Source organism: Delphinus delphis, chromosome 6 (assembly GCF_949987515.2).
Source record: "Delphinus delphis chromosome 6, mDelDel1.2, whole genome shotgun sequence".
Classification (NCBI taxonomy): Eukaryota; Metazoa; Chordata; class Mammalia; order Artiodactyla; family Delphinidae; genus Delphinus; species Delphinus delphis.
This window is the reverse complement of record NC_082688.1, coordinates 41,472,291-41,544,379: the sequence shown is the minus strand read 5'-3', so window position 1 is coordinate 41,544,379 and position 72,089 is coordinate 41,472,291. Positions and strand designations below refer to the sequence as shown.

Genomic DNA, 72,089 nt, shown 5'->3' with positions numbered 1-72,089 from the left:
GGTGGATTTTAGAAATTAGGGATAAACCACAAGCAAGATGAAGGTCTTAAAACTGGATTCTTACCATCGCATGAGGGAATTTCATGACACATAGTGCATATTTTGATCATTTCAACTTTGAAAAAGAAGTAAGATAAATAACGTATTTTGATATAAAATATTTATTTCAGGTAAATGGATTCCCAAGGTAACTTGGTGCTGACCAACACTGTGTGGCCGTAAAAATTCCTAGTATTTGATTGACTTTATCTCACTAAATAAGCAAAAGCAGATGCACCAGCCATTAGTGAGCTGCTACTGTTCTGAGTTCATCTGAGGGGTAAATCGGCCAATATAAGGCTCTCCTTCCACTTCTGATGCAATAGTCTTGGGGACAATTTTCTGGTAGGATCTGGCCCTGATCTTATGCACAGGATCAGGGTTGGGAGAGGAAACAATGAAAGAAGCATGCAACCCAGCCATGAGCAGGGCTGTATTCAGATTCTAGATTCATCATGTTTCAATAATGCATCGACATTCAAGTGATTTCTCTCACTTGCTCCAAACTGGAACTAGCAACTCTCTGGAGGGAGAAAATGCTCATTCTGTGAGAATTTTTTCATTTGGAACTAGAGGTTGAGAAATAAGAGGGCAGGGTTCAGTGCTACATGCTTCATTGCCCACTACATCAATAAATCTCCCCCTCCTCCTGTTTTTATAAGAGCCTGTTATTAAGTGGGCTCAAATTGGTTGATTCCTGTTGGTTAAATGGGCTGTTTAAAATTCTTCATAAAGTATACATAAAGCTATAAAATCGTGAGATGGAGGAAAAGTGTGACGTAGGAGATGGAAGGAATGCCACTTCTTATCCAGGGATCAGGTCCTGCTAATGGTACGTGAAATATTAATTAACAATGAAAGAGTTAAAACTATCTAGATCTGGAATGGTGGGATGAATCTAACAAGACCAAACTTAACGGGCAAAATGTTAAGCTGTGAAGTTTGGGCCATTAGTTTAACTGCCCAAATATGAGCGATTTCAGATGATTATAAACTTAATATAAATCCTCAGTCCTCTGGAAGTTACACTCCCAGTTTCCATTATTCAAGGGAGGGGGCCCTCCCCTCCACCTCTTCCCCTTCCTACTGGCTGCAACATGAGTTGCCTTGGACCATGTTGTATCAGTGCTTGAGGGTTGGTGGAGCAATAAGACAGAAGGATCCTGGGCTGCTCCTGACTTTGTGGAGCAGCACAGTCATAACAGCTAGGACTTTTATGTAACAGCAAGAATCACTATCTTGTTTAATCTGCTGTCATATCATGTGTCTGCCATGACTGTCAAAGGTATATTTTAATAAGATGACTGCTTTTGATTATTCACAGTAGCCAAGATACAGAAACAACCTAAGTGTCCAACAGTGGATAAATGGATAAAGATGTGATATATGTATTCAATGGAATAGTATTCATTCATGAGAAAGAAAGAAATCTTGCCATTTGCAAGAACATGGATGGTCCTTGAGGGCATATGCTCAGTGAAGTAAGCCATACAGAGAAAGATAAATACTGCATGGTATCATTTATATGTGGAATATATTTTTTAAAAAGTCAAACTCGTAGAAATATAGAGTGGAGAAGTCGTTTCCAGGGACTGGGGGTGAGGGAAATAGGGAGAGGTTGGTAAAAGGGTGTAAGCGTTCAGCTGTAAGATGGTTAAGGTCTGAGATCTTATGTAAAACATGGTGACTGTTGTTGATAACACTATATTGTATAATTGAAATTTGCTAAGACAGTAGAATTTAAATTTTCTCAGCAAAAAAAAGGTCAACATGTGAGGCAATGGATATATTAATTAAACAGATGATGGTAATCCTTTCACAATGTATACATGTATCAAATCACCATGACATACACTTGAAACATCTTACAATTTTGTCAGTTATACTTTAATAAAGCTGAAAAGAAAATGACTGCTTTTGATCTTAGTACCAGAAGCTAAGGCATTTTCCACTCCTAATTTTCATCTTGACAGATAAGGAAGAAAGAAGAAATAGAAGATAAAGGGGAAAAAACAATGGCAAGGAATAGTTTCTTAGGGAGCTCAGTGGTCAGTGACAGCAAAGCACAGTGGTATGTGGTAGATGTTTATCATTGTAACCTCTGCCAGTTTTCTTGGGGTGAATACTTCCGAGGGAGCTACCACCAGGACATCAGAGTTGGGGAAGAGATGCTAACTTGAATTTCCTAGAACTGGTACATGCCGAGTCTAGCATACCCCTTTGCACTAACTAGCAAAGTAAGAAGTCCAGTTGACATGGCCTTGAGGCAAGTTGACAATGGCTGGCAAGATACTTGGGAAAGATAAAGGGCCTATACTATTTGTTCTGGAGGAAAGAAGTTTTACTCAAATCACAAAGGCATTTAAAAAAATGATGTAGTTAGTGAACATTGTCAAAACCTGTGAGAACAGTGTAGGCCTCTGTGGTTGAATTTCTTTAAAAAGCCTTCAGTATTTTAGAGGATAAAATTAATTTTATAAATGTTGAAGATTCTTGAGCAGGTGATATTTATATTTTTAGTTTAACAAAAGGTTATATTTTCATGGAAAACAATAAAGCACTAAGAAAATATCAAGTCTGCAATAGAGTCACAGCTTGCAGTAGATGTTGTTAATAAATGAAATAAAAAGGTTCACAGCAGCCCAATGCCAGTTTTCTTTCCATTTCTATCAAATAGAATGAACTTTATACCTCAAGGGGCTAAACAAATGTTTGTGAGAGGGCACTGGTGTCTAAGTTAGGTGCAGCCTGTCCTTTGCCCGTGTATATACCAAGGCCAAGATAAATACATGCACATCAGTTATGTGGAGGACACAAAATGTTAATTAACAATGAAAGAGTTTAAAAATTTCTAGATCTGGAATGATGGGATGAATCTAACAAGACCAAACTTAATGGGCAGAAAAGTTAAGCTGTGAAGTTCGGGCCAGTACTTTGCCCACATATGAGCAATTTCAGGTGATTATAAACTTAATATAATTCCTCAGTCTTCTATATTATGTGGGTACTCCAAAGCAAATATAACCCAAGGGTGTATTAATTGGAGTGTATTGTACTATCTAGAGGAAAGGAAATAATTGTTTAACTCTACTTTTCATCCACCCATTTATCTTATTCATCACATTCAACTATTCACCCACTTTCCTTCATTAACTCAGTTAATACTGATTGATGATCTACAAAGTCACCTAAGTGATGGATACATAGACATAAGATAGGCACTGTGCATGCCCACATGGAGCTTATATTCATTTATTGTCATAATTCCCTATGACTTTAAGGGAATTAACAAGAAAGTAAAATCTTCCCACAGACCCATAATAAAATTGGTCTTGAGTAAACTCAGTCATGTAAGGAAGGGTTGAAGTAATTGGAGGAGTTTAAGATCATGTCATAGCTTTCTGCAAATAGCCAAAGAGTTATTGTAGAGCTCTTCTCACACAGTATATATGGGAAGTGAAAAAGAAGCGAATACAGTAAGTCCCCTACATATGAACAAGTTCCATTGCGAGAGTGTGGCGTTTGTAAGCCCAGTTTGTTTGTAAGTCCAACAAAGTTAGCCTAGGTACCCAACTAACACAATCAGCTGTATAGTACTGTACTGTAATAGGTTTATAATACTTTTCACACAAATAATACATAAAGAACAAACACAAAAAACATTTTTAATCTTACAGTACAGTACCTTGAGAAGTACAGTAGTACAGTACAACAGCTGGCATGCAGGGGCTGGCATCCAGTGAACAGGCAAGAAGCGTTACTGACTGGAGGAGGGAGAGGAGGTGGGAGATGGTAGAGCTGAAGGACCATCAGCAATAGGAGACGGAGGGCAAGCTGCAATTTCACTCACACCTGACGTTGATGGCACAGGTTCTGGCTCCTTGCTGGATTCAATTCTATCTTCCCTCTTGAAAAAACGATCCAGTGATGTCTGGGTAGTAGCTCTTTCTTTCTCATCATAGATGACACGGTAGCACTGGATTGCGTTCTGAATGGCTGCTGCAACATTTGTGTACTGTTCTACGTTCGGGTCCTGTGCTTCAAAAACTAGCAGTGCCTCCTCAAATAAAGAGAACCACCTTGCCATTTCCTGCTTCCGGAATCTCTTCGGTTCTTCAGTTACCTCTTCTTCCTGTTGTCTCTCTTTGTCCTTTCTCTGGGCCTCCAGTTCCATCAGGTCTTCATTAGTAAGCTCCACGTTCACGTCTTTGAAAGTTCACAACTTGAAGGTTTGTATGTAGAGGACTTACTGTAGTCAAATCTAGTAGACTTGGGAGAGAAAGAGGAAATTTAGGAAGGTTTAGCTAGGGATATGATTCTTAAGCTGAGTCTTGAAGGATAAATGGGAATTCATCAGGAAGAAAAGAAATAAAGGGCATTTCACCAAGTGGAGGGAACAGTGTATACAAATTCTCAGAGCAACACAGTGGAAGTGTCCTTGGTAACAGCAGGCATTTTTGAGTGTTTGTAGTATAGAGAATAAGAGTTTGGAGGGAGGAGGTGAAGGGGACTAGCTAAAGATGAATCTGGTGAGAAAATCTGGGATCAGATCATGGGAGTCTTTTATACCAGGGAGTTTAAATTCTATTTGAAGGCCCTAAGGGAGTGGGTGGGCATCAAAGTGTTATAGGCAGGGGAATAACTTGCTCAGATTTATGTTTCAGAAAGATCACACTCGTGGCAGTGTGGAGGAAGGATTTGAGGGAGGGCAAGATTCCTGACAGGAAGGGAAGGAGGAGTTTCTGACATGCACTGACACTGGGACTGTATTTTTGAGGTTGAGTTCATTTTAGAGAGTCTGAAATACATAGATTGTTTATGTGACTGTGGTTCTTTTGCATTGAGCTGGGTTGAAGGTCAATAAAAGGTAGCTCTTCATTCAGGCTACTTTTGTACTCAGGGTGCAGAGTATGTTGTTTTCTCTTGGTGTGTCTGGTACATTTCAGCATTTTCATTCATGCATTCATATTTCAGCATTTTCATTCATGCATTCATTCATTCATCTAATATGTATTAAATACCTGGCAGGTGACAGCTATGTTCTTGGTCATGGAGATACCACTGATACACAAGTAAGTTCTCAAGGAGGGGAGGGGAAGAATAGAGAGACAATAGACAAGAAAACACATAAAAGGTAATTCCAGTTGCTTTTAAGTGCTGAGAAGTGACTAAAACAGAGTAACATGATTGGCAGTAACTTGGGTGAAGGTAGGCTTGTCTGATGGCATGGTCAGAGAAGCCTCTCTGAGGAGTGGATGTTTTATTTGAGACCTGAATGGTGAGAAAGAGGCAGTCATCTTTAGATTAGAGATAGGATCTCCAAAGCAGAATGAACCACAGGCTCAAAGAACATCAGGAATTGTTTTGTCATGTTCAAGGAAACTTTTATGTCAGTGTGGCACAAATACAGTTAGTGAGGGGGAGGGTTGTACTACACGAGGTCAGAAAGGGTGGAAACTGACAAACATAATACAATCTTACAGGGCTTGGTATGAGGTTGGGATTTCATCTCATTTGTATTGTAAGGAAATAACTCTGGTTGCTTCTAGTGGGAGGTGCATTGGAGTGAGACAAAAAAAGGAGCAGGGAGACCAAATGAAGGTTATTGCAGATGTCCAGATGAAAACAAATGTGACCGCTACTGCTACTATGGTGGTGGCAATGGCAATGGAGAAAAGTTGGTGTTTTCTGGAGGTCAAGCCAAGAGAACTTGCTGTTGGATTGGATATGGGGGCAGTGAGGGAAAAGAGAAACCAAGAACGAGGCCTGCCTTTTGTGCTTCGCTAAATGTGCTGTTTTGGGGGATATGAAAGGCCGAGATAGGAAAATAATTGGATGGGAAAATTAGAGTTCTGTTTTATCCATGTTAGTTTTGAGATGCTTGTTAAGGTTTGAAGTGAAGATGTCAAGGACGTGGTTGGGTACGTGAATCTGAAACTCGGTTGTGAGGTCAAAGCCGGCGATATTGGTATTAAATTCATGATGGTATGAGTAGCTGTTCACAAGATGTCCACTTGGTCAAATGATGATGGTCTCTACTAGCTCACTTTACCAGCATGATGCCTGACATTTGGTAGACTCTGAATAACTGTTTGCTTATTGCTCTGAACAATACTAGAATGCTCCCGAGGACTAAAGACAAGCATGTGAGTTCCAAGCATTTTGGCTGCTTCCTGCCAATAAAGTATCTTTGTCTCTAGGGTAAAATTCTGGGAGGGCATATAGATAAGAAGTAAGAAGAATCTTCTCCATTTGTGTTTGGTGATCATGCCCTCTTGGACAACTAGAGAGAAGTTTAGAAGAGTGTCACTACCACCTTCATCCCTCCCCCTCCCCCCAGCTCTGTGTTTAGAACTCACTGGCTTCTAAAGAAAATTCAAGCACTGAGTTTGTCAATGCTTTCAAGGTGTTTCACATTCTGAAATTTTAAGCCATATAAGAATTGCTCTTCCTTATAACAAAATATTCTCAGTATTCCTACCTAAATCTACATCATAATGGGAGATAGTATCATGGAACTGCAGTGAACCTGGGCTTGTAACTAAATGTCAGTGTTCTTTTCCTTCTATCTTGTCTTAGAAATTTTGATTTCTGTCTTAATCAAGTAATATCTATAGTTTTAAATATCATTTAGTAATTATTCAGTAATGCAAATTTTAGTTTCCAGTCTCGGAAATAGAATCACAAATAGTTTAAATAAGGCATGAGAAATTAATACTTCCCTTTCCTTTTTTAAAATACTAACTCAAGCCATCTATTAATTCCTTGATAGATTCTGGGAGCCAACTTTTACTCATTTTTCTTATTGTTGGCACTCTCTAAAGACGGACTAATCATATACTCCTTAGTTCTCTTTCTCCTTTTATTTTCAAATCTTTATTCCCTTGCGTGGATGCTTTTGAAATCCAGGTATTTGAAGAGCTTCATAAGATTTGGAAGGAATAAGAGTCTGGTCATGACTACATGGCTGGTCCCAAGAGAAGGTGAAAAACACTGTTTTCAGTTGCCTTAATTTTATTTCTATTCTGGAATCTTTTCTCATGGCTCTGCAGACAAAATTCCAGCTGAAGTTTGCACTCAAGGCAACATTATATAGACTCTCACTGACTGGGCTGAGAAACATTTTTAAAAAATGCATTTTGTTCATTACCCAGGAAACTAAGGCATCTTTTCAAATTATCTAATTATGAACGTTAAGATAAAAATTACTGATTCTGTGAAATTTTATAATAACAATCTAGGTTCCATTTAAAATTACTGTCACAGATACATTAGACAAAAATGTTTCGCCATTTGTTTATATGTTAATTACATCTATTTCACTATGTGTAACACGCAGCTTTTACATCATGTATAATGCATTTTAATCTATTCAGTGTGTTGCAATTGAGTTATCTCTATGGATTTCATAATTTATGTTATAAAAAAGCCTTATAAGAAGATGACTTCTTTGTTCCTACTCATCTTTAAAACTGATTTATGGCTTTCAAATAGTAGCCTCAGAAATTAAAATTTTAATATCATTTTAATATATTCTCTAAACACTGCTTCAACATTAAATCTTGCTTTTAACCCTTGTATTGTCCTATTTTCCATCATGCTTTATCAGTGTTTGGTAGTAACCAGCATGTGCATCCAATACCCCCTTACTCTCTCTTCATAGTGATCTTATATTAAGATTAGAAGTACTTTGAATTTCATTTCATAAGTGGAAAAGTTGAGGCTGAAGACAGCTCCCATCTGTATCCGAATAGTTCTGTCACATGCTCTCATCCTTATAGACAGTGACATTTTCAACATCACCTGCCTCAGAAGTGACAGACAGAATCAAAACAAACTGGTTGAGTTTGCAAGCATGTGTATGCAACCCCAAATCGCTGGAAATGAGCATTCATCCAAAATGAACATGTGAAGTGAGTAAGAAATTACCTAAAGAGACATGGCCCCATGGAGGTAGAGCTGAGGATGTTACTTGAATTTGAATTTAAGCTGTGATTTCCTTCACGAATGCATTAGTCTTTTCTTGTGCCAACCAAGATTTCCGTATGTCTCCTGTTGTTTTCTGTTCATTTCTAGTAGTGTGGCCTTCATAAAGAGGGCATGGCTAAAAATGTGTTTAAATACAGAATACAGGGAAGACAGTGGGCAGAAAAGTTGGTTTCAATAATATGACTCAGAGTATGACAGATTTTATGACTTCTAAGCATTGGGAAAATTTTTTTTATCATTGTTGTCAGCCTTCACTACTCTCCTCAAATTAAGAAGCCAAGAACAGTCACACAACAAAGAGACGCATAATACTGAGAATGGGCAGTAGACATGCTCTCGCCTCCCCCCAGATCAGGAGCGGCATCTCCATAGCAGTGTTTTGCAAGTGTACATATACATTTCTAGCAGGTGCACAGTTCTGTGTGGTGTTACAGAAACTTGGGTGGCTGCAATGGTAGAAATGTAGTTGTCTTTATTATTATTTTTTTTAAGATTTTCTTGGCTGTGCCATATAGCATGCGGGATCTTAGTTCCCCAACCAGGGATTGAACCCGCGCCCCCTGAAGTGGGAGTGCAGAGTCTAAACCACTGGACCGCAAGGGAAGTCCCAGAAATGTAGCTGTCTTGAAAGGCTTTGAGAAATTGCAGAATGCAAGAGGTTTTTTGCCACTACTATTCAAAGCTTTGATTTAGGAAAATGACATTACAGATCAGATTGCTTAGAGGAGGACAGGTAGACAGGTGTATCTCACCTGCCAATTGTAGTTAGGATTTTGATACTTAGAGGGACCATATCTTGTAAATAACCCCTCATTATTATAAGGTCCTGCCAAGATGTGTTTCTTTCTGGTGATGACATGTGTCATACTGGCTCTAGGAAAAAGTGTGAAGCAGGTGATACTTGTTATTGAAGACCCAGCCATTTATTAAGAAGCCTCTTTTCCTTCTGCTTCCAGTTCGCTTTCCAAACCTGTTCTCAACAAAGGGATTGTACCCTCATGGCAGCTTAAAGTGTAAAAATCTGACAACAGCTAAAACTCTTAGCCTTCTTAAGATATTTGCATTTTATCGGAAATTGAAATCTTGAACCAAGGGAATGAAATGCCAGAGATGCAATTTTTGAGCAATTAATAAGCTAATGAGAAATTTTTTGAGGAGCAGGAGGACTTTGTTGTTCCCTTAAAATTATGTCACAGTAAACAATAAAACAGACAAAACAATTCATGAGCATTTGATTTATGTAAAATTTATATTTATTTTTTTCAATAATTTTTATTTCAACATTAGTTCCACTTCCAGAAATGATATCTATGTGAGCCTCAGAAGTTTAAAGATACAGTTTTTGTGTTATAAATTTGTGTTTTTCTTTTCAGTTTACTTGAAATCTGTTATATTTGTGTTTCCTCTAAATCCTGACCGTGGAAGTGAATGCAGTTGCCTTTACATGTTGTATTATTTGAATTATCTTTGTAATTCTAGTGTCAGGACTGGAAGATCATTGGGTAACCTTAAACCTAGGTCTAATGCTGTCACTGATTTAATGTCTTTGTTTTTGGAAATTATTAACCTTGTTGTGCCTCAGTTGCATCCTTTACAAAACAGTTTATTTTGTGAGGGTATCCCAAATAGGAGATATCCGTGAGGGAACCTTGAGGGGGAAGAAACCGACTGTGGTTACAAGGGTTCATCTATGAGCTAGGGCCAAGTAGAGGTGAGGCACTGGTGGCTGTGAGCAATGGTAAAGTAGAGAGAGACTTTGGACTCTGATAGGCATAAGTTTAAAGTATAGTCCTCCCACTTACTAGCTATGAGAATTTGGACAAGATGTTTATCCTCTCTGAAGAGTAGTATTTTTGGCATATCATGATTCCCAGTTTATACATTATGTTATTTTACCTATTTATATAATATGTATGCCAATCAGAGTCCAAAGTCTCTCTGTGTTTACCATTGCTTAAGCAAGCAAAACATCAAGTTCAGTATCTCAGATGATGCAGAAATGAAATAGGAAAGAGAGGTGGAACTTGAGAGTTCAGATTGTCAGCCTGGATTAAGGATAATTTTTTGTTGCTTTAGAACTGTGACTATAGTTCAAGGTTTATTGAATTAAAACCCAAATATACTATGAGTAAAGCAGCAATGATAATACCTGCCATATAGGACTACATAAAGCACCTAACATGGTGGCTAATTTCAGACATACCTTATAGGCCTCCCTCAGTTCCCTAGGTGCTGTTACCTCTCAGATCTTCAGTACCATGGCCGGGGACACTGCTTGTGTCTACACTGCTCAGCTGACTGGGGCCGAGGAGTTGTCACTGAGCAGCCAGATGGAACAGCTACATGCTCCGTGTTTCTGACTTCTTTTGTCACTTTTGGACTTGGATGATACCACACAACAGAGGGCATGGGCAGTGAGCTGATGCCATCCAGAAGTATGGGGTAGGCTACTCCTATAGCACATATTTTGACCATTGGACATCAGGGGGTGGGGGAGAGTATAGAAGATAAATGCCTCTCCTCCAACCCTTTCCCCCTATAGTCTGCTCCTTGTCTGAGTTTCCCCATATATCGTATCTGAAGAAGTCCCATAGGGCTGACCTGAGCTCACTGGCAGAGCAGGCTGTGTTGTTCATGGCTTATTATGTTACCACAAGCAGCATGATAATGCATCACCTTGCCTCTCTTTCTATTTTTCTCTATCTTTTAAAACTTCCCCCCTCATTTTCCATACCCTAGAGTTGCACCTCTCAAAAGCATCAGTGCTCAATTCTTGTTTCAGATTCTTTTGTCTAGGGAAGCCAGGCTAAGATGTTGCTTAGCACATAGAAGTTGCTCATTAAATATCAATTTTAATTTTTTTCCTTCTCTGTTAATATTTTTATTTGACCTTGCCCAGTTCCAGGATAAACTTGAAGTTTAGTGTCTTAATTACCTCCATCCCCTGTCTTTTCTTCCTGAGATATTCTATCTCAGTACTGATTTCTCATGTTTCTCATTTGATCCTGAGAAACAATCAATCCCTTTGTCTGATGATTGGTTTCTAGGACTCTTGACTTGGTCTAAATCCAGACTGATAGAATGCTCCCGTGAAGGCTCTTAACTCAAAATTGTCCATGCACAGGAAGTTTATGGTTCATTTTTACTTGTATGTGATTTACTTTCTTCTGGGCATTTCTAGAATAGCCACCTGGGTTTGAGAACAGCATATAAATCAATATGCAAACTTTAGTGAAACTTCTTATGGTTTGTCAATGATATATTCATTGTTCGAGAAAACAGTAGAATTTTGAGTCATGCAAACTCTAGGTTATTTTTGTGGAAGAAAGTGTCAGTATGAGGAATGAGAGGATTTCTGTAGACCATAATTCCATTTCCTATGGTCAGAGATTTATAGCAACCCCTTTTAGTAGATCCTGTGTCTCGTTGTCAGTAGAAAAATGTAGATTTTGGATTTCCAACGTCAGGCTCCATCTTGAAAGTCATAGTTACTTCCAATTCCAGACCTGGCAGGTGACTAAAGTTGTTTTTCCACTCTGTTAGATCTGTGAAGATTGGGGTAGTTAGCACAGGCTTCATGGAGAAGTTAAAGCTTGAATTTCACGGTAAATATTGGTAGATTTTATATAAACCCATGTTTCTGGGTTTTCTTAAAACATACACATTTCTGTTCCTTCGTCTCAACTAATCAAAATTCTCATGGTTAAAGATACATTTCTAGTATCACCTTCTCCATGATACCTTTCCTCATCATCTTGTCTGGAAGTGGTCTCAACCTCATTTGATTTTCCACATGCTTTATTTATGTCTGCTTACATACAGTGTTTCTGGCAAACTTGTTTTTGTACTTGAACAACTGTGAGCATTGTGAGAGCAGGGGAGAAATCTCATGCATCTTTGTATCACTCCTTAGCACAGTGTTTAGTGTATGAGATGCTTAAAAATGCTTGTCGCATTGAAGTTTTTCTGTCCTTCATCTTATATATCTTGAATATTTACTGTGTGCCGAGAACTATGCTAAGCATTATGTAATTCAAATCAATTCTCCCTCTTTGGGCCTAGAAAAGATCAATAAAAGAAAAATTTCTAAATTATAGTCCTTAAAGGAGAACAATATTCATAACTTGGAATTTCACAAAGAATGCTTCAATTATAGATCAGTGATTGGTTTGAAGAGTTTTTTGTGGTTCTTTTAACCTCTGTGCCAGAAACACTTCTGCCCCAAGTCAGTTTTCTCCACTTCTCACCTTTGAGCCTTTCTTTGCTGCTGTCCTTGGAGGTTTCTCAGATTTCAGACCTTCCCAACTTTCTTTAATTTTCCAAGCGACTTAGATTTTATCTCCGTAAGTGCTGTAATTTGCGTGAATTTCAGGTGGGTATGGATATCTGCTCTATTTCCCATTTTGTTTTTTGTGGAGGGAAAATTTGTTTTGAGAATGAGTATATGTTTTACAACAATTAGTTGAGAGGTAGAAAGCTGCATTTCAAATTCAGTCCGAAATGTCACCTATTATTTAGATCAGTGTGGCCCAATAAAAATTTCTGCAGTGGTGAAAATGTTTTATAGCTGCACTGTTCAGTATAGTTGCCACTAGCCACTTGTGACTAATTGAGCACTTGCCTTACAGCTTGTGTGACTGAGGAACAGAGTTTTTATTTAATTTTAATTAATTCAAATTTAAATAGCTATATGTGGTTAATGGCTGCTCTACTGGACAGTGCAGATACAGACCAATGGCAGATATTATCTCACATATTTCTCTAAATAAAATGCCCTTGGATAAATTCTTCTGGGAAACACTACCTGTATTATATTATCTCCCTTTTGGAGATTCACAACGCACACAACATTGTAAAGGCTGTAAGAAGTCTCACTGCAAAAACAAAACAATCTGTTGATATTGCTTTAACCCAGAAATTTCTGATTTCATTTGACCATGGAATTTGCACTTCCCCTCCCTCACCCGTAATGTCTGTGACCAACTTGTGACCTCATTCTGTAGAACCCTCTCAGAAAAAGTCTCCTTCAGACCATCTTTCCCATCCAAAGCCTATGCTGCATCTTTAGCCAGATGCATTTCCTCCTCTATTTTAGTGGAAGCATAAGGATGACTTAAGGAGAGCCTTCTCTAAGCTTTGTAAAATCTGTTCCTAGGATATGGGGCATGACGTTTGCCCCACAGGCATGAAGCTGTGGAGACTCCGAAATCACCTTTTACAGAGGGGTGGTATGTTTTCTAGCTGTAGCTGTGGCTGAGCCTGGATCACATTTGGTCTGTGGAACTGAGATATGTCCTCAGTTTGACCTAAGCCACAGGTAGGTCTCCCTTTTCAGGGCTGATTAGAAACAATCCCTTATCCCCCACTGGAGTCACCGTTGTCATGTGTCTACCCCCTAACAATAATATGGGAAGGAATATGATAATGTTCAGTTGTCTTTTTCCCTTCCTCTTAATAGACCAGCTAGTGATGCTTCAGATGAAATTGGTCTGAAGGCTGAGAGCAGATCCATTATTGGGAGCATTTGCTTTAAATTATGAAATTCAGGAAGGCTTGTGGCAGAGAGGCGGCCAGTTCTGCCGCAAAAGGCACTCACTTGTCTGTTTCTTGCATTCTGTTAAATATTTCTTATTTCCTCAGAATACACCACAAGGACCATTTGACTGTCCCCTCTGGCTTCTGCATCTTGCTTCCAGCCTGAACAGACAGGTAATAACCATTCAGCAGGGCCATTACCTCTTCTAAAGACTATTATCAAAATGGTCATTATACATAATGGAGATTATTACAGGCAGCCTGAGAGATTTTTTAGATACATCTCTCAAGTAATAGGTGGCCTTTTTTAGCCGTATATATCTGTGGGGATAATACCAGGGCACAGAATACATGATAAATGGTGATTTTTTTTTTAGCAAAAAGTCTGTCAGCTTTTAGTGCATTAATTGGATTACAGATTTAAATTGTATTTATGCAGAAACTTAAATTTTAACTCTTGACAAATACACAGCATGGCAAGAACATTCCAAGAACAGGAGTTGAACTGTATAGAATGCATTGTTCATGTATATACTATGCAATCACATATGCAAGGATACCAACATTAATGAATTCTTTGAGAACAAACTCTTTTATAATGAAGTAACTGGTCTGTAGTCAGCCAATCAATAAGTATTTATAGAACTTGGGCTGCATGCCAGGCGCTGGAAATATGGCAATTAGAAAACGCAGAGGGAAGCTTAGCAGCTTAGAGTCTAGTGGCCTGTAAACGAACAAAGTCAAATGTTAACATTTTCTACCTCCAAGACAATAAGACCTCCTTGTATAGTTTCCATTTTTCCCCAATTATCTCATGGTAAATAGGTGCTGTCCTAGGTAAAATGTGAATTCTGCTATGAGATACACAGTTGGTTGCCAACTAGACAGCTTTTCTCCCTTAAAGCCATAACTCCATTATTGTTTGGTTGGTAAGATATCATTCCCAGGGAATAAATCATTACCAGGCTAAGCCAGTCAAATGTAATAGGTTTAATATGGGATTCTTGGCATCTCAGTGCTGAGTAAACACCCAAGAACAAAAGTAATAGATGGCTAACGATGTATCACTCCAAAGCGGGGTGAGGGTTACTGCTAAGTCGCTACAGCCCAATTTGCAAAGGAGGTATCAAAAAGTTTGTAAACTCTCACCCAACATTTCTTTTTGAGCAAAAAAGGATTGAGATTAAAGTGAAAAGAGAGAGAGAGTACTTTTTGGAAAAACTTTTGGAGGATCTGTGGCATTTTGTTTACTCATGGTGGGGGGAACTTGCCCCTCACCTTACATCAAGGGAGAGGGACTTGAAGGGAGCACAGATATCTTGTTATTGGTACCCCTGAGGTTGAAAGAGCAGAAGGGACTGGGACTTGACCCTTGTCTGAGAAATTGAAAGGCCAAGGACTTTGCCTAGCAAGCTACTTTGACAGCCAAGCAGGGAAAGATGGCATGGTGGCAATGTGTGGCACTAACGGATTTTCTGGTGCCAGTGATGCATGAGTGTTTTGCCTGAGCTAGATGGAATCATTCAGGAGAAGGGGCTGAACTGCTCTGGAATGAACATATAGGGGCTTTGCCCAAGAGGGCCACCTGGAAAGGCAGTGGAACCCTAAGAGAGAGTCTCTGTAGAGAAAACCCTGAAAACCAGGTGATGAGGGGCAGTTTTTATGGCCAGATGGAGGAGACATTGCATTCGCGGTGCCTCAAAGATGTCAGTATTAGGAATTTCCTTTGCACACATTTTATGCAGCTCTTCTGTGTCTTTTTAGTTGAAAGCTTCCTATTTGATACATTTGCTAAAATAATTTCCTGTTCCCAGTCTTCTCTCTCTGGGCCTTCCTTCTCTGAGAGGTTAATCTCTACTTGGATGTCCTGTACAGTCAAGTCTCTGCACTCCTCAAACCCCCATTAAAGAGGGAAGAATCTGCAGTTGGTCATTATTTTTCCCATATGTTACTTTTTAAATGTCTACCCCCACCAATCTTTCTGGTGATAATAAACAGATTTACCAGATTTTCCTTCTGTTAAGCTGTGAGCAGCCACCCTTAATCACTTTCAGTCAGTAGAGTTGACCCTACCCACAATTCTAAGGGTAGGCACATGTCTCAAAACTTGACGATTGGTGTATTCAACATTTTAACACAATGATTAGTTCGGAGATGTGATGTGAGCTTGTCTGAGGGATTTTGCTGGGATTTGGAAGAGGCACCTTCTTTTTGCCAAGATTGCTAAGCAGGTAGGTTGTAAATGAGAAGTTACTGGTGGTTTCCATGCTCCTTGTAAGCTTACCTCAGTAGAAACAGAGCCAAGAGATAAGCCAGAGAGATTTGTAGTGACACCATTTGAGCATCTGTATCCAAACATGTCCGAAATTATACTTATTCTACTTATGAGAATGAATAAATGCCTCCCCACCCCAAACCATTTTGTATTGGATTTTGCCATTTGTTTCAAATAAACCTAACCAATACATATTTATACTATGGTTAAGTTCCTCTAACAGGAGCTAAAAAATTTTTCCCCACCCCACTTTTTAACTAGGGAAAGTTTCAAACATACAGAAAAGGAAAAGAGTAGCAAAATGGATTTTAATATATTCACCTAGATTTCAGCAATTAGCTCTGTATTTCCTGTACCACTGGAAAGTATATATCAGACATCATGACACAATATCCTAAATATTTCTACATATATATCCTAACAATAAAGAATTCTGCTACATAAACACAATGACATCATCACACATAAGAAAATTAAAAATAATTCAACACATTCTAATATTCAGTCCATATTTAAACTTCTCCACTTTTCCCAAGTATACCTTTTATAGATTTTTTTTTTTTTTTTTTTTTTTACAAAATGAGGTCCCGGGCTTCCCTGGTGGCACAGTGGTTGGGAGTCCGCCTGCTGATGCAGGGGATGTGGGTTCGTGCCCTGGTCTGGGAAGATCTGACATGCTGCGGAGCGGCTGGGCCCGTGAGCCATGGCCGCTGAGCCTGCGCGTCCGGAGCCTGTGCTCCGCAATGGGAGAGGCCACAATAGTGAGAGGCCCACGTACCGCAAAAAAAAAAAAAAAAAAAGAGGTCCCAATCAAGTTACATACATTGACTTGATTATTAAATCTCTTTAGTCTAGAACCGTTTCCCATTAAAAAAAAAGACGTGGACTTTTGAAGAGTCCAGGCCAGTAGTAGTAAGGTTGCCCCTTATTCTGAATTTGCCTGATTTTAAAAAATATGCTCTCATTTAACTGGTTCCTTTGACTTGTGAAATTCTAGTGTATTGAAGTTATGTCTAGTGGCTTGATTTTATTCAGGTTATTTTATTCAGTAATTTTTTGTTTTTTTGCAAGGATACTTCATAGGGATGTTATAGGTGACATTGTAGTACAGTGAGAGACACATAAGGTCAGGTTGCTTAATATTAGTGATGCTAAGCTTGACCATTTGCTTGAGATGGTGATTGCCAGGTCTCTTATTATATAGGTACTATTTTCCCTTTATTCTTAGTAAGTAATCTGTGTGGTAGTGAGGTGATACTTTAGCACCTTGAAATTCTAAAGTACTTCCACATTTGTTGGCCTTCTCCTGTAGAGTTTTCTTTTCTCCTTCCCTCCCTTCCTTTCTTTTCCCTTTCACCCATTTTAGAGTAGGTGTGATGTTAATAAATTTGCTTAGTTTTTTGTTTTTCTTAGAATGTCCTTATTTTTACCTCACGTGTGAAGGATATTTTCAATGTTTTTAAATTTCAAGGTTGGCAGTTCTTTTCTTTCAGAACTTTAAAGATGCCACCATTTCATTATCTTCTGGCTTGTATTATTTCTGTTGAGAAGTCAGCTGTCAATCTTATTGTTGCTGCTTAGAAGGTAAAGTGTCTTTTATCTTTGACTGCTTTTAAGATCCTTTTTTTTTTTGGTTGTTCTTTATTTTTAAATTGTTTTAGTATGATATTCATAGATCTAGTTCTAGTTGTATTATAAGGCATGGCAAGAATTGTGGATGTCTCAACCTGGATTTGTTGAAATCCCACCATGCCAGTCTTCCTTTTGACTCATCTTGCTATCAGTTTCTATATTCTTGGCACTCTCTGACTGAAAATAACAAAAGCTCATCAAATATCTTAAATAAAAGATGGAAACTATTTTAAAGATCATCTTGTAATACAGGTTGCATCTGGTCCTCAGTAACAAAGTGAAATCGGAAATGTGAATGCTAGATAAGACTTTGTCTTATCTTTCCATGCATCTACCACTTTTCCTTCTTGTTTTCAAATTTTCTCTTTTTTATTTTACTAAAAACTTGCAACTACCCAATATACATAGCAAAAAATAATTTCTTATGGCTCCTAAGTTTATATCTTGTTCATTTAAGAAAACAGCCAAACCATGTTGATTATATTGTATGCTTAATTCCAATTTCCCTGGGAAGAAATTCATTGTCCTAGAGGGATAAAGGACCCAACTCAGGTACAAACTGTCTCAACCCGGGCCAGCCAGGCAATGTTACATTTTAAGGCCATGCCTTCTGAGATGCCAATGCTGTAAGCATATTATTGACAGTATTTTATGTAACAGTAAATAATACCTTTATACCATTTTCCTGCTACCTGATATTGTAGAAGGTAACCCTCTGGTTCTTTCATTGTTTTGCTTTTGGTTAGCAGAGTTACTGACAAAAAAGCATATCACAGAAATGAATCCTTCATTAAGAAAAGAATGATTCTACATAGATTTGATATCTCAGAGCAATTTATTTGGCATCATTTATATAAAAACTAAGTATATGCTTAAAATGCAACAATTTCTTAGATGGTATTAAAGCTGAAAGTTTTTTTTCCTTTTTAAAAATTAATTTTATTGAAGTATAGTTGATTTACAATGTTGTGTTAATTCCTGCTGTATGGCACAGTGATTCAGTTACACACATATACACATTCTTTTCCATTATGGTTTATTACAGGATATTGAATCTAGTTCCCTGAGCTAGACAGAACCTTGTTGTTTATCCATTCTATAGATAATAGTTTCCATCTGCTAATCCTAAACTCCCATTCCATCCCTTCCCCACCCCTCCTCCCCCTTGGCAACCACAGATCTGTTCTTTATGTCTGTGAGGCTGTTTCTGTTTTGTAAATAAGTTCATTTGTGTCATATTTTATATTCCACATATCAGTGATATCATATGGTATTTGTCTTTCTCTTTCTGACTTACTTCGCTTAGTATGTTAATTTCTAGGTCCATCCATGTTGCTGCAAATGGCATTATTTTGTTCTTTTTATGGCCGAGTAGTATTCCATTGTATATATACACATATCTCCTTTATCCATTCATCTGTCAATGGACATTTAAGTTGTTTCCAAGTCTTGGCTATTGCGAATAGTGCTACTATGAACATAGGGGAGCATGTATCTTTTTGAACTATAGTTTTGTCTAGATAGATGCCCAGGAGTGGGATTGCTGGATCATATGGCAACTCTATTTTTAGTTTTTTGAAGAACCTCCCTATTGTTTTCCATAGTGGCTGCACCAATTTATATTCCCATCAGCAGTGTAGGAGGGTCTCCTTTTCTCCACACCCTCTCCAGCATTTGTTATTTGTAGACTTTAATAATGGCCCTTCTGACCTGTGTGAGGTGGTACCTCATTGTAGTTTTGATTTGCATTTCTCTAATAATTGAAGCTGGAATTTTTAATTTACTTCAGGATACAGAAATATAAAAATACACCTGATTTAAAAACTGTATTTCACCTTTTTTTCTTTTGTTTACTTTTTTTCCCTGTATACGCTTAAACTCTTTATATGTATCTTTTTAGAAAGTCTGACATGTAAAGAAATTTCCCTTTGCTGAAATTTAAGGGAATATGCAGTTTTGTTCCCAGATAACTTAAGTAGCCAACAATAGCAATAAACAGCATCAGATACTTCCCTTAAAGAATTTTGTATTCCTATTCCTAACACTGGGGAATTCCGTATGAAGTTATAGTTAGTTTTTGCTAAGAGAAGTACTTCGGTTTTTGAGACTAGGCTTTCGACAAACTTGTGAATTCATCACATTTCAAGAAAAATTGCATACGAAGATGTGATTGTTATAATTGGAAAAGAGGGTCATCATAGTTCAGCTTTGTCCAAGGATAGTGATATAGTCAACAACATCTGCGAGAAGCTATGTTACTGAACAGCCTGCTGATAATAACCTATTCCCTAAAGAGTCTTTTCTGGCTTATGATTTTCAGTTATAATAATGTGTGTTGGCATGTCCTAATGAACTTGGTGAGGCATGTTCAGATGGCCCAATCTTGTTGGCTTCCCAACAGCTGCTCAAAGATGCTGAGGGGCTGGCCTGGTTTTGTTTCCCAGGCTCCCTGAATACCACTCATCAAGGCCACATTCACCAAGCATTATGAATGGTGCATTGCTCATCTGATAAGGTTAGAAAACAAGATGGCTGGACCCAGTCCCCCCCTCTATGGGCTCCTGGGCTGATAGGCTTCAAGCTCACTGCAGCATAGGGCATCTGTGGTGGGTGTGGCCTCATTTCAAATAAGAGTTACTGATGTTGTTGTGACATTCTCCAGTCTGCATGGATTCTGTTTCAGTGTAACCCTTTATAAGGATTAGATTTTGTTATTTGTTAAGTACTCTGTAGCAGCGTTCAAAGATCAAAAGGAATGAGGTTGGTGTATTAGTTTCCTAGGGCTGCCATAACAAATTACCACTAATACTTGGTGGCTTATTCTTTCACAGTTCTGGAGGTTAGAAGTCCAAAAATCAAGATGTTGGCAATGTTGGTTCCTTCTGGAGGCTTTGAGAGAGAATCTGTTCCATGTCTTTTTCCTAGCGTCTGGTAGTTGCTGGCAATCCTTGGTATCCTTCGGCTTGTAGCTGCATCACTGCACTCTCTTCTTCCATCATCCCATGACCTTCTCTGTTTGTCTCTGTCCCTCTCTCTGTGTGTCTATCCAATGTAACTTCATCTTAACATTGTAATTGTATCTGCAAAAACCCTGTTTCAATTAAGGTCACTTTCACATGTGCTGGGGGTTAGGATTTGAACATATCTTTTGGGGGGACTCGATTCAACCCGTTACAGTTGGTTTCTGCTCTACAGCCCTGTTTTTTTTTTTTTTTTTTTTTTTTTTTTTTTTTTTGCGGTACGCGGGCCTCTCACTGCTGTGGTCTCTCCCGTTGCGGAGCACAGGCTCCGGATGCACAGGCTCAGCGGCCATGGCTCACAGGCCTAGCCACTCCGCGGCATGTGGGATCTTCCCGGACCGGGGCACAAACCCGTGTCCCCTGCATCGGCAGGCGGACTCCCAACCACTGCGCCACCAGGGAAGCCCTCTACAGCCCTGTTTAACTCATATGACTTCTTTCTTCCCCTGTTTCTTCACTAAAATCCCAGTTCTGCTTTCTCAAGAGATTTCTTCAGTAGAATTGTTTATTGAATGGAACTTTAAAAGATGTTATCACCAGTCAACAAGAACTATCTTGGTTAATAAAAACTAATGATATCAGTTTATTCCAACACTTGCACGAGGTAGCTAGATTAAGATATTGGGGAAAAATCATCTAAGACAATCTTGACTGGGTAACCTTTGATATTTCCATTGGACAGTGTTCTCAGCTATTTGATATGTTGAAATTTGATTTAAGAAACAGGTCTTTGATCTCTACTAAAAGCAAACAACAGTGTTAAGATCTGAGGATAATTAAACAGGTAAGATATACATCTTGATTTCAACCTATTGGTGGTACAGAACCATAGGTAACTCTTTTTGAATTATTTTAAAATTGATTTATAAAATCATGACCCAGATTAACCATACTATTTTCTGAGCTAGTCCCGCTAAGAGAAAATTAGCTTGGCCTCTGTTTCAGTAGTTAAGCCTCTGAGACATCTCTGTTGTAAGCTTAGTTTGTAAGCATCCAGCGTGGATCAGAGTTTTCACTACCCCTCTTTCTTTTGCAACTTAATCTTTGTCTTTCAGCATGATATTCCCTAAGTTAGTTTCATAATTCCTTTATTTTTAGTTGGGGCACCGGATTCTCAGTCTTGTAAGGATTACCTTCCCATAGAAAAATGCCAGTCCAATAAAAAAAAAAAGAGATCCCATAGAAAAATGCCAGTCCAATTAAAAAAAAGAGATCCCCTCTGTACCATTACATGTGTACTTGACTTTTAGCTCCTTTGCTGACACATTTATTTACTCTTTTTACTAGCACTATGGCTAGTGTCCTTAAACCTGACCAACATAGAACTGTTACTATGGAAGTGAAGTGTGTGTGTGTGTGTGTGTGTGTAAAGAACTGAAATTCCTTACTTTAAAATCCACATTAAAACAAAACAAAACTAAGACAAAGTGAAAACAGATTATAGATCCAGAGAACAAAGTGGATGGTCTCCAGGGTGGAGGTAGGTGGAGGGCACAAAATAGATGAAGGAAATTAAGAAGTACAAACCTCTAGTTATAAAATAAAGTAAACCATGGGGGGATGTAATATATAGCATAAGGAATATGTTCAATAATATTGTGATAACTTTGTATGGGGACAGATGGTTCCTAGTCTTATTGTGATCATAATATGTGCAAATGTCAAATCACTCACTATGTAGTACACTTGAAACAAACATAATATTATGTTGAGAATATTATGGTCTCTCAGTTTTTGGTGATCTGAGAATATACCCCAGTTAGATGCTGTTTCTTCAGCCTGTATCCTTGAATGAGACATGTGAAGTAGCCTACTTGCTCCAGGGAGCCACTGGATCATTTATTATCACACAGATTCTGTGGGTCCGGAATCTGGGCATCATTTAGTGGGATTCCCTGGTTCAAGATCTCTTGCAAAGTTGTATTCCAGGTGTTGGCCAGGCCTGCAGATTTCTCAAGGCTCAAGTGGGGAAACATCTACTTCCAAACAGAGTTTCATGGTTGTTAGCAAGATTCAGTTCCTTAAGGGCTGTTAGATGGAGGGTCTCAGTTCCTCAGCTGGCTGTTGGCTGGTGGCCTCCCTCAGTTCCCTGCTACGTGGACCTCTCTGTTGGGCAGGTTGCAAGATGACAGCTTGCTTCATCAGAGTGAGAAAGTGCGAAAAGGCAGAGAGAGAGAGAGAGTGTGTGGGAGAAAGAAGGAAGTCATAGTCTTACATACCATAATCCAGAAAGTGATACCCCATTGCTTTTGCCATTCCTCCTCATTAGAAGCAAGTCCCTTGGTTTAGCGCATACATGAGGGGAAGGAATTACACAGGGACATTAATATGAGAAGGTAGAGGTCACTGAGAGCCATTTTGGAAGCTTCCTACTACACATGGTTTACAGACTTGATTAGAAGGCTGGAAACCAATTTGGACCTTTACTGGAACCACAGGAGTCAGGAGGAAGGATATTCAGATACTACTGATGACCACTAGGCATATTTTTACAGAATTCGAAAATCCTTCCTATTTCTAAGACAGATTGAATGAATGGGTTGTTCCACCTAAGAGAGATTGAATGAATGGGTTGTTCCACCTAAGATTCATGCAGGACAGATTTATGAGTAATTTCACTGAGTTGTTTTCTGAATTGGGTCATACTTATTGTTTGCTTTGGACTTCATCAGGATAACTATTGTACATAAAGAACAGTCCTAAAATATGTTTTCAATAGTGTACTAAAGTTCTTTTAATTACCTAATGCTTTTTTTTTTAAAAGTAACTCCCAAATATTCTACTTAATGAATCAGTGGAAAAACTAGTCAAAGGGATTATTTGATAATAGATAGACTTACCAAATTGTTATCTTTCCAAGTCTTGAACATTATATTACGGACTTTCTTAGTATTTGTGACTAATCATTCACTTTGGTGGGTGGGAATCGATATTGCTGGGCCCTTTCATAACCTCCATTACTGCTGCCATGGCCACTTTGATCATGAGCCCATTGGGAGTGACAGGAGTAGCTAGTGAAAGAAGCCAGTGGTAATTCACAGAACAGATCATTCTGTCAACCCGATTATTAAAATCCTTTTCTGCTGAGGTCATCCTTTGGTAAGCATTAATATGGGACACAAATATTTTCTTACTTTGTGTCTATTTGGAGAGGTCTATCCATATACCTTGTGTGTGCTATAGTTTTCCATAGTAACTGTGACAAATTACCACAAACTTAATGGCTTAAATGGTACAAATTTATTATCTTACAGTTTTGGAGGTCCAGAGTCTGAAATGGGTCTCAGTGGGCTAACGTCAAAGTGTTAGCAGGGCTGAGTTCCTTTCTGGGGGCCCGAGAGGAGCATCCATTTCCTTGCCTTTTCCAGCTTCTAGGGGCTGCTCATATTCTTTGTACTTTTAACCCCATCTTGGCTTCTGCTTCTCGGAGGACCTGGACTCACACAGCTTATCTTCCTTACTGTCTGGTCGAATGTCCACTCCTACATGGTCTTCTCTGACAAATTTCACTACTGTAGCCCCCTTCCTGGTTGTCTGTTAGCAATTCATTTTTTATTTCCTTTATAGCAATGATCACAGTGCTTACATACTTGTTTGTTTATTTGGTTAATAACTTATTGCCTGTTTTCTCTCCTGGAATGTAATCCTCCTTTGGGCAGGGACATGATCAGCCCCAGCACTTAGCTGCATTCCTGGTACATCGTATGTGCTTAATAGATACTGTTCAATGAATCAATGGATTCAGATTTTCTAACACGGGGCTGGGAGGTGTGGAGGAGGGCAAGACTAAACTAGATACTACTGAGTAGCTGAAGGCAGTCTCTTGGGACAACCAGGTAAGAGATATGTCCCTACCTGTTTACTGTTTGTCCACATTTCTCTGGAGCAGCCCCATTTCTGTCAACTAAGTGCAATCACCCTTCCCCAGATGTTTGTTCTGAAAAATGATGGCCAAAGTGATGTACAAAAGGGGATCAGAGAGAAAGATAAATACTGTATGATCTCTCTCATATGTGGAATCTAAAACTAAATAATTTAAAAATCAAGCTCATAGATGCAGAGAACAGATTGGTGATTAACAGAGTCGAGGGGTGGGGGATGGGAGAAATGGGTGAACTGTTTTCATTTTTTAGTTTAAATAAATTGCATTAAAAATTATATAGACTCGTAATTATTGACAAAGAAAGGTATTCCGCAGGGAATTGTTAAGAGAAATATGATGAAAGTATTTTTCATAGTATAATTACTTTTAAAAGACTGTTTTATTTATATATATAAATTCAAAACGATTTACACTAAAATATCAACAGGCGAATGAACACAGGATAATTGTTTTTTCTATTTTTTTAAAGTTTTTGAAGTCTTATTATGTACATATAGTACTTTATATACCAAAAAATTAATTTTTGTCATTGCTTACATCCACTGGGGTCCATATAGAATTTAGAATTTCTGTATTTGAAACCCTGTTCTTAGAAGGTGATTAGAGAAACTTATTATTTTCTTTTCGCACATGTTTAAGTAGTAGCTGTTTCACCCTAAGAAATATTTATTTTATTATGATTCAACACCCAAAATAAGTAAAGGAGAGGAGGTAGTATGGAAAGCTTAGATTCATAACTTTATGAAACCTAAAAGCTGCACTATTCTCTTCTATCCTGAAAAAAAAAAAAGCCATCAGAGACTCGAAGGCTAGCTTTGTTTTGTGTGTGTGTGTGTGTGTGTGTGTGTGTGTGTGTGTTTTAATTTATTTTACTTATTTATTTTTGGCTGCTTTGGGTCTTCGTTGCTGCGAGCAGGTTTTTCTCTAGTTGTGGCAAGCAGGGGCTACTCTTGGTTGCGCACGGGCTTCTCATTGCGGTGGCTTCTTTTGTTGTGGAGCACGGGCTCTAGGCGCACGGGCTTCAGTAGTTGTGGCGTGAAGGCTTAGTAGTTGTGGCTCGTGGGCTCTAGAGCGCAGGCTCAGTAGTTGTGGTGCACGGGCTTAGTTGCTCCGCGGCATGTGGGATCTTCCCGGACTAGGGCTCGAACCTGTGTTCCACTGCGCCACCAGGGAAGTCCTGCAAGCTTTGTTTTAATTTACCGTGGTGCTACAGTCTGTCCCAGCCCTTTTCCCTCCCTCACGATGTGGGGGAAAAGTCTGGGGGCTTCATTTCCTCCATTGACGAGGGCAGATACAGAATTAGGTTTAGGGAACAGTTTGTTGCTATGTGTTCTTCAGTGACGATTTTAGTGGTAGTGGTGTGCACCATGTTTAAAGAGTCTCTAGCAAAATTTTAACCAGAGGACTTAAAAAAAAAAATTCCTTCTCACCTTAAATGGTGAAGCACAACACAACAAGAGGATTTGGCATTTTGGCCTCAGAAAATGTGGGATTTAGGGGTGAGGGTGGTGGCTAATTAGTCCTGGAATTTAATTCTCATGTCTGGTCATATTGGAAGTTATATGACAACTGGCTGAAGAATGAAAAACTACTCCTGAGTGCTCCAAAATTGTGCCAGTCTTGAGGAAAGTTGACCGAACTTAATCAGAAGTTTTCCCCATGTTGGGATCTGAGGCTACAAATCACCCCACTTTGTGGCTCTCAGATAGATGAATTTGTGTGCTGTGATTAGCCAATAATGGATCCCACTTTTGTCTTAGATTCTCCTAGTGTGATATTTTTCCCTCAGGCAGATTCTCAAAGGCAATAGCCTATTAGCTACCCATTCTTCGGGTCAAAAATTATCACTTTAATGTGGTGTGTGTGTGTGTGTGTGTGTGTGTGCGCGCGCGCGCACGTGTGTGCGCACATGTGGGTACAGGTGTACACAGAAATGATTACATTTGCTCTTATTTGGTATGTCTATTTAACCCAAGCCTATAAAATTTAATAAAAAGTCAACAGAGGTCCACATATACAAATCAAGACCAAGCTATACAAAGCAGAGAACTGACAGAGAAATGCACTATTAGCCGAGAAATGCAATAGAAAAGAAACTACCCCTTTGCAAGGGGTCCAGGTTAGAATGGTAAAAATTAATAAAAGGCAGTATTACCCTGCCCTAACTATAAGGGTGGGGAAAGAAAGAAAGAAAACCTGCCAGGTATTTGTGAAAGTAAAAGTTCCCCTTTCTTTTAAGACACAATAGCTTGTGTAAGTTTGTCACATGTATCTGTTGCTCTCACCTCTTACTCTGTGCTGAAGTGCTCACCAGAGCATTCATGGGAGCAATTCTCCCTCCCACCCCTGACACCTGCCACAGAGAATGCTGCATTATTCATCAGGAGCTAATGGCAGGTGATGAGATCTTTTCACGCTACATCCCTCGCAGTAGGTGTTTATCACTCTCTTCACCCGCAGCCCTGCCATTACTGAAGGGCCAAAAGAACCCTACACACTCGTTTGAAAGGTAATGGGAAACGTGCTCAGCTTTCTGGGCTCACAAGTGCAGATGAAGGTTATCACCAGGGCAGCTGTGAAGCCCAGGGCGAGAGGAAGGTGGTCACTCTAAAGCGAACAGCTTAATTTTGGAAATCCATACAAATCATGTCAGAGCCATGATAATCCATCTTCTTTAGCTTCCAGCATTTCAGCAGTCATTGCACTGTAATAATTTCCCCCGATTCACCTGTGATCTCTATAAATAACCGGAGTGAGGGAGGAAAGGAGAGGAGGAAAGAGATGGGTCTGGCTTAGCGTCTGATGAGCATGGCAGCGAGGAATTTATCTCTGTCTAGTAAGCAAGATGTGGTCTCCTCCAAGGGTGGGCGGGGTTGTGGCCACACGCCAGAAGCTAGCAGTGGGGGCAGTTCTGCGACCCCAGCTCAGTGCTCTGGTGTCATTTGAAACCAACTTGACAAGAGAGGTAGTGGTTCCTTCCAGTGATTTATCTGAAGGCTTGTGACAAAAAAATTATGGAGCAGTGCTGTAGCAGCACGTGGGAGGAATCATAGAAGGGGGACTGTTTTATTCTCAAGTACTTAATTCCTTCCGGGAGCACGAGTTAGCAGAGATTTCTTGGCCCTACTATATATGCCACCAATAACCACCCCTGATTGTAACATTTTTATTCATTTTTTTTGTTTCTCGTTAAGTTTTTTTGGTTTGTGTTTTTTGTCTTTTTGAGGACTTTGGGTGTGTAGTCTGGGTTACAGGGAGGTTAAGCAAAAGAATCTGGGTACAAAAAAGCCAAAGTGGTCAAGATAACCTGGCAGGGAGGCAATTGAATTTTTGTTTTCCCAGATCACTTGTGCTGACTTCACTGCTCCTCCAGGATGGGTGCTATTTCTTAATCTAGGGTGTCCTCTTGGTTTCTTCCTTTCACATCATAGGCAGTGTGGTGTAATGGAGGCCAGACGGAATGGATTTAAGGTGGGAAAGACTTAGGTTTGTCATAGATCAACTATTTAGTAGTGGTGGGAATTTATTTAAACTTTGTGAGCCTTGCTTTTATTAACAGTATAATGGGTGTAATATCAAGTCTAGGGTTACTTTGAAAGCTAAATGACAAGCATTCAATAAATGCTTAACAACTGCTAACTCCTTCCATTCTTTTGAACTTAAGGTGACTTTATCTTTTCTTTTACCTGGCCAAAGTAAATGTCTTTATAGATAGGTTGACAGATCTTTTTCCATGAACTGGGCAAGTTCAAACTCTCTAGTAAGTGTTTCATATTGGCTCTTGGTCAACGGGTTAGTGGCTAAATACACTGATATATAGCCGTATCATGGCACATTATTTAGGAGTAAGGGGCAAACAATTGATGCAACAACTTGGATGGATATCTGTGGGGATTATGTTGAGTGAAAAAAGCCAATCTGAAGAGGTAACATACTACATGATTCTGTTTATATAACATTTTTGACATGACAATATGATAGAAATAGAGAACAAATTAGTGGTCACCGGAAGTTAGGTATAAGGGAGGAGAGAGGCAGGGAGGTGAGTGTAATTATATAAAGGGTAACACGAGGGATCCTTTCGGTGGTGGAATGTTCTGTGTATGGACAGTGGTGGCGGATCCATGAACCTATATCTGTGATAAAATTGCATAGAACTAAATACACACACACACACACACACACACACACACAGACACACACACGCAGGAGTGCAACTAAAACTGAATATTGGTAAATTGTATCAGTGTTAATAGTTTGGTTGTGATATTGTACTATAGTTTTGTAGTATGTTACCATTGGGGGAAACTGGGTAAAGGAGGTGGGAAATCTGTTATTTCCTACAACTGCATGTGAGTCTGCAGATATCTCAAAAAAGTTTGGGGCTTCCCTGGTGGCGCAGTGGTTAAGAATCTGCCTGCCAATGCAGGGTACATAGGTTTGCGCCCTGGTCCGGGAAGATCCCACATGCCGCAGAGCAACAAAGCCTGTGCACCACAACTACTGAGCCTGCGCTCTAGAGCTCGTGAGCCACAACTACTGATCCCTCATGACACAACTACTGAAGCCCGCGCTCCACAACAAGAGAAGCCACCGCAATGAGAAACCCGAGCACTGCAATGAAGAGCAGCCCCCTCTCGTCGCAACTAGAGAAAGCCCATGCGCAGCAACGAAGACCCAACGTAGCCAAAAATAAATAAATAAATTTTTTAAAAAGTTTAAAAAACATATAAAAAATGGCCTTTGGTCTTTCAATAGTAACCATATCCAGGTATAAATATAATTATCACTCAATTGGTAATATGACCATAAGGGTCATATTCATTTGGTCTGATAATATCTAAAAAAATTTCCTGAAGAAATAATAAAAAAAGATACATATACTTATGTCCAAAGATTTTCATTACAGCATTGTTTAGAGCTGTGACATGCTAACAGCAACTTAAATTTCTAACTTAGTAATGCTTATTGAGTATTTCTAAGATGGGATAAAAACCTTATGTTAAAATAGTGTTTTAATGCACTAACCATTGACTGCATGCCACAGATGAGGGATTTTTCTTACCTACACCATCTCCCCCTATATTTTCACTCTTCTTCCAATTTTTGTTACTGTTCTTCATTATGTTTTTCAATTTATATATTGTTTTGTTAATTATATTTTTTATCCTTTTATTGGGCACTATTGTAAAGTAATTTGTTTCATTTTTTAATCCACCACATTTACAATTCCTTTGAATCCTCCACTTTTTTCAGCTTTACTGAGCTATAATTGACAAATAAAATAATCCCCCATTTTTTAAGATCAAAATATTTCAGCCCCTCCATTCTCCACCCCATATCTCTAATGCTGTCAGTTAAGCCATTGCTTTTCCATTGTCAAGGTTTACAATATGTGTCTATAATTAAGTCTTCTATAATTTCTCTCTAGGTTAATTCTGCACATTGAAAACCACTAAATAGGATTTCTATTATTTCTATTCATAATCATATTATGATTATGTAAATATTTTGTAGTTCAGAACCAGTTAGCATAATTCCATTCATAGAGAAAGAGATGACACCCTATGCCACTAAAACAGTGTTGCTTGAAGGAGAAAATTCCTCCCAAGGTCAAATGAATTTTCATCTTTTCCTACTATCAGTTGCTTAAAATCTTACCATGTGTTTTTGATTGTAGCATATGTAGACCATTCCTTTCTTGAGAATATTCTGTTTTACCTAGAATTTCTAATTGCCTTGATATGCTTATGCTTTCTTTACTATGTTACCAAGCTTATCCAATTTATTTATTTATTTATTTATTTTTGCGGTACGCGGGCCTCTCACTGTTGTGGCCTCTCCCATTGCGGAGCACAGGCAACGGACGCGCAGGCTCAGCGGCCATGGCTCACAGGCCTAGCCGCTCAGCGGCATGTGGGATCTTCCCGGACCGGGGCACAAACCCATGTCCCTGCATCGGCAGGCGGACTTTCAACCATTGCGCCACCAGGGAAGCTAACTTTTTTTTTTTCCAATTTCTTAATCATATTATTTATTGAATGCTGAATTTTAAATAGATTGCTTTCTAAGCCTGCTTCAAAGCAGTTACCATGAGCTTTGTTTTAATTGTTAGCTTTTTTTTTCTCTTGTACTTCTTATTCATTACGCCACAACTTCACTCCACTGTATCTCCCCCTCTTCCAAGAAGGTGAATGGGAGGTAAGCTTTTCTTCATTCTTGCAGGAATAACGGATTAATTGAAAAGTCTCAGTTTAGTGGGTAGATGCATACAATGGATTTGTGTTTTGCTCATTAATGCTTTGTCAAAATTCCTTTTTCCACCCCTGGATGGAGTCTTGGAGAGCTTCCATAGCTCTCTGGTGACTTATGGTTGAAAACTGTCTAGTGCCTTCTCAGATCTTCCATCTCATCTTCTCCCCCTTATCCAGCAAGGCTTAGGTTTTGTAGTCCTCACTTGTGCCCTATCTGATCCAGCCCTTTATGCTGGACTTCCTCTTCACTTTTATGGGCCCAACCCTCTGATCTTCCCCCAACTTCTGTCTTGTTTCAGAAAAATTACAGATGCTAAGTGGCTACAGCAGAGGCTCTTGCTGATGATGGGGAAGGGATAACAGTACCCTAGCCACCTCAAAAATCCCATCATTTGAGCAGAGTGACAACCATCCATCCATTTCCTGGTGTATCTGGGTTTTGAAGTTCTAAACCAGATAGTCTATGGGGAAGAAATAAAATCTCCTCCAATTCCTGCCTGTCATTTCTAGGACTGGCAAGTCTACTTTACTTCTGTGAGTCTAGGTCAGCCCCCAGTGGAGATTTTCAATTCATTGCTATTAATAAGTGAGATTTCTTCTAAGATCCTGGCAGTAGTCTGAGGCTCCATTTTAATTTTGATGTGATCATGAGATCTTTATATTTTTCTACTTTAAAAAGATATTTTAATGGTAAATTGTGAGAAAAAACTTAGACAGCTAACCAAATTCCATTATAAAATCAGAACATATACACATTTGTGTATGGATATAAATAAACAGAATGTCTCAGGTAACTATACTTTGGACAAATCTATTAGTTCCTCCTTACATAGCTAATTTGAAGTATAATATTTTAATGTTTCTTCCAATGCCTTCACTCTAGATGTAATAGAGCAATGATACCAACATTTTATAATTAATAGTTTGTCACGCCTTGTTTTTTAGAGCAAAGGTTGGCTAAACCATATTTCTTCATTAAATTTCTCAGTCTGACCTTCTGGCATGTTTGGTTGTAGTGAATTATAACTCTATTTTGCAGATTAAAAAGAAATATGACAAGACGTTTTGAAAAGGTTAGGTAAAGAAGGATATGAACGTAAATGATTAAGGAATAGAAGTGTTTAAAATGTTAAGTATGTAGAAACATCCCATTTTATCAAGTGATCAGATTTTTAGCAATCTCTACTTCTAGAAAACAGTCTCAAACCTGGAAGTAAACAGAAAACTGTTATTCAAACCTTTAGACCTATTACCACAGTTGTTGAATTATGTTCAAGAGCAGTTGCTTCAAAGGACAGAAATTTGAGAGTGGTTTAAAAAAATTTCAAACTTTGTTTAAAAGTTTTGGCTTTGAAGAAGATGCTAATTAAGTAGCAGGGAAGGTACTAAGGGTGTGGGCTCTGGCATCAGGCAGAGACGATTTGGAATCCTGGATTCTGCCTGTTCCTAGTTATCTGATAAGGTACTTCTCACTTCTAGACCTTAGTTCCATGTGCATGTTGGACATAACAACACCCATCTCATAAGGGCTGCTTTGGGTGATTAAATGAGAAGATATAGGTAAAGATTATTATGAACTGATTGGCTATATAAGAATAATCATGAACACTTAATTTATGTCAAATATTAATCATGAACACTTAATTTATGCCAAATATTTTATTCCTTAAAGATATTGAATAAGAGAGGCTTACACAATAACTTCCTGAGTTTTATTTGTCTGAAATAATACTCTTCACAGAATTGGCCATGATCTCAACATCCATACTTGGAAGAAACTTCAGTAAAATTTCAAAATGCCCCATCAATGAGTTATGAAAAGAGCTATTAAATGCTCTCTATATTATGTTCAAATGACTATCCAGCCCTAGGGACATGAATAAATCTTTAGTATTGTGTGTCATCAGTTACACAGTGGGCTGTAACAATTTTAGGACCACCTGTGTATTTACATGCTTGAGCAAGTACTTACAAATGAAACAGAAGAGTAAATATTATAGACGCTGGTCATTCATACACAATTTCCGATGGTGAATTATCCTCCTTCCATTTCCCGTTGGTCTTGGTAGCTACGCTCTTTTCTGCCTCCTGTGCTGGAAGGTAATTATGGGGGTCCAAGCTCCAAATCCTAGTTCTGTCAAATTTATATTTTAGCATTATAAAGTATAGCATTTATAGTATTAAAAAATGTGCCACTATTTTCAAAGCTACCGTGGCTATAGGAGAACCTGTACTTTCAGAGATGTGGAGAGAAGAGTAATAAAAGCTAGTGAAGTAAGGACAAATGTGTGGTTGGATAAACTCTTACTGCAGGGCATCTAGCACATGTGAACACATGTGAGTGACCAGCCAGGTAGAGCAGGATACACAGACTGGTTTGGATCTGATTTTAACCTGGACACTTTCATTAACCATCTGTGTGTCTTTGGGGAAGTCAAAAGATTTCTGTGAGCCTCTGACTTCTCAGCGGTAAAATGTTGAGGGGTTATAATTTTGGCAGTCACAGAAACTGGGTTTAAATCCTAGTTCTTCTACTTAACAAATTGTGTAGACAAGGTATTTAAGATTTGAGCCTCAATTGCCTCCAGTGTAAAATGGGGATGATAATAGGATTTAATTGCATATAATTTTCTGAGGATTAAATGAGGTAATGCATTTAAATACAAGTAAAGTACCGCACATGTAGTAATGCACATTAAATGTGAGTTTAATGTAAATGGGACTTCCCTGGTGGTGCAGTGGTTAAGAATCCGCCTGCCAATGCAGGGGACACGGGTGTGAGCCCTGGTCCGGGAAGATCCCACGTGCCACGGAGCAACTAAGCCCGTGCGCCACAAGTACTGAGCCTGTGCTCTAGAGCCTGCGAGCTACAACTACTGAGCCTGTGAGCCACAACTACTGAAGCCCGCGCGCCTAGAGCCTGTGCTCTGCAACAAAGAGAAGCCACCGCAATGAGAAGCCCGCGCACTGCAATGAAGAGTAGCCCCCGCTCGCCGCAAATAGAGAAAGTCTGCGTGCAGTGACGAAAACCCAACACAGCCATAAATAAATATGAGTTAATATTTGTTTTTGTTTTTTGAACTATTGTTTATTTTTTAGTTTGAATAATGCAAAATGTTTTTATTTAAAAAAATGGGCAAATGCTAAGCAGACAGAACCCCATAGCATGAAATACATTAGTATATTTAAAGACTGCATTAAATATCTCCTTAGAAGGAGAATTAGCCGGGAATGTATGCACTATATATTTCCTTAAAGCAAATATTTTTTAAAATTTTATTTATTTTTTTATAAAGCAGGTTTTTATTAGTCATCCATTTTATACACATCAGTGTATACATGTCAATCCCAATCTCCCAATTCATCCCACCACCACACCCACAGTCCCTGCTGCTTTCCCTGCTTGGTGTCCATAAGTTTGTTCTCTACATCTGTGTCTCTATTTCTGCTCTGCAAACTGGTTCATCTGTACCGTTTTTCTGGGTTCCACATGTATGTGTTAATATATTTGTTTTTCACTTTCTGACTTACTTCACTCTGTATGACAGTCTCTAGATCCATCCACATCTCTACAAATGACCCAATTTCGTTCCTTTTTATGGCTGAGTAATATTCCATTGCATATATGTACCACATCTTCTTTATCCATTCGTCTGTCGATGGGCATTTAGGTTGCTTCCATGACCTGGCTATTGTAAATAATGCAGCAATGAACAATGGGGTGCATGTGTCTTTTTGAATTATGGTTTTCTCTGGGTATATGCCCAGTAGTGGGATTGCTGGGTCATATGGTAATTCTATTTTTAGGTTTTTAAGGAACCTCCATACTGTTCTCCATAGTGGCTGTATCAATTTACATTCCCACCAGCAGTGCAAGAGGGTTCCCTTTTCTCCACACCCTCTCCAGCATTTGTTGTTTGTAGGTGTTCTGATGATGCCCATTCTAACTGGTGTGAGGTGACACCTCATTGTAGTTTTGATTTGCATTCCTCTAATAATTAGTGATGTTGGAAGCAGCTTTTCATGTGCTTCTTGGTCTTCTGTATGTCCTCTTCGGAGAAATGTCTATTTAGGTCTTCTGCCCATTTTTTGATTGGATTGTTTGTTTTTTTAATATTGAGCTGCATGAGCTGTTTATATATTTTGGAGATTAATCCTTTGTCCATTGATTTGTTTGCAAATATTTTTGTCTTTTTGTCTTGTGTGTGGTTTCCTTTGCTGTGCAAAAGCTTTTAAGTTTCATTAGGTCCCATTTGTTTATTTTTGTTTTTATTTCCATTACTGTAGGAGGTGGATCAAAAAAGATCTTGCTGTGATTTATGTCATAGAGTGTTCTTCCTATGTTTTCCTCTAAGAGTTTGATAGTGTCTGGTCTTACATTTAGGTCTCTAATCGATTTTGAGTTTATTTTTGTGTATGGTGTTAGGGAGTGTTCTAATTTCATTCCTTTACATGTAGAGGTCCAGTTTTCCCAGCACCACTTATTGAAGAGACTGTCTTTTCTCCATTGTATATCCTGCCTCCTTTGTCATAGATTAGTTGACCATAGGTGTGTGGGTTTATCTGTGGGCTTTTGATCCTGTTCCACTGATCTATATTTTTGTTTTTGTGCCAGTACCATATTGTCTTGATTACTGTAGCTTTGTAGTATAGTCTGAAGTCAGAGAGTCTGATTCCTCCAGCTCCATTTTTTTCCCTCAAGATTGCTTTGGCTATTCGGGGTCTTTTGTGTCTCCATACAGATTTTAAGATTTTTTTGTTCTAGTTCTGTAAAAAATGCCATTGGTAATTTGATAGGGATTGCACTGAATCTGTAGATCACTTTGGATACTATAGTCATTTTCACAACATTGATTCTTCCAATCCAAGAAAATGGAATATCTCTCCATCTGTTGATATCATCTTTAATTTCTTTCAACAGTGTCTTATAGTTTTCTGCATACAGGTCTTCTGTCTCCCTAGGTAGGTTTATTCCTAGGTATTTTATTCTTTTTGTTACAATGGTAATTGGGAGTGTTTCCTTAATTTCTCTTTCAGATTTTTCATCATTAGTGTGTAGGAAGGCAAGAGATTTCTGTGCATTAATTTTGTATCCTGCAACTTTACCAAATTCATAGATTACCTCTAGTAGTTTTCTGGTGGCATCTTTAGGATTCTTTCTATATAGTATTATGTCATCTGCAAAGAGTGACAGTTTTACTACTTCTTTTCCAATTTGTATTCCTTTTATTTATTTTTCTTCTCTGATTGCCATGACTTGGACTTCCAAAACTATGTTGAATGATAATGGTTAGAGTGGACATCCTTGTCTTGTTCCTGATCTTAGAGGAAATGCTTTCAGTTTTTCACCATTGAGAATAATGTTTGCTGTGGGTTTGTTGTATATGGACTTTATTATGTTGAGGTAGATTCCCTCTATGCCCACTTTCTGGAGAGTTTTTATCATGAATGGGTGTTGAATTTTGTGAAAAGCTTTTTCTGCATCTGTTGAGATGATCATATGGTTTTTCTTTTTCAATTTGTTAATATGGTGTATCACATTGATTGATATGTGTATATTGAAGAATTCTTGCATCTCTGGTATAAATCCCACTTGATCATGGTGTACTATCCTTTTAACGTGTTGTTGGATTCTGTTTGCTAGTATTTTGTTGAGGATTTTTGCATCTATATTCATCAGTGATATTGGTCTCTAATTTTCTTTTTTTGTAGTATTTCTGTCTGGTTTTGGTATCAGGGTGATGGTGGCCTCATAGAATGAGTTTGGGAGTGTTCCTTCCTCTGCAATTTTTTAGAAGAGTTTGAGAAGGATGGGTGTTAGCTCGTCTCTAAATGTTTGATAGAATTCACCTGTGAAGCTATCTTGTCCTGGACTTTTGTTTGTTGGAAGATTTTTAATCACAGTTTCAATTTCGTTAGTTGTGATTGGTCTGTTCATATTTTCTATTTCTTCCTGGTTCAGTCCAGGAAGGTTATACCTTTCTAAGAATTGTCCATTTCTTCCAGGTTGTCCATTTTATTGGCATAGAATTGTTTGTAGTAATCTCTTATAATCCTTCATATTTCTGCAGTGTCAGTTGTGATTTCTCCTTTTTCATTTCTAATTTTATTGATTTGAGTCCTCTCCCTCGTTTTCTTGATGAGCCTGGCTAATGGTTTATCAATTTTGTTTATCTCCTCAAAGAACCAGCTGTTAGTTTTATTGATCTTTGCTATTGTTTTCTTTGTTTCTATTTCATTTATTTCTGCTCTGATCTTTATGATTTCTTTCCTTCTGCGAACATTGGGTTTTGTTTGTTCTTCTTTCTCTAGTTCCTTTAAGTGTAACGTTAGATTGTTTATGAGAGATTTTTCTTGTTTCTTGTATAGCTATAAAGTTCGCTCTTAGAACTGCTTTTGCTGCACCCCATAGGTTTTGGATTGTCGTGTTTTCACTGTCATTTGTCTGTAGGTATTTTTTGATTTCCTCTTTGACCTCTTCAGTGATCTCTTGGTTATTTAGTAACGTATTGTTTAGACTCCATGTATTTGTGCTTTTTACGTTTTTTCCCCTGTAATTGATTTCTAATCTCATAGCGTTGTGGTCAGAAAACATGCTTGATATGATTTCAGTTTTCTTAAATTTACTGAGGCTTGATTTGTGACCCATGATGTGATCTATCCTGGAGAATGTTCTGAGCGCACTTGGGAAGAAAGTGTAATCTGCTGTTTTTGGATGGAATGTCCTATAAATATCATTGAAATCTATCTGGTCTGTTGTGTCATTTAAAGCTTGTGTTTCCTTATTAATTTTCTGTTTGGATAATCTGTCCATTGGTGTAAGTGACGTGTTAAAGTCCCCCACTATTACTGTGTTACTGTCGATTTCCTCTTTTAGAGCTATTAGCAGTTGCCTTATGTATTGAGGTGGTCCTGTGTTGGGTGCGTATATATTTATAATTGTTATATCTTCTTGTTGGATTGATCCCTTGATCATTATGTAGTGTCCTTCCTTGTCTCTTGTAACATTCTTTATTTTAAAGTCTATTTTATCTGATATGAGTATTGCTACTCCAGCTTTCTTTTGATTTCCATTTGCATGGAATATCTTTTTCCATCCCCTTACTTTCAGTCTGTAGGTGTCCCTAGGTCTGAAGTGGGTCTCTTGTAGACAGCATATAGATGGGTCTTGTTTTTGTATCCATTCAGTGAGCCTGTGTCTTTTGGTTGGAGCATTTAATGCATTCACGTTTAAGGTAATTATCGATACATATGTTCCTATTACCATTTTCTTAATTGTTTTGTTTTTGTTTTTGTAGATCCTTTTCTTCTCTTGTGTTTCCCACTTAGAGAAGTTCCTTTAGCATTTGTTGTAGAGCTGGTTTGGTAGTGCTGAATTCTCTTAGCTTTTGCTTTTCTGTAAAGGTTTTGATTTCTCCATGGAATCTGAATGAGATCCTTGCTGGGTAGAGTAATCTTGGTTGTAGGTTCTTCCCTTTCATCACTTTAAGTATATCATGCCACTCCCTTCTGGCTTGTAGAGTTTCTGCTGAGAAATCAGCTGTTAACCTTATGGGAGTTCCCTTGTATGTTATTTGTTGTTTTCCCCTTGCTACTTTCAATAGATTTTCTTTGTCTTTAATTTTTGCTAATTTGATTACTATGTGTCTTGGCGTGTTTCTCCTTGGGTTTATCCTATATGGGACTCTGCACTTCCCGGACTTGGGTGGCTGTTTCCTTCCTCATGTTAGGGAAGTTTTCGACCATAATCTCTTCAAATATTTTCTCGGGTCCTTTCTGTCTCTCTTCTCCTTCTGGGACCCCTATAATGCAAATGTTGTTGCGTTTAATGTTGTCCCAGAGGTCTCTTAGGCTGTCTTCATTTATTTTCATTCTTTTTTCTTTATTCTGTTCTGCAACTGTGAATTCCACCATTGCGTCTTCCAGGTCCCTTATCCGTTCTCCTGCCTCAGTTATTCTGCTATTGATTCCTTCTAGTGTCTTTTTCATTTCCATTATTGTATTGTTCATCTCTGTTTGTTCTTTAATTCTTCTAGGTGTTTGTTCTTTAATTCTTCTAGGTGTTTGTTAAACATTTCTTGCATCTTCTAGATCTTTGCCTCCGTTCTTTTTCCGAGGTCCTGGATCATGTTCACTATCATTATTCTGAATTCTTTTTCTGGAACGTTGCCTATCTCCACTTCATTTAGTTGTTTTTCTGGGGTTTTATCTTGTTCCTTCATCTGGTACATAGCCCTCTGCCTTTTCATCTTTTCTATCTTTCTGTGAATGCGGTTTCTGTTCCACAGGCTGCAGGATTGTTGTTCTTCTTGCTTCTTCTGTCTGCCCACTGGTGGATGAGGCTATCTAAGAGGCTTGTGCAAGCTTCCTGATGGGAGGGACTGGTGGTGAGTAGAGCTGGGTGTTGTTCTGGTGGGCAGAGCTCAGTAAAGCTTTAATCCACTTGTCTGCTGATGGGTGGGGCTGGGTCCCTCCCTGTTGGTTGTTTGGCCTGAGGTGACCCAACACTGGAGGCTACAGGCTGTTTGGTGGGGCTAATGGTGGACTTTGGGAGGGCTCAGGCCAAGGAGTACTTCCCAGAACTTCTGCTACCAGTGTCCTTGTCCTCATGGTGAGACACAGCCAGTCCTTGCCTCTGCAGGAGACCCTCCAGCACTGGCAGGTAGGTCTGGTTCAGTCTCCTATGGGGTCACTGCTTATTCCCCTGCGTCCCAATGCACACACTACTTTGTGTGTGCCCTCCAAGAGTGGAGTCTCTGTTTCCCCCAGTCCTGTCAAAGTCCTGCAATCAATTTCTGCTAGGCTTCCAAGTCTGATTCTCTAGGAATTCCTCCTCCCGTTGCTGGACCCCCAGGTTGGGAAACCTGACGTGGGGCTCAGAACCTCCACTCCAGTGGGTGGACTTCTGTGGTATAAGTGTTTGCCAGTCTGTGAGTCACCCACCCAGCAGTTATGGGATTTGATTTTACTGTGATTGCGCCCCTCTTACTATCTCATTGTGGCTTCTCCTTTTTCTTTGGATGTAGGGTATCTTTTTTGGTGAGTTCCAGTGTCTTCCTGTAGATGATTGTTCAGCAGTTAGTTGTGATTCTGGTGTTCTTGTAAGAGGGAGTGAGAGCACGTCCTTCTACTCCGCCATCTTGAACCAATATCGTGAGTTACTATTTTAAGTGCGTAGTTGAATTAGAGAAAAGAAACCCCCCTGGGCAGATCTGTACTATGGAGAAAGTTGTTTCTGTGACTCCAATCCCTTTTTCCCTATTACCATGTAAGGAGAATCATAGCCTTCCAGATGTCCATGCCTTAATTCCTAGAAGCTATGTGTTAAGTTATAAGGAAAGAGAAACTTTGCAGGTGTAGCTAAGAGTGTGAGCTAGCCACCATCTGGATTTTGGCCTTGTGAAACATTGATCAGAGAAAGCAGTTGAGCCAGCTCAAACTTCTGACCTGCACAACTGTGAGATAATGAATCTGTGTTGTTTTTAGTGACTGTGTTTGTGGCAGTGGTAGAAAACTAACACACTCCCTGACCCCCTTGCGGACCCTGTGAAAGTTAGTGTAACTTCAAGGATGTTTCACCTGGATCATCCAGAGTGGAAAGGTCTTTGTAAGGTCTTTGTAGGGACTTGGGTAATATAGATAAAAGGAGTTTCTCAGAAGGGTGTAGGCAAAATTAGATGAGCAACATTCATGACTCTACTTTTATCCCCTTGTTTTAAGATGAAGAAACTGAAAATCAGAATCAAAAGTGGCTAGTGGATTTGCCTGAGGTGAAATATCCAGTTAAGTGTTTGTTCTAGGCTAAGACTAATCAACCGCGTTTGTGTGATGTCCTCTTTTTACTTTATGGACTCTTCAGTCCTAGTTGATCCCAGTCACATGCTGAAGCATAGTCCAGCAAAATGCTGAGGGAGGTGACCAGGAATGTATGCAGTGTTTTCCTGTTCAACTAGGAATCTCGAAGAACAACAGCTTCTTTCAAAACAGGGTTTTAGGTGTGACTATGCATAAGGCTTCATTCACCGTCCAGATAGGACTAGCACATAGAATCCTAGCATAATTACATTTCTCAAGCGTTCTGCTTTGTGTGTAACCTAACATGGTCATAGGTAGAGAGAAGTCATTGAAACATCAGATGAGGGATTAGGTTAGGTGATTGCCACGATCATTTTCTGTCCTAGGATTGTTTGGAGGACTCAAGGTAGTCATTTATGTTCGCTTAGAAGGGTGTCATCCAGACCTTGACCAGTGTTTGAAAACAGTTTCCCAGCCAGCAGTGCAAAGAGATAATCCCTCATGTCAGCCATGTTTCTGGTGTATTGTCCATGAAATTACCAAGCAGACATGTTACTGCATCATAGAAACTTCACCCAGGTTCACATAGGCAAGGTGCTCTTGCCGTAAGAGATGTGTGACAGCAGTGGACAACAGAGGAGCTATTTTTCTCTTTGCAGTATTGAAAGTCTGGTTTTCTTTTTGGGTGCTATTAAAATCCAAATAGATGCATGTGTAACATGCCAGTGAGTGGGATGTTTTTCTATTGCTCCAGAACTGGTGATAAGGGCTCAGTGTTGAATAGGGTCCAAGTAGCCCTCATTTAAAAGGGGACACCAAAAACTGGGCTAGAAAACTCTCCAGGACTTAATAAGAAGAGGTACAACTGGCCCTTCTCATTTCACCATCTCCTCAGCCCCAGTTGATAAGAATAAGACTGGTGTATATTAGTTCCCTAGAGCTGTCATAACAAAGTACCACAGATTGGGTGGCTTACACAATAGAAATTTGTTTTCTCATGTTTCTAGAGGCTGGAAGTTAAGACTAAGTGTTGGCAGGGTGTGATTCTTCTGAGGCCTCTCTCATTGACCTGTAGATGGCTGTCTACTTCCTGTGTCTTCACATGGTCTTTCCTCTGTACCTGTTTCTAAATTTCCTCTTCTTATAAGGACACCAGGCTTATAAGGCCCACCCTAATGACCTCATTTTAACTTAATTATTTCTTTAGATACGCTATATGTAAATGCTATCTTATTCTGAGGTACTGGGTATTGAAGCTTTAGCGTACATATTCTGGGGGAACAGCCCATAACAACGGGGAAAGGGAGAGAATCACTGAGGTCTGTAGTCTTGTAAGAAGTGTTATATTCAAGGTGGTTGTTTTCTTGCCCCATCATCCAGAGCAAAGAAGTGATTTTTGTCTCCTTAAGCCAAGAGAAGGGTCATTCATAAAAATTAGGATATATATATATGTATATGTATTTTTTTCTTTTATAGATTTATTTTTGTCTGTGTTGGGTCTTCGTTGCTTCATGGGCTTTTCTCTAGTTGTGAGTGGGGGCTACTCTTTGTTGCAGTGCACCGGCTTCTCATTGTGGTGGCTTCTCTTGTTGCAGAGCATGGGCTCCAGGCACTTGGGCTTCAGTAGTTGTGGCTCGTGGGCTCTAGAGCACAGGCTCAGTAGTTGTGGCACATGGGCTCAGTTGCTTTGCGGCATGTGGAATCTTCCTGGACCAGGGCTTAAACCCATGTCCCCTGCATTGGCAGGCGGATTCCCAACCACTGCAACACCAGGGAAGGCCAAAATTAGGATATATTTTAAAAGAATTTGGCGGGGGGATGTGGAACCTTATTTCCTCTCTGAAGACTTGGAGAGCTGTATAATGCGTGGAGAAGTGCATGGGAGTTCTTGCAAGAGCTTGAAATGTAGACTCAAGTTTTGGGGGTGACTGTGAATATAGAGGATGGTTCCTTCTTGTTTGGAATTTCTACCCAGAGTTTCTAAAGGCTGAATCTTTACTGAAATATCTTACAGCAGCAGTACAGAAGGGATACTGATGTAATGTCTCAAATGAAATAGATGGGGATCACCCCCATTAAACTTTCACCTGTTTTGGAGCGCTCAAAAGAGAACCACAACTGTTAGCATGGCTACACGTAAAGGACTATAGCGGTTAAAGGTGCATCAGATATCCTTGGACTGCCCAGATGACTTCTAGGCTAAGCAAGTGGATACCCTGCCCAGGGAAGGATTCGAAGGTAAACGTCACTGGCAGGGCTGCTTAGGAATTATACACATGCTGTCTTTGTTAGTGGTTCTCAACCAGAGTGAATTGGCCCTCCAGGGTACAATTACAAATTTTGGTTGTAACAATTATGAGGAAGTGCTACTGCATCTAATGGGTAGAGGCCAAGGATGCTGCTAGACATCCAACAATGCACAGGGCAGGCCATACAACAAAGAAGTATCCAAGTCAAAATGTCAGTAGTGCTGCTGTTGAGAACCCTGATTTATGTGGAGGGCAGTACGTTGACAGGGGCCCCACACTGGCAAGGGCCATCACCATTACACAGAACCAGACTGCAGCAGAGGGAGACCAGCGATGCCTCCTCGTTACTGACAGGTGGCCAGTTACATAAGAATATCTCTGCCTCCCTTATTTCTCCTTCTAGGACTCAGCCATAAGGATTGAGATCAAGGGGAAGGAAGGGAAAGAGGAACCTGGAAGTACATTGTTTTTTCCCATTCTGCAATTCAAGGACATGGTGGAGAAGGAAGAATGTAAAAGCAGATCATGCCCTCCTCTCCATATCAGGCTCCTTGAACCACTGATCCAGTCTGCGATACAAGAAGTGGTTAGCTTTGAATTAAATATGAGATGGAAATATTAACTAGACTGGGGTTTTATAAAGTGCCTAGAAAACTGTGGCATCTGCCTCAATGTCCTTAAGCAACGGTGAGGGGAAACTCAACAATGTTGAATTTGGAAATATTGATGAAAAGAAATAAAACCATTCCTTGGTTGTATCCCAATGACTTGAAACTGAATGTATAATATAAACATGGCCTATACCTGTAAGCAGCCTTACACTCATGCCAGTCAAGAGCTTGCCTTGTGATGCCACCAACAGACGATGCAATCCAAAGAAGGACAACCAAGTATTTGCTCAACTCAGTATTCTAAGCGATGTGAAGCCCAAGTGGGGTGATACTTTTTAGTAGAAGTGCAATATCATACTTATTCATCTGGCCATGTAGCATAGAGAGAAGAGTATCTGTTTTGGAGTGAGAACAATCTAGGTCCAAACCACAATTTAGCTACTTACTGAGCTGAGGATGTGATCTTGTTAACATAATTTCTCTGAGTCCTGATTCTCCATCTTCAAGGTGGATGAATCTGAGTTCAATCATTATTCATAAAGTTTGTTTAGAGTTTACTTGGGGTGAGGGGTACAACTCCTTATCTCTTCCTGATTTAGCAAAATGTTTTCATGCTAGTGATGCCATGGTAGCTACTGTTTACAGAGTACCTTTCTGTATGATTTTAGTTACATAAATTTCAAAACCAAGCGAAACTGATCTATAGTGATAAAATTTCAGCATGGTATTTACCTTTGGCTGGGAGGGGTCATGAAGAAGTGGCTTCTGGAATGCTGGTAGTGTATTCTTTCCTTATCTGGGTGGTGGTCATAGTGGTTTTCAATTTGTGAAAATTCATTGAGCTGTATATTGGTAGTTTGTGCATTTTTCTCACAGTTTGTATTATTGCAGTAAAATGTTTACTTAAAAACGTTTCGGCCACCTTCATAATTATCATTGCCTCTAAATGCAGTTCTAGAAACCATGGTAAAAATAAGCTGTTTTTTTAAAAAATTTTTTTAAATGTGCCGTATTCTTTTCTGATTACTTTTGAGTACTAGAAATTTTGTCCTAATTTAACTTATAACCAAAGACCTATGAAGTGTTTTTGGAAAAAAAAAAAAAGTTTAAGTGATTTTAATAGGAAAGTTGGTACAACTAGTTTTGGAGTCATTTGACAGATTATTAGTAGAAGAAACTGCAAAGTCTGAAATTATTTCTCTCCTACCTCCTCTTGCTTCCTGTCTCCTTTGAACTCTTTACTTCTCTTGATGTAATTGTCACCCATGGGAGCCTAGTACAGTGCCTGTCTGCTCTGGTGCTGTCAGGAGGGTAGGCATTTGAGGAGTGAGGACTCACTAAAACTGGTGGCCTAATCTGTTATCTCATTGTGGAAATGAGGAACATTACAGAATGAATCTCAAACAGTGGAGATCTGTCAGCAGAAGGGAAGGGGATCTCTTCTTGGAAAGAGACTTTCTACAATCTCAGAAATCTTTGTTGGGAACGGCTGCACCCTCTGCTGGAGGCTCGTCAGAATGCCCACAAAAGCCCTCCTGCTGGACAGTTAGCGTTTAGGAGAGGTTACTTTTGCTCAGGTGGAATGATCAAGCAGGAAAGAAAAGCCCTCCTAACTGTTCAGATGATCAGGAAGGGAAGAGGGAGCAACATCAGGGACTTACGTTGCTACGTAGCCACCCTGCTTCTTTTGTTGTGTGCATGAACACAGTATTTGTGAAGGGGAATATTTGGTAACTCTGTACACAGGGGGAAAGTACATCGAACTTTTTCTCAAATTGATCAAAATTCACACTACATGCCTTTGATGTGCAAGGAATTGGGGATACAGGATTATTAAAACATGGTTCTTGGCTTCAGGATCTTCTCCTCTGGGGAAAGCAGACATGTTGGACAAACAGACATTCTGGCTAGTTTGTGTAATAGGTGATATATGAAGGTATGAGCGTGTTGTAAATAAACGCATGGGGAATAGCTTGAAACAAATTATGGTATAATCTGTATAATCCCATTTACGTAAAATGTTAATATATATAGTCATGATTCCACTTCAATGATATATTAAAATATTAAAAATATTTAAAAATACTAAAAAATCTAGAAGTAGTATGTTGGTATTTTAGAATTGGCCAATTGTAGGATTAAGAACAGTTTTAAAATTTAATTTTCAAGAGTAAATTTTTTTTCTGTTGTTTAGATATATGCTAATTGTAAAAAAAAAGAATCAAGTAATCTGTAAAGATGGAAAGAAGAGAGTGACAAATCACCAGTAATCCATTTTCTAGATGTACAGACATGAATGAGCTGGCATGTATCTTTCGGGGCTTTTTCCTAAGCACATGTACACCCAACACAAACATATATTTGAGGTGATGCTGTGCTTTTTCATTTGAGATCTCCTTTTGTCCATATTAATATGTTTTATGTATATCATTGATTTAAAGGAAATACACAATGGATGTCTGTTCATTTATTTTTTCCAGCTTTATTGAGGTATAATTGACAAATAAAAATTGTACGTACTTCAGGTGTACAACATGATTATTTGATATATGTATTGTTTACTTTGTGTACGCAGAGACAGGTTTTAAATGAACACATAATTTTTTTCTGCTTATTCTTCCTCAACCTCAGTTTCACTTCCCCAAACCAACCGCTTTTATACATTTCTATTTTTACTCCTTCCTGTGATTAATTTCATAAGTCTAAATATTATGCTATATTCCTGCTCTTCCTTCTATTACCTCTTTCGCCCTTTCACTTCGCAGTTTCTGGCAGCTCTTCTTTTAACTTTACATAGTCATGGTGAAACATTTACCTTTCTTTCTGAAGCCATAATCGTTATGAGCTTTGTCTTTAGCTTTTACTGAAGGCTGAAAACCAATAAATATTATTTGTTTTTATGGTTATGTAGATATTATTCACCGCAAATTCAAATAAAGGTGTTGGATTCCATTTCCTTCCTTTTACGTCCAACGTTATAACATTATTGCCATTTGCGGAAGGATGTTTCTAGTGTCAAAGTCAAATGCATTTGCTTTTATTACAGTTTTGCTTCATTTTAACATGACTCATATTTAAACAATGGCTTTTTGGGGTAGCTCTTCTTTTTTCTCTCTTTGCTTTTTTATTGACTTTTAATAAATGAATTTCTTACTTTACTTAATGCATTTTTGGACCAGTGGTTGTCAGAATCAGAGGGATTTTTTTTAAACAATGTTCTCAAAATGATCCAGCCTCATTTTTTGCAAAAGCAATATTTTCTTCCCAGAGAAAACCCTCCTGGAGCACATTGACTTCCAGCTATATCTGGGCTGGTTGCTCTTTTGATCTACCTACCACTCCAAGGTTGTTAGCCTCACAAAGTGTCTTGCACTCTTGGAGTAGCTTTTTTCTTTTGGAATCCTACGTCTTCCCTTTTTTGGTTTCAACTCCATTTTTTGTCTGTAGTAGATGCTCATTTTTTGTCGGATTCAAAAACAGTACTTGGTTTATCAACATTCTGTGCCGTGCACAGAATCCAAATATGCCTTTATTTTTTCTCCGTGCTTGATTGGTATTTTGTATGACCATAGAATTTTAGGTCCAGAATCTTGTGGAACTTTGAATGCATCTTTGTCTTCTAACATTCAGGGTTGCTGGTAAGAAGTTGGATGTCACTCTGATCCTGTATCTACTTAATTCTTTTGTAGATGAAGTGTATTTTGATCCACCCTTCTGGAAGCTGTTTGAAGGCAAGAGCAGTTGCCCCGGCCAGAGTTAACGGTGTCTGAATCAGGCCTGTAGCAGTGAAGTGGGAAGCTGTGCGAGACACAATCTGGAGGTAGGATCTGTGTGATTCAGTGGGTCTCCTTTGGTAACTTGGCTTCATTTCTCAGTTTTCCTGCAAAGCCTAGCTGGAACTTTCCATTCTTTATGTACTCATGGTCAGTGAGGATCATTGAGCGCTCACCATTTACTGAAGTACAGCATGGCTGAAGGGTATGAAATATCCAGCCCGTGTTTTTAAGACTTTTGCTCCTTCAGAGGGAAAATACAATTGACCCAAGCCTTTGTCTTCTAGCAATAGTTAGGATTTTGTTGTATTTGTTTTCATCACTGAAGAGCCAGAAGACAGCTAAAAGTTGCAGGTATTGTTATTATTGTTACTATATCGTTACTTTTATAAAATAGATGTCCAATCTTGTCTATAAGTAACTTGACAAATGTTTTATTGTGGATTGTAAATTGGAGTTTTGGAAACCCAATGAATAGTAAGCCAAACAGGGCAGATGAGTTATACAAGTAGGGCTGGCCCTATTTTGAAGTTTATCTGTGCTTATCCAAACTCATCTTGAGTCTCTACTCTATACCAAGTCTAGACCCATCCTTGTTCAAATGCAACTTTTCCCCAGGGCCTAGAGTTAGAGCTTTTGAAGATGGTGGGCAGATATAATTTGACATACATGAGGCAAATGGAGGGCAAGAATGGTTTAGGAGTTTGAAAGAAGACATGGAGCAACTGTTTCTTAGCTATTAAAACCTTTGAGTGGAGGTTTGTGACATAAATAGATCAGTCTACTGAGAAGGGAGATAAAAGCTCTCTCTTTTTCGTGTAACTAGAAAAATAATAGCCCCTATCCAGGAGGACATTCTGAGCGTGTCTCCTACTGACACCATGATTCTGCCATGTTCTGAAATATTTATTGAAAAAGATTAGAATCATCAATAATAGTTACTTGATGGAGGTTTGTGGAAATATGCTCTTTCATCTCTGAGAACCATGTGCTTCTATTCAGCTAGTTATTATCACAAATAATTAAGGTCAAAAGCACCATTGACACTTACTTTGCCACAGTGCATTAAAAATAATATTCTTTGTCTGAAAGCTGCTGAATCTGATACACCACTTTGAATCCTCCTAGTGCATTAGTGGGGCAGACTTATGTGATGGTGGCGCTATGTTTGAATGACCTTTGTGCATAGAATTAAGTGATGGCAACAGGCAGAATGATCTCAGCCCCCGTGTTCTAGAATTATAGATCTGTAGAAGGCTGTAGGAACCGGGACATTGAGATAACTTAGCGAAATGCAAGAGGAATTTTCATCTGAAAGGTACCTTTCTTTCTGTTTCTTCGTGTCCAGTTAGGGTCTACAGTTGCAGAGGAAGGTAAACAAAGTACAGGAAGAAGAACACGTTGCAATGACTTTCTCTTCCTTTGACAAAGCCCTCGACTTACCTGGCTGCTTTTTATCAGCCAGGCAGCTCAAGCTGAACAAACCAACATATTTTCTGATTTTTATTCATGAATTTTATGTGCTAGTTATTCTCTATGCAATTCGTCTTTTTTCCTTTCATTTCTTTTTCCTTCTCTTCATCTCCCTCCTCTTTCTTCCTCTTAGTTTGTTCATAGTTATTTGCTCATTCATTCATTCCACACGCACACATGGGTGATGTTCTCTGCATAGAGCACCATGTGATATGGTAGATACATAAATGGATAACATAGGGTTCTAATCCTGAAGGACATCATAGCTTAGTTTGCGAGGCTTAGAAGAAAAAATATTTAGAAATTACCTTTGTCTCTTCAGTCATTTTGGTACTTTGGAGGTAGAGCTAATCTTTTGTATATGTGGATTCCCACCCTGTAAAAATACACAGATAGAAGTGAAATAGTTAACTTCACTGAGGTTAACTGAGGTTTGTAGTGCAGACTCTGGTCCCACCACCCTTGGTTTCTCCATAAGCTCCTCTCCCATCTGTGGTCATAAGTAAGACACCTCTATGACACCTCCTGGTTTCCTCTGTTTGAAAACTCCTAGTTCAGAGCTATTGTTAAATAGCTGTCTATTTTTTTTGGTGGGGTGGGTGTCAGTGTCCTCCCATATTCATTGGATTTATTTCTATCATTATTTAAACAGGGCAGCTAGGCTCAATGCACAGACTGAGAGAAAAGAATAAATGGCTAGAGAATTTCAATTCTGGTTTTTACAAGTTTTCTCAATCATTCTTTGCGAAAGTACAAGATGGATAACACCCCTCGATGCTTTCTGGATCTCTCCTGTTGAAAAAAGACATTCCTTTCTGACACTTAAAAAAGTGTGTCTTTTGGTGGCAAGAGACTTTTTATGTCCTATTCCTGGACGCTTCTAGGCACTCTTGGTTGCAAAGCTTCCTCAGAGTGGCTGAGCGAATCCCCGAGGCCCTGGCTTAGTGGGCTCAGTGCGGGCCGCTCTGGCATTCAGCAAAGTGACTGATGATGGCAGTGTTCATCATGCCAGCCCTCTCCAGAGCATAAGCAGAAAGGCACCTCATGTTCAGTTCAGAACCACAGAATCTTCATGCAGATTTATTCTGACATGACTTCGACAGCAAAATAATTTTCAAAATGTTTTACGACCCCAGGCACCTCTAAAATAGCTTCACTTGTCACTTCCGTAGCCTCAAATCAGAATTAGACTAATATCAAGGGGGATGGCAACAGCACATTAGCCTGTCAAGCAGGAAGGTCTGAACTTACGGGGAATGCTGCCTGCTCCGCAGAAAGAAACTGTGGAGGAAAGTGCATTTAGCTACGCCACATTCGCTGCTAGGTTAATATGGACTTAGAATTGGAAGAAAATTGAGAAGGGATAAGAATTTTATAATCCTGATTTGCATAGCACTTTACTGTTTATAATATATCCCCATATACGTTTTCTCTTTTTATCCTCATCATAGACCTCTAAGTAGGGGCTTATGGTCTCCACATTAAAGAAACAGCCTCAGACAGGTTTAAGACCTGCCCCAGACTCATTTGGAATCATTTGCATTCCATGAGGTAGTTTTCACTCACCTTTGCATCCTGAATAAACAAATAGGCATACATGGTTGTATTGCATTTCACTTTACTGCCCTTCGCAGATACTGCGTTTTTTACAAATTGAAGGTTTCTGGCAATCCTGTGTCAAGCAAGTCTCTTGGCACCATTTTTCCAATGGCATTTGTGTCTCTGTGTCACATTTTGCTAATTCTTGCAATATTTCACACTTTTCATTATTATTATATTCGTATGGTGATCTCTGATCTTTGATTGTTATTGTTGTAATTGTTTTGAGGCACCACAAACCGCGTCCATATATGACAGTGAACGTAATCGATAAGTGTTGTGTGTGTTCTGATTGCTCCACTGACTGGCTTTTGTTCCCCACCTCTCTCCCTCTCCTCAGCCCTCCCTATTTCCTGAGACCCAACAGCATTGAAATTAGGCCAATTAATAACCCTATAGTGGCCTCTAAGTCTTCAAGTGAAAGGAAGAGTCACACGTCTCTCACTTTAAATCAAAAGCTAGAAATGATTAAGCTCAGTGAGGAAGGCATGTTGAAAGCCAAGATAGGCTGAAAGCTAGGCCTCTTGCACCAACCAGCTAGCTAAGATGTGAATGCAAAGGAAAAATTCTTGCAGGAAATTAAAATCGCCACTGCATGTGAACTATGAGAAAGAAAAGCAGTCTTAACTGCTGATATGGAGGAAGTTTTAGTGGTCTGGGTAGAAGGTCAAACCAGCCACAGTATTCCCTTAAGCCAAAGTCTAATCAATAGCCAGGCCTTAACTCTCTTCAATTCTGCAAAGGCTGAGAGAGGTGAGGAAGCTGCAGAAGAAAAGTTTTGAAGCTAATAGAGGTTGGTTCATGAGGTTTAAGGAAAGAAGCTGTCTCCATAACATAGAAGTGCAAGGTGAAGCAGAAAGTGCTGCTGCAGAAGCCGCAGCAAGTTGTCCAGAAGATCTAGCTGAGGTAGTTAATGAAGGTGGCTCCGCTAAACAACAGATTTTCAACGTAGACAAAACAGCCTCCTTTTGGAAGAAGTTGCCATCCAGGACCTTCATGGCTAGAGAGGAGAAGTCAGTGCCTGGCTTCAAAGCTTCAGAGGACAGGCTGACTCCTTTGTTAGGGGCTAATGCAGCTGGTGACTTGAAGTTGAAGCCAGTACTCATTTCCCATTCCCAAAATCCCAGGGCCCTTAAGAATTATGTTAAATCTACTCTGTCTGTGCTCTATAAACGGAACAACAAAGCCTGGATGACAGCGCATCTGTTGACATCATGGTTTACTGAATATTTTAAGCCCAACTCTTAAGACCTACTACTCAGAAAAAAAAGATTCCTTTCAAAATATTACTGTTCATTGACAATGCACCTGGTGACCCAAGAGCTCTGATGGAGATGTACAATTAGATTAATGTTGTTTTCATACCTTCTAACACAATGTTCATTCTGCAGCCCATGGATCAAGGAGTAATTATGACTTTCAAATCTTATTATTTAAGAAATACAATTTGTAAGGCAATAGCTACCATAGATACTGATTCCTCTGATGGACCCAGGCAAAGGTCAATTGAAAACATTCTGGAAAGGATTCACCATTCTAGATGCCATTAAGAACATTTGTGATTCATGGGAAGAGGTCCGAATATCAACATTAATGGGAGTTTGGAAGAAGTTGATTCCAACCCTCATGGATGACTCTGAGGTGTTCAAGACTTCAGTGGAGGAAGGAACTGCAGATGTGGTGGAAATAGCGAGAGAACTAGAATCAGAAGTGGAGCCTGCAGATGTGACTGAATTGCTGCAATCTCATGATGGAACTAATGGATGAGTAGTTGCTTCTAATGGATGAGCAAAGAAAGTAGTTTCTTGAGATGGAATCTGCTCCTGTTGAAGATACTGTGAAGATTGTTTAAATAACAAAGGATTTAGAATATTCAATAAATTTACTTGATAAAGCAGTGGCAGGTTTGAGAGGATTGACTCCAAGTTTGAAAAAGTTCTGCTGTGGGTTAAACGTTATCAAACAGCACTGTATGCTACAGAGAAATCTGTTCCTGAAAGGAAGAGTCAATCAGTGCGGCAAACTTCACTATTGTTCTATTTTTAAGAAATTCCCTGGGAGTTCCCTGGTGGTCTAGTGGTTAGGATTTGGTACTTTCACTGCCATGGCCTGGGTTTAATCCCTGGTCAGGGAACTGAGATCCTGCAAGCCACGGGGCATGGCCAAAAAAAAAAAAAAAAAAAGTTGCCACAGTCATCCCAACCTTCAGCATCAATCAGCAGCCACAAACATTGAGGCAAGACCCTCCACCAGCAAAATATTATTGCTTGCTGAAGGCTCAGATGGTGGTTAGCATTTGTTAGCAATAAAGCATATTTTAATTATATACTTTTTTTAAGACATAATACTATTACACACTTATTAGACCAAATAGACCACAGTATTGTGTAAACATAACTTTTACATGCACTGGGAAACCAAAAATATCGTGTGACTTGCTTTATTGCCATATTTGTTTTATTGTGGCACTCTGGAACCCAACGTGCAGTATCTCTGAGGCATGCCTATAGCTGGTACTTAAATAGTTGCGAAATAACTTACATAGTAGCTGAGGTAGAACTTAAATCTAGGACACTGCTATCTTGAGGTGGAGTGTTGATTGCCTTCCTGGGGGGAAAAACTAATTTAGAAGTACAGCATTGCTGTGGATGGCACTGTGAAAATTTTGCTCTAGTGCAGCAGGGGGCCTAGTTGCTCTCCAGGGCTGGGATGTTGGGAAACAGAGCTGGGTACATGAGTGAGATAGGACAGGCCTGTAGATGAGATTCAGGGATAAAGGTGGGCTTGGGTAGCAGAGAAACAGCCTGGGGGAAGGAATCCATGTCCAAGAGTCCAAGGACTCCAACTAGAGTCAGCCCACCTATGCAGTTGGCATTTAAGCCATTTCTCCCCATTTACACATGAGGGACCTGAGGCACAGAGAAGTATTTTCACTAAAATCACCTTGAATTGAGCCCAGGTTCTCATTCACTACACTCTCCTGCCACTGTAGGAAACTGTGTTCATCATAGTTACATAGAGATCAGCTAAGTGAAATCCAGTTCATCATTTGAGTCTTGTCCGACATCTAGTGTGGGACACAGATGCGTGAGTCACACCACGCCCTGTGATTGATGCCGCAAGATGTGAGAGAGGAGCGTGCAGTAGGGACCTGTGACGAGCTGACACGAGAAGGAGAGCGGGGACCCCAGGCAGGAAGAGAGCATAGCATGAGCAACAGGAGAGGGACAAGCCCAGTCTTCGGAGTGATTGGAGTGCAGCTTCCTGGGAGGCTGGAAGGTGGATTAGAGCTAGATCAGGAAGGGCTGATGCTGTCTCAGGCTGGGGTTCGGACTTGACAGTGAAGCATAGGAACAGCCACTGGAGAATTCTCTGCAGGGAGTTGCTTTGAAAAAGTGTACATTTTATTTTATTTTTAAAATTAAAAAAAAAAAAATTATTTATTTTTTTAACATCTTTATTGGAATATAATTGCTTTACAATGGTGTGTTAGTTTCTGCTTTATAGCAAAGTGAATCAGTTATACATATACATATGTTCCCATATCTCTTCCCTCTTGTGTCTCCCTCCCTCCCACCTTCCCTATCCCACCCCTCTAGGTGGTCACAAAGCACCGAGCTTATCTCCCTGTGCTATGTGGCTGCTTCCCACTAGCTATCTATTTTACGTTTGGTAGTGTATATATGTCCATGCCACTCTCTCACTTTGTCACAGCTTAAAAATGTACATTTTAGAAAGGCCTCTCTTCATAACTTCTTAGAAGTATTTGCAATTTTTGAGGGGGGCTTTGGAACTCCCCATTTTACAGAACCACTATATTTCACAGAAATATTTCTAATCTAGAAGTTGTAATACCTGGAGAGACATTTAAATACATATTAAATAGTTGTAAATGAAGGAGGACAACGCGTATAATTAATGTGGATAATGCTATATATGTTAGGGGGTTCTCTTTATCCCCGAGGACAGGGACTGCAGCCCATTTTTAACCTTTTGCCTTTAAAAATCCTGTAGGGTATTAAATGCTTCAAAAGGCCGTAGCAGTGTTTTTGTCTACAATAGGGAAGAATACCACTTTCTGATCCATGTAAATATCCCTTATTGATTTAAAAGATTCAGCCTGACAGAGTATAAAGTAGATATTTAAAATGTGCATAGTGCATGAAATTACCTCACATTACTAGTACATGCATGCCTTGTAGCAATTATGTCACTTATGCTTACACTAATTAAGTGTTGATGTGTGAGCGGTAAGTTGCAATGATGTCGTTAACTAATGTACATAAATATTCCCTTTAAACTGTAATTGCACTTTGCCATGATGGTAAAAGAAGGCAAGCTTAATTTAGGAATTAATAGGACTGTTCTTTGAGAAAATGTTAAGGAACTCTGGAAAAGGGAGAGTTTGGTTCCAGACTGCTGTTTCAATTACAAGAAGGGGAGGAGAGGTAGGGAGGGGAGAAGAAAGGCCTCCAGGAATCTAACATACAAATCTATGGAGAACATTTACATATTCTCTCTTTTTTTTGCGGCACTGGTGATGTCCAGGCACGCAGTATCAGTGGCACAGACTGAGTTTATCAAGCTGAAGGAGCCGACTTCATGCCCACACTATCCCCAGCAGAGAGACACTGCACTACATTTCTGTCACAAGAACTTAGCTGATCTGCAGGAAATTTGTAGTGATGTACCCAGTTGCTGAAGTGAAGATTTATGACGCCCAACCTTGATGTGATTTTATTTTTAACTCTAAGACTGCAAGCCCTGTTTGTTCCCTAGGAACTGAGGCCCAGGTAGCCTGAGAGGGGAGGCGTCATCCTGAATTGCTTCTGCAACCAGAGCTAATACAGAATGGTGAGCCTTCTGTGGTTTGGAGTCAGAGAGGTCGGATTCAGTAACTGGGTATCTGAGCCCTTGGGACACACATTCTTCTCATTTTGTGGCTGATAATGACCCCCCTCTGAAAATAGTACACTTATTTTCTAAAAATAGTCTTCCCTCTGCCAAGAACAAAAGAAAGTCTAGTGCCCCCTACAGAGCTTAAAAGGAAGTTTGTTGACTCGTGCTAAGAAGGAAAGGAGGAAAGCGGGGTGGGGAGGGAGGCCTGGTTATAATTATTAGCAACAGCATCTGGGGTAACAGCAGTCAGCAGACAAACCTCAATTATACTGGCAGCCCTGGCCCCTACTGGGGCTAGAACGGGAAGTGTATGGTAAAGGGTTTGAGCTATTTTCACTTAGCTTTGGCCTCTGATTTTAGAGTTTAGTTTGTCAGTTGAGGTTTTAACATTAAGTGAAACGAGAGGCCATTTTCATGCTGTTTGTACTTAAAATTTCTTCCCCTCCTCCAGCTTCATTGAAATATAATTGACACATAACATTGTGTAAGTTTAAGGTGTACAACATGTTGATGTGATACATTTATAAATTGCAAAATTATTACCGTCTTAGTATTGGCTACCACCTCCATCTGGTCATGTAGCTACCATTTCTTTTTTGTGGTGAGAACATTTGAGATCTTCTCACTTAGCAACATTCAGGTATATGATACAGTATTATTAGCTGTAATCCCCATGCTGTGTATTAGATCCCCAAATTTGTTAATCTTTTAACTGGAAGTTTGTACCCTTTGAGCAAAGTAATATCTCCCCATATCTTGAAATTTCTTAATTGCAAGAATTGTGTGACATATAATCTTTTCTTAGTACAATATTACCAGTATCCAGAAAGATTACTTTTAGGTGAAATCACTTTATCAGGATGTATTTTTAGTACCTGAATGATTTCGATACCTTGGAGGGATTATATTACATTTGAATCAGTCAAGATAGACTTATGTCTTAGTGGAGTAAGAAATAACCTGGTACTGTCTGAGGCTTTAAATAACAAAGGTTTATTTCTTGCTCATGTTTCATATTCATCATAGATCATTAGAAAGTTCTGTTCAGCATAATCATTCAGGGGTCCAGTCTGATAGATCAGCTAGTCTCTACGTGGGAGGATAAAGAAGGCTCTGGAGGGTCTCACAGGGGTAGTTAAATGCTCCAGAAGTGGCATCTCTTCTTCTGCTCACCCCATCCAACCATAAGAGTGCAAGTAAGGATAATGCCACTGGGGCTGGGGAGAGATATTTTGGAGGCAAATAGCTACCACAATATTTATTTTTCTTACACTGAATTTTATCTTTGAACAAAACGTTCTCTGTGTGGTTCCTGTATGACGGTCGCTGTGCTCGTGCTTTCTCATACTATCCTAACCATCAGCAAAGAGGATAAAAAGGAAGATTCCTAGGATCAAACCACTTTATTACCAGTTAGCTAAAACAGACTTCAGCCCAGTTCCCCATCTGCCATGCCTAGCGTAAGTGAAATGTCAGTGCCAAAGCACATAGGCTGAATTTCATAATCACTTTTTGGGGCTAGTCAAAGTTCTGCATTGAATTTTTAAAAAATAAATTAAAGATGATACTATATTAGACAAATAGCTTCAGTGAAATTACAAAGAGGAGTACATTAAAAAAAAATACCAGCAGTAGAATCTCTTCAAGAATTAAAATAACAGGATAAAATGAAAAAATTCCCTTTAGAAAATACTAATTTGTTGCTGGAAATCTATACTGAAGTTTTATTTGAAGTTCTTCAGTGAAACTTAAATCTCATGTAGCTCAGACACTTTGGGAATGTCTCTCCCTAATATTGTTGGGCATCTGGGCAAGTAAGTGGTTAAATTTTGGATGATTTATGTCTTAGATCCTTATGGTTCTTCTTGTTCATCTAAAGATCTGTTCAATAATTCTTGTAATTTTTTGAATGGAAAAGAAAGGAATGGATTTTACCTTTTTAATTTCTATTTTATTGAAAGGATAAAACAGAAAACAAAATACTTGTGGAGAGGTTAGTGGGGAGATGGAAATGTGGGAAAAAGCGGACTAGCTGGGAGAGAGTTTATTTCACCTACTTGAAAGTTACCATGTTCATTATAGTTTGAGTATGTTTTTAGGTCTCTCCATAAGTAAGACTATAATTTGTTAAAAGGAATCACAATTCCTAAGACCCTGGACTCAAATCTAAAAGATAAAAGCAGAATTTATTTCTTGCTGGCTTAGAGAGCTGCAAGTGCACCCTCTTGAAAAAGCAAAGGTCAGGGTTTATGAAGAGCTTAGGATAGGGATAGGGTTTGTTAGGTTACATTTAAAGGAGGTAGCATTGTGTTGGTGAAGTAATGATTTGGGTGAGTTAGTTAAGGCGAATTAACTAGGGTTTGGCAGGAGGTCTACTGGGTGGTTTGCTGAGTCTGAGTGATTCAGCACAAGGGTCAGGTGTCTCAGGCATGAGTAGAAAGTTCTTTTTTACATTCTCGTAAGGTTTCAGATCTTATCTTCCTCAAAGCTCTCTTTCCTTCTCCTGCTGTCTATAATATTCACTGGAGACTTCCATTATGGAAGAAGTCTAAAGCTGATCCTTTCCATATTTTAGCTCATAGATGAGATACAACATACAAGAAAATTTTGGAGCCTTTACTATGTGGCAGGGACTTTGCTTTCATTGGCATTTATCATCTGGGTCTGGTAAGGGAGTCAGAATTGAACATAAGTAAGTTTGAAAAAGAATGACAAGAGCTATGACAGAAGTCTGTATCATAATGGAAAGGAAGCATGATGGAGAGGCTGCTAAGTTGTACTCTTGGCTTCATAACCTCATCCTTTCGCTAAGTCTTGAAAGGTGGGCCAACATCTGTAAGGCCTGAGTCCTGGTGTGGGCATTCTGGGCAGAGGCAAGGGTATGTGGAAAGACAGAAAACTGTTTACTGGCCCTTCTTTTAAACATATTTAACCTTGAGATCAGTGCACCAGAAGAGCCTCCTACCTCCTGTCCACAGGGTCAGAAGCATATATACACTTCTAGGTCCCTACTGGCTCAGAGGAAGGAATTGAATTCTGACAGCCTCTCCTGAGACCCAGAGATAAAATAGATGAAGTGCGTGTGGGGAGAGGAAAGAATTTACAAGGAATAGGGGACTGTGTTGGAGAAGGAAAAGAGAGAGGGTATAGGATCAGTTAGGAAGGTTTAGTTGGTAGATCTGGGTTTAAACAGTAAAGAGAAGTTATTGGCTCATGTAATAAACAACCTAAATGTCCTCAATGTCCTCAGGAATGAATCTCCATTTTTCTGTGATTATCTGAGTATTCTGCCTTGCCTCCCCACCCACATATGTATTGGATTTATCCTTCGTCTGACTTTACTGTAGTGGCCAAGTAGCTGCCAGCAGCTCCAGGCCACATGCTTCCTTCTTCACAGCCAGGGGAAGAGACAGAATGTCTCCCCACATTCATCAAAGTCCAGAGCTTCACGGTGATGGGAGCATCTTAGATTAGGTACCTGCCCCTGAAGCAGTCGTGGGGGCCAGAGGAATGCTCCGGGCTGTTTGGATTAGGGCCCATCACTGATCTTTCCCTGTGGCAAGAGGGATGCCATGGCCGAGCTAGCTTTAGACCAGTCAGAGAGAGCCTCCTGGGGTCAGTGCAGCTCAAGCCTCGAAGTTGTTTCCCAAAAGGAGGAAGGAGAAATTGGAGAATTGAAGAAATATCCTCCAATAGGAAAATATTTATTCTGGAGAGGCAATCACAATACCCACTTCATGTAACCCTGTGTGATACCCCAGAATTCTAGACTGAGGACCTCAGGCCTGTTGAAGGACCTGATTGTCTTCTCTCTTAAGGCCTGGAACATAAAAGACTTCAAGCTAAACTAAACAATTGCTTGGATTTGCTTCTAGACCACCTCTGCTGGCTTCATGTGACAAGAGTAAGTTCTTTCAGTTGTGGACTGCATCACCCCACCCTTCACCCTGGGGCTAGAATTACAGCTAAGTCATAGGTGATGAGAGGGGACCATGTTAAGGAATTTAACATGTATCTTGAAGAATTTAAAAATCATCTTAGATGAGTGTTGAGGTGGGCAGGTTTATAATGAGCCTTACAGTTTCGAAAGACAATGCTGATTATTCCAGTGGAGAATGAATGAAAGAGAGGTTTGGATTGTTTAAGGCAGGAGCAATGAGGATGGAGCCAAGGGGCCTATGTGATAAAACTTAAGGAAGTATCTAAGGACTTAATAAAGGGATCAGTAGTAGCCGTGGTGAGAGTGTGTGGTGAGGGAGGATGGAGCATCTGGGAGGAATGGCAAAACAATGGCACCTGCTTGCAAAAAGAAAGTAATAATTACAAGACGCTCGTTTTCTGACACATACTAGAAAAGTAATAATGGTGGGTTTTTTTCCCTGTTTGTTTTGTTATGGTGAGAGTAAAGAGTGAGATGTCACAGAATAAAGAGTCTGGAATGGTCTGAAACTCCATTTCCTTTCATCTGCTGAATTTCCGACCACCAGCGAATAATAGAGGTAGACGTCTTTTGTTTGTTCTCTCTTCCTTAGAGGAGGGAGCCTCTGAATACTACTGTTTCCTCCAGTGTCATTGATGTTAGCAAAGGTGCTAGTTTTTTGTGGGCTTTAATATCTGAAAAATAAAGGCATACTGTTAAAAGCACAAGGTCTCATATTATTGAAAAATTCCAATATTCCTAACTAGTAGGAATAGTTAGGAGTCCGAGTTTGGACAGTGAACTCTCTCTCGGTTAGAAATTTTAAAGGTTAATGATTGTAGAGAGACTGACTTTCTTTTATTCCTTAATCGTTTTGAATGAAGCATTGTAGATAAAATGGAAACATAAAAATGTAGAGCAAAGTAGACTTCGATTTAGAAGTCTCTTTGCTCAGGAAAGAATGTGAATTTCATTCATTGCCAACAAAGGCCAAGACAAGCTGATCGTGAAACTAATTTGTGAAACCTCATTGTCAGGATGTCATGTGGGTTTTTCCACCCTTAACCCTGATGTGTGCTTTAGCCATCAGAGTCATTTACTGTTTTTTATATGGACAATTGGGATATTGTCTGGTTGAACAAAGGTCACAGACAGATGTATTTTGCTGAAAAGAATCATTTGGAAAAGCTTGGCATTTTTAACTGACCCCACCCACTTCTGTTTCGTTTCATTGTTGTAGCATGAGATGTAAACTTAGGTGTATGAGCTGGATTGCCTAGAAAATATTTATTGTTTTTTGTCTCTACAGTGGAATTCCAGGGTGGTGAGCAAAAGGACTTATGAAGTAACTGTTCTCTTTATGTGTGTATGTGTTGAGTGGCTCCTCAGGTTGCTTAGGCCCGAGAAGACTACAAACTTGTTGAGTCCTAGCGACTACATCTCTAGACCTCAGTTTCCTTATTCATGGTGGAATAACAGTACCTTCCCTACTTGCCTTGTGAATTTCTTATGAAGGTTTCATACTTACGTGTGATAAGTATGAAATGTCTGCAACTTCAGACTTCGTAATTGCTCCCCTCTTGCTATCAAGACGAAGTCCAGGCTATTTTCCATGGGAAATAAGGCTTTTATGGTCTGGCTCTTGCTTCCCCCTCCAACTCATGTCCTTCTACCCATGCCACTCCCTACACCTTCTACTCTACCCACCAGCCATGATGTCATTTTGAAATACTCCTCGTTCTCCAAAGACTATCCTCTTACCCCTGGCTGTTTTCTCATGACACCCTCTATGCCTAAAATGCTTGCTGTCTGCTGGCATTTTAGTTGCTCTCTAGGTTTCTAGACCCTTCTCTCCATCCTCCTCAAACCAAGTTGGTACTCAAGGCAGATATCCATGGTAAGATTGTTAGTGTTGAGGGGAAGGACGAGGAAGGATTCTGAGGCTCCCTGTTCTCCCTGATGACGGAAATAGAGGCATTAAGGAGTCAGGACTAACTCTAATTTTATGAATGGGGCACCTGAGTCACAAAGGTTTAAGTAATTTGTCCAAGGGGATAAAACAAGTAATTTGTAGACCTGGAGTTTGACCCCAGGCAGTCTGACCTAAGATCTAGGACATTTACTTTATGCTGCATGGAGTGTGGGGTGTGACTGTTTGCTTACTTCTTCCCTGTCCCGCTGTACATTTTCCTTTGCGCTAATCTAGCTCTAATGTTTTATAAAACTTTACTGAAGGCTTAAGGATAACAGGAAGGACTCACATGTAGAAGATAAAAGTTTAAATTAAAATAACCACTATCTCTCTGTCTCTCTTGCACGCGTGCCGTCTTTCTCTCTTAAATCCCTGACTGCTTCCAGGGATTCCTGCCTCCTATTAGTGGGAAGAGTGTTACACCAGACCCCAGTGTCCTACCTTTCTTCACTGTCCGTATTTCCCTCATGTCCTACCTTATATCCACTTCCAAGGCAATGTCTCTGTTCTGGCTGTTTACTGCTGAGTAACGACTCCAAACCTCAGTCATTTAAAATAACATTTTTTTTGGTTATCATGATTTTGAGGGTTAGCATTTGGGGCAGTGATCAGCTTCCGTTTCACTTTGCATTGACTGGGATCACTCAGTGATATCAGCAGAAGGTAGGTATTATCTGGATGGTCTAAGAACACTTCTCTTGTTGCCCTTGGAGGGGCTCGCTGGAAGGCTGGACTCAACTGTTTCCTCCCCTTCTCCGCCTAGTCTCATAAAAACCGCAGCATCTCTTCATGTGGTCTCTTCAACAGGGCAGTCTAATTTCTTAATGACATCTTAGGGCTCACTACTCTTGAATATATTCCTTATGACACATGTTTGTCTTTGACTTAAAAAACGCAGTAGCGAGTATTCCAGGAGAGAGGAGGTGGAAGCTTCCAGTCTCTTAAGACCTAGAAACTGGCACACGTCACGTCTGCCATAATCCGTTGGTCAGAGTGGTCACAGAACCTGCCCAGCTTTGGAAGGAAGCTTCACAGACCCCCACCTCCTGATGGGGGTGGTGTCACATAGTTAGTGAACATCATTGAGCCACTGTAGTTACCTGCAGAAAAGCCACACTGAAGGCAGGGGCAGCAGTATGGAGCAGTAGTCAGGCACCCAGGCTCTGGTAAGTCTATGAGTTAGGAGCCTGACCCCACTAGTTACTTGATGCGTGCTCTGGGGCATTTCGTCTCTCTGGGCCTCAGTTTCCTCATTAAAAAAAAAGCAGAACTAATACTCATCCTACTTCATAGAGTGGGAGAAGTCAATACATGTAAAGCACGTAGGACAATGCCCAGCACATGATGGAGAGCTGTAGAGATGAGCCGTGTGCCGTTGTTAGACAGCGGCAGAGAAGTTTCATTACTCATGATCTTAATGCCTTCATCTCCAAAGAGGCTGTTCTTTGTTTTACTAAGTGACCCAATGACATGACATAAGCCACTCTCCTTCACCCCCAAAATCCCACCCCAAAACCCCACATACATAGCCTCCAAAAGGGCAGCTTACCTTCCCCAAAGGTGATTAAGAAAATTGCGGGCAGCTTTAAAGTAGCAGATTGTCTCTACCTTGAGCTATGCAGGTTTCAGTGTTCTTAGGACCAAACTTGGTTACAGCACCCTGTTCTACCTATCACAGCACTTTAAAAATCGGTTGAAATTACCTGTTTATAATTAGCTGTCTCCCCTATTAGACTGTGAATTCTTGAAAGCAGGAACGTGAAATTTCATCTTTTTATTCCCAATGCTTACAAGATACCTAGCAATGTGTTCAGTATTCAGTAGCTCCTCCCCCACCTCCACCTGCATTTTGTTTTCCGTGGTTTCAATTACCTGTGGTCAACCTCTGTCCAAAAAAATTAAATGATAAGTTCCAGAAATAAACAATTCATAAGTTTTAAATTGCACACTGCTCTGAGTAGCATGATGGAATTTCGAGCCATCCCACTTCATCCCAGGCAGGACGTGAATTTTATATCATCACAAGAAGAAGAAAGGTGAGTACAGTACAATAAGATATTTTGAGAGAGAGAGAGAGAGAGAGAGAGAGAGAGACCACATTTGCATAACCTTTATTACTGTATATTGTTATAATTGTTCTATTTTATTATTAGTTTTGTTAATCTCTTTCTGTGCCTAATTTATGAATTAAACTTTATCATAGGCATGTACATATAGGAAAAAACACAATATAGATAGGGTTCAGTACTATCTGCAGCTCAGGCACCCACTGGGTGTCTTGGAATGTATCCCCCACAGATAAAGGGGGACTGCTGTGTTTGTAAATTGGGTGACAGTATTTTCTTTGTTATTCAGCCAAGGTGGAGGTGGATTAGAATGACTGTAGACGTTGTACTGGTGAATAAAATGTTAGAATTACATTCTTGCAAAAGAGTTTTAAAAGCTGAAAAAGCAGCATATCATAAAGTATACACTCAAGAGTAGTAATTAAATAACATTTTGTTTATTGATCTTTAAAATACATAGTAGGTCTTACAGGGAGATCAGCTCCGTGCTTTGTGACCACCTAGAGGGGTGGGAGAGGGAGGGTGGGAGGGAGACCCAAGAGGGAGGAGATATGGGCATATATGTATATGTATAGCTGATTCACTTTGTTATAAAGCAGAAACTAACACACCATTGTAAAGCAATTATACTCCAATAAAGATGTTAAAAATAAATAAATTAAAAAGTGTCTAACACACACACACACACACACACACACACACACACACACACACACACACACACACACACACACACACATAGTGGTCCTAAACCTAATTCAGATGTCAATTTCAAATTGGATACATAGTAAGTAGTGTACCATGGTCCCACTGATGGCATGGTACTAAAAGTATATCACCGCCTGAAATTATAGCTTCTCTCCTACTCTTATTTTTGTTCTAGTTTATTTTTTATGTATCTATCATTTCTCATCACTTTCTGAAGTTTTTGGTTTTTTATCTTTCTGTCATATGGACATTGAGTTCTGGGAAACATACTTTGTTTTCCCTCTTGGTTTTATAACTCTACCTTTTGGTTTGCCAGACAACTATAGATTTGCACTTTTATCACTCTTTTCACAGAATGTTAACATTGCTTTTGATTTTCAATGGCTCTCTCTCTTCCATTCCTCAAAGATTACCCTATCACATTTAGGTCATTGTTCAGTGCCCCATGTTTCCAAATAAAATCCAGTATCTTGAGTTAGTTGGGTCCTAGTGGACTTAAATGTAGTGGAGAATGACAATGACAGCAAATGAATCATTGCCAAAACTTTCCTAATGAAGGTCCCTAAACCTAGTCAGAAAAAAAATATTAACAAAGCCACTCATTCTGTTTGCTGAACACCCAAAGCAAAACATTAAAAAAAAAATAGATATAGACAATACTCTAGTACTCTTTTCTAAGAGAATCTTGCTGTAAATGAATCACCACTGTAACCCTGAATAAGTGCAAATGTTGTAAGGTCATGATTATATCCTGGATCTTATTTGGTTTCGTGAGAAGATTTCTTTTACTTTGAGGTGCATGCTTAGTCAAAACCCTTGACTGTGATCACTCACTTTATTTGTTGGTTTAATAAAAACTGTAAAATTTATGGATTGATTTTTTTAAATGAAACTAGGCCATTTTCAACAAATACCTATTGGTGGTTGCAGTTTATAAACTGTGCTGAACATCGTGGGGAATGTTAATAATGATAGAGTCCTTCTTTTCTAAGAGCCTCTCAAAGAAAATTATAGGTGTTAGAGCTGAAAGGAATTTTGTGGGGGTTTTTAGTCTAGTTCCCAAGCTTTATGGATAAGAAACCTAAGGTCTGAAATGCTAAGTGATCTTGGGAAATGCATTTAACCTTTCTGAACTTCAGTTTCCTCATTTAAAAAAAAGGAAATCATAGTATCTAACTCATAGGGTTGTCATAAGAATTAATGTGATAATAAATGTAGAGCATTGAGCCAACTGCTGTCCATAGTAAGTTCCCAATAAATGGTACCTTTTTTTTTAGTGTTATTATGGCTATGATTATACAGATAGGAAGTGCCAAAACAGAGATACAAATCCATTTCTTTCAAACCCATTGTTGTTTTATATAGTTCTTCATGCTATAAATGTATTATTTTCCAGTGTGGGAAACATTTCTCTTTCAGTAAAGTCATATTCAGAAATAGATGTTAATTGTCAGATTGCCATTTGTTTTCACCAGATCACAGCAGGAACCAAAATAATGTTTCAAACAAAAATAACAATAGTCCGCAAACTTTTTTCTGTGTGTGCACTGCTTAAAATGCAACATTAAGTTAAAAGTGAAATTTTTTTTAAAGCTAAGACTTTCTAATATAGACACAGATTAAATGTCACCCATTTGTTCTGCTAAGCATCCCAAATGCTACAGGATTTGCTCCAGATTGTAATTCCTATAAGATCTTTTGCAGTTTCATTGCTTACGAGTTTATCTTGTAGCTGTTACAGTAGTGGTCAGTCTGCGCTACCTCTTCCCAAGGGTCAGTGGTAAATCCTGGTGTCCTTCTTCATTTGCATGCTTCCCATCCAAAACTGGGCAGCAGCCAGTGCTACTGGGACGCTGGTGAATTGGATGCTCACCAACCCTCTGTTTTTGGAAAGCCTGTCTTCTTGTCACTTTATGTTAAATATGGATGGGAAAGGCTCTCCTGATCTAACCTACTATGTTTATCCAGATCTGAAATGTAAGTGTTCCTTTCTTATGGAAACCTGAGTGGGACAACATTTAATAAAGTTCTACAGAACTCAAACATGATGCTGGGTCTTAAATTTGCATCTCCTGGCCCTCTATATACTTATTTTAAAGCAAGATTTTCCACGAATTTAGTGACATTAGGTAGTTTTCACACTTTGAGGAGAGAGGTTCTTTGAATGTAAGTGAAATTCTTACATTTACTTTGCCTTCAATTCCTCTTTATTGATTTCAGACATCTAGCGCTATTCACTCATCAGCTTTAACCCTAAAAGCAATGGTGCTTGAATTAGTCAGGGTTCTCCAAAGAAATAAAATGTATACATGTATCTCAAAAGATTTATTGTAAGGAATTGGCTCATGTGATTGTGAAGGCTGACAAGTCCCAACGTCTGCACTTGGCAAGCTAGAAACTCAGGAGAGCTGGTATATAATTCCAGTCCAAAGGCAGGGAAAAAAACAAACAAATGATGTCTCAACTGAAGGCAGTGAAGAGGAGAAAATTCCCCTTACTTGTTTCATTCAGGCCTTCAACTGATTTGATGATTGGATGAGGCCCACCCACGTTATGGAGGGCACTCTGTTTCATTTAGTTTGCTGATTTAAATGTTACTCTTACCCATAACACCCTCACAGAAACACCCAGAATAGTGTTTGACTGAACATCTGTGCACTTCCATGGCCCAGTCAAATTGACACATAAAATTAACCATCACAGTGCTCAGTGGATTGTCTTTAGTCTTTTATACAGTGAGAGACCAGGATTACATTTTTGTTATTCATAAATGTATATGGCTATGTCTCACATGAAATTAACCATGGCTGAACTTCTAGTTTCATAGAGGTTTTATTTTGCTAAGATAATTCTAAAACATGGCACTTGTAGGGCTGATTTGCTAATGTCTCTGTATAGAGTGAATCAGACACAAATGGGAGTCCCAACGTTGTTTTTTTGTAGGAGAAAAATGTGGCTTACTGTTAAAAAAAAAAAAAGAAATGGAAAGAAAAAAAAAAGAAATGGAATTTGAAGGCATCAGATCTTAATTTGAATCCAGGCTTTGTCATGCAACATCTGTGTAAATTAGACATATTATTCAACTAAGCCTTAGCGCCCTTCTCTGCATAAATTGGGAAATATAAAACCTACTTCAGAGTAGGCATAATTTATGCAGACATTTAGAGTACTCCCTTTTTTAGTTTTAAATCCTTATTAGATGTTTATTGGACCTTATTCTATTCTTCTTGTCTCTTAACCTTTTTATCTTTTTATGTCTCTGAATTGAATTATTAATTCCAATACTTCTTCTAATTCACTAATTCCCTATTCAGCTGTGTCTAAACTGTTATTCAATGTATTAATGTTTTAACTTCAGGAAAATATTTTTAATATTTAGAATCTTTATTCAGTTTTTTTTCAAATCTGCCCTGTCTTCCTTCATAGTATCTTTGTGTGTATGTGTGAGTAAAGATATTAATTTATTTTTTCATTTATGTCTTTTTAATGGCCTCTCAGTAATGAAGGATTTATTTTAACAAGACATAAAAAGTACAAACTATGAAGTGAAAGATTAATAAATATAGGAAGAATAAAATATTTAAAAAATTTAATTCTTAAAGCCCCCCTATATACAAAGTTGAGACAAGCCACAGATTGGGAAAAGATGTCTTCAATGCATATAACAAAAAAAGTATTGATATCAAGAGCATAAATAGAACTACCACAGAACAAGTAGAAAGAAACCAATTATATTAAAAAAAAAGATATTAATAGGCAATTAATTGACTAGGAAACCCAAATGACTAATGAACATAAAGACTTGTCATGTTAGGGGAAATTGAAAAAAATTACTAGAGAACCATTTCACATTTTATCAAATTGGTAATAAACGAAGAGTCTGACAATAGTAAGTATGAATGTATGAGAATGGGAAATTTCAAAATTCACTGGGCGAAGTGTAAATTCTTACTACCATCTTAAGAAGCAATTTTTCATTATTAATAAATTAGAAGGTATTCAGTAAATTTCAGCTCATAGTTACTTACCCCTAGCAAAACTTGCATATAGCTCTACAATTACAGTTCTTGATTACAGTTCTTTTGTAATAGGGGAAATATTAGAAATAATCTATATCTCCATTAATATTAGAATGGATTTGTGGTATAACCATGCAGTTAAATCCTGTATAGCAGGTAAGAGGAATGAATTAAGTCTATATATTAATTTGACAGAACTCTAAGAAATAAGACTGAGTGAGAAAAATAAGAGTAAAATAGCATTTATGTAAAATTTAAAGATATTCATAAGTACTAAATATTGTTTATGGACACAGTTTATGGATTAAAGTGAAAAGATTAACAAAGATGTATGCAAAATCAGAATAGTGATTTGCTATAGGCTAGCAGATAGAGGCAATGGAATAGGGGAGATGTACAAGGGTCAGCTGGAACCAAATCTGGAATTTTTCAAAAATTGTTAAAATATATTAATGTTAGTATTTATTAATCCTGTATGGATATGTATCTGTTGTATTATTCTCTGAAATAATATATTAAAATTATTATAAATGAATAAATAAAATCTATCAAAATAATAATTAAACAAAAACTTGGCCTGAGTAAGATTAAGTTGTATGAGGAAAATCAATTGAGGAGATTTATAATTTGTTTTCAAATGCCACTTATTTCTGATTGTGAGGAAGATATACTGGTATTGTTGGCATATAATTGTTCATAGTGTTTTATTATGATCCTTTGTATTTTTGTAGTATCTGTTGTAATGTCTCCTTTTTCATGTCTGATTTGATTTACTTGAGTCCTCTTTTTTTTTTGGTTAGTCTAGCTAAAGGTTTATCAACTTTGTTTTTTCCACAGAACCAACTCTTAGTTTTGTTAATCTTTTTTAGTATTTTCCTAGTCTCTCTTTTATTTATTTATGCTCTAATCTGTATTACTTTCTTCCGTTTTCTAACTTTGGGCTTAGTTTGTTCTTTTTTTCTAGTTCCTTGAGGTGTAATGTTAGATTGTTAACTTGAGATCTTTCTTTTTCTTAATATATGCATTCATAGTTTTAAAAGCTCCTTTTAGAATTGCTTTTGCTGCATTCCATAAGCTTTAGTATGTTGTATTTACATTTTTATTTATCTGAACATATTTTTGAATTTTCCATTTGATTTCTCTTTGACCTACTGGTTGAATTCAAGAGTGTTTTGTTTAATTTCCAGTCATTTGTGAATTTTCCAGCTTTCCTCCTGTTATTGATTTCTAGTTTCATACCATTGTGGTCAGAAGAGATACTTGATATAATTGTGTATTTACTACAGGTTTTTCCTTCATGGTCGCCACAAGGCTTACATAAAATATCCCATAGTTATACTATTTTAAACAGATAATTTAACTTTGATAGCATACAGAAACTCTGAACTTTTACCTTTCCCTCCTTCCTCTCCCCACTTTAGGTTACTGATGTTACAGTGTACATCTTTTTAATATTGTGTATCCAATAACAAATTATTATATTTATAGTTATTTTTCATCCATTTGTTTTTTAACTTTTAAACTTGAGTTGTAAGTGATTTACACATCACCATTACAGTATTAGAGAATCTGACCTTGACTACCTGTGGACCTTTTTTGGTGAGTTTTACACACTCATATATTTTTACAGTGCTAAGTAGCATAATTTCATTTTAGCTTGTAGAATGCCCTTTCGCATTTCTCATAAGGCAGGTCTAGTGGTGAACTTCCTCAGCTTTATTTGCTTGGGAAAATCTTTATTGCTTCTTTATTTCTGAAGAACAAGTTTGCCAGGTTGAGCTCTTTTCTTTCAGTAGTTTGAATACGTCATCCACTATCTCCTGGCTTCGAAAGTTTCTGAGAAGTCTCTCATAGTCTTATGTGGGTGGGGGTGTCTCCCTTGTATGTGACAAGTTGCTTTTCTCTTGCTGCTTTCAAAATTCTCCCTTTGTGTTTGAATTTTAACAATTTAATTATAATGTGTCTTATTGCAGCCTTTTTTGGGTTCAACCTATTTGGGATCTTTTGGGCCTCAGGTATCTGTTTGTCCATTTCTTTCCCCATGTTTGGGAATTTTTCAGCCATTATTCCTTTAATTAGACTTTCTGTCCCTATCTCTTTCTCTTCTCCTTCATGGATTCCTATAATGCATATATTATTTTTTTGTGATGTTTCATAAATCCCTTAGGCTTTCTTCACTCTTTTTCATTTTTTTTTCTTTTTGTTCCTCTGACTGGATTATTTTTAAATAGCTTAGAGTTCACCGATTCTTTCTTCTGCTTAGTTAAGTCTGATGTTGAAGCTCTCTACTGAATTCTTTAGTTCAGTCATTGTCTTTTTCAACTCTAGGATTCCTTTTGTTTTGTTTTCTTTTTTGTTGTTGTTTTGATAGTGTCTTTTTCTTTGTTGTAATTCTCTTTGTTCATCCATTATTTTCCTAATTTCCTTTAGTTGTTTCTCTGTGTGGTCTTATAGTTCACCAGACCTCTTTAAGAGGATTATTCTGAAGTCTGTCAGACAGGTCATAGATATCCATTTCTTTAGGGTCAGTTATTGAGCTTTATTATAGTTTCCTTTGACAATATCATGTTTACCTTATTTTTTGTGATCCTTGTATCCTTGTGTTGGTATTTGTGCATATGATTAAGTGGTCTCCTTTTCTAGACTTTACATGTTTGCTTTGGCAGTGAAAGACCTTCATCCGTCAGCTCAACTCAAAGTAATGGATAGATCAGTTGGTAGTGTCTATGCATAGGCAGGGCTTGCTAGTAGGCTCTTTAGTTGGGCCAGGCCACTGCCTGTACTCTGCGGTCAGGGAGGTTACCTTGGCAGAGCTCTGCATTTAAGTGAGACCGCTGGGTAGGCCCTCTGTTTGGACAGGGCTGCTGGTTGTGCTCTGAGGTTAGATGGAGACACTAGGGGGACTCTGAAGTCACCTCTGGTTAAGTGAGTTTTCAGGCTGTGTTCCCTGTCAGGGCGGTGCCCCTCGTTGGATTCCGTGTTTGGGTAGAGCTGTTGGGGCTCTGCAATCTCTCCTAGTTAGATGTTGCCTCAAGCTGGGCTCCCTGACCGTATGGTACAGGTGGATGGACTCTGTGTTCAGGAATGGCAGCAGGCAAGGCTTTATGGTTGTTTGAGGCCTCAGGCTGTGCTGTGTAATCAGATGAGGCTGTAGGTTGTGCCCTGTAGTGACATGGGGCCTCAGGCTGGGCTTTGTGATTTGACAGCCTGCTGGCTATGCTGCACTGTGCTATTGGGGAGGTTGCTGGCCTGGCTGTCTGTCCAGGTGGTGCCTTCAGCTGTATCTCGTGGGTTCGGTGCTCTGCTATTGGGCCAGGATGGGGAGGAGGCCACTGTCTGGGCCCCCTGCTTGGGCAAAGCTATAGGCTATATTTAGCAATCAGGCAGGACTGTAGCTTGGGCTCAGAAGTTGTTGGGACCATAGGCTGGGCTTTGAGACTGCCCAGGGCCACTGTTCTGGCTCCCTGCTTATGTGGGGCCAGAGGCTATGCTCCATAGTTGGGCAGAGCTATGGACTTGGTTTCCTGCTTGCATGGGGCTATAGGATACTCCAGGATCTTTGGCCAGGCTTCCTGATTGGGTAGGACTGAGTCTATGCTTAGCAGTTGGGCGGGGCTGTGGATTTGCCTCCCTGCCCTTGCAGGCCCATAGAACACATTCTACAGACAGCTGATCCCCCAAGTCAGGCAGAACTGCCAATTGAGCTCCCTGGCCAGACAGGGTCACTGATTCAGCTTTGCAGATGGGCAGAGCTGCTGGCTGGGATCTCTGCTTGGCTGCAAGCAGGTATGCAGTTTGCCAGATTCTGAGCACTGGTTGCTATAAGCCCCACAGCATCTGTCTGTGATCCCCAGTGGTGTAGTTCTGCAGATTCCCCCAGAGATCCCTTGGAGGTGAGACCTGAGTAGTCTTCCCAAGAAGAGTCTTGCAATGCTGCCGAAGCTGGAGGTCCCTCCTGGGACAAGTTTTCTCTATTTTTTATAAATTTCATAATTTTATATTGTATTTTAGACTTTGTATGTACAGTAACAATAGATAAAGCAGTATTATATTTTGTTATTTTTGTTTATTTTCCGGAGAATGCAAGTCCTTTATTCTAAGTTGAAGGTAGACGAAGGCTGATCTTACAGAGTCCTCCTAGATTTGAGTTTAGCAATGGCTGGTCTGCAATTTTGATTACATCGGGTTTACCTATGATTAGCCCAACGTCCATTCTTGACACCTTTTCAATTTTGTAAATTTTGAGGCTGCAAGATTTGAGCTGAAGTCTCAGATATTTTTGTTTTAACTTTGAATTAATGCCAGCAGGGCCCTGAAATGAAAGTTCTGTGAAATGAGTGGGTCTCTGAAATATCGCTTAGATTTTCAGCTCCTCTTTC

General features: G+C 39.1%; 1 pseudogene; it reads left to right on the top strand.

Moving 5' to 3' along the window:
- Nucleotides 1-42,837: 42,837 nt before the first annotated feature.
- Nucleotides 42,838-53,237, top strand: LOC138414116 (tigger transposable element-derived protein 1-like; annotated as a pseudogene).
- Nucleotides 53,238-72,089: the final 18,852 nt, after the last annotated feature.